Genomic DNA, 72,089 nt, shown 5'->3' on the forward strand with positions numbered 1-72,089 from the left:
CCCAAAGGAGAAATTGAAAGGAAGAGTCTTAAGTGTAGAGACAACCTTGTGACTATACCAAAGTCGAGAAAGTAGTTTAAACCGTGCGAAAGTTGAAAACTTGATGAAACATGTGAATGAACTCGTTGCCATGGTTCAATATTTTCAAAGAATAGCAAGTAATCTGTCGATAGTCCCCTATTAAGGAGTTATACAGTGGAACCATCATTGGGAATAGACTCAGTGGAGAGTTAAGTAAAGGGATGACCTCATCGCTAGCTACCTACAACATGCTCAAAGAGTGGCTCAATACTTAGATGAATTATCACATGAAGCTGATGCTGTATGCGAAAAATTAGAGCCGAGACTGAAGAAGCTCATAAGATCATATATTTATTATGGCACATCCAACAATTAGGAGAGATAACTCATATTTATTTGTGGTATTTTTAAGCATTGTAACCGAACTTCGTTTCTAATATAAAAAGTTATTCTAAGGAATCGTTCCAGAATTAATACCTTGCATTGCATTTACATTGCATCCACATCGCATTTACTTTTTTGCATTGCATTTTATTCATTAATAATCATATTTTTCACATTCATTAATAAAATACCAATATTAATAAAAAGATTGTATGGCATAATATTGGATACTTCTAAGCATTTGTACCATACTCGAAAAAAGGCAATGGACGAGCCCAAATCGAGAAGACTCAACTCGAGATCCAAGAGAATTTCAAAAACGTTCAAGAGGAGATATGAGAGAAAATGTTGAAGGCACATAATGATATGATGGAAAGGCTTGCAAGTATGTTGCAAAGAAAGAACATAAGTCCGGAAAAGACCATAGTTATCAGTGCTACTGTCGAGGAACCCATATATCCCCTAGGCTTCAAACCATGGGCTAATCACAGTGAGGCACCGGTTGTTTGTTCCTCTGATGAACCCTTGTATCCCCCTGGCTTTATACCACGACATGTCCCAGCGCAATAAGCAACGACTGCTCAGCCAGAAAGAATACACATAAACCTACCTGGCTCTTATGTAAACCCGTACTCGGTTAAAGACATCTCGGATCTTAATGAGGAGAACAAGAAAAAATAGAGTAACCAATTTAAGGAGTAGTGGGAATAAATGAAACATGAGTTTCAAGCTATGAAAGAAGACGTTAGCATGTATGAGATCAATGCCAAGGAGTTAAGTTTGGTTCCTAATTTAGTACTGCCACCTAAGTTCAAAATTCCAAATTTCGAAAAGTTTGATGACATAAGTTGTCATTCTGTACACATTACCATGTTCTGTAGAAAAAGGACGGGCAACGTGAAAGATGATCAACTATTAATCCATTGCTTTTAAGAGAGCCTGGTAGGATCGACCATCTGTTGGTGTAATCAGTTGAGTCGGGCTCAAATTAAAACCTGGAAGTATATGGCTAAAGCTTTTCTAGAGCAGTGTAAACACGTGAAATATGTGAGGCCTAACCGAATCTTGTTATAAACCATGGAAAAGAGGTTCAACAAAAGATTCATGTAATATGCCCAAAGGTCGAGGGATGTGGTTGTGCAAGTTCATTCAATGCCTGAGAAAGAAGAAACTAACATGCTCTTCATGAACACTCTGAAAGCCCCAATATTTGGCCACCTCATAGGAAATTCATCCAAGAACTTTGCTGATATGGTCACAGCAGAAGAAATGATTGAGATGGAGATCAAGAGTGGGAAGCTTGACGGAGGAGAATCTAGCAGGAAGCCGCCAGTGAAAAGGAAGGATAAATAGGTCAGTAATGTGAGGAAGTATGACTCTAACAACATTATCGTATCTCAACCTCAAGCCACCTGGTCGTTTACACAGAACCCTATCAGACAAGGGGTAAGAGAACCAAGACAGGAAAGGAAGAGACTTCAATTTGACCCGATCTCCATGACCTATAAAGAATTATTTCAAATCTTGTATGTATGAAAAGCATGTGGTGTCTCCTTACTACACTTCACCAATGTAGCCTCCTTACCCAAAATGGTTTGAAACCAATGCCCAATTCGAATACCATACGAGGGCTTCAGGACTTTCAATTGAAAATTGCATTACCTTCAAAAAGATTGTGCAAAGATTAAGGTAGAGGAATGCCATTAACTTTTATGATAGTGAGCAACCCAATGTGGCTCAGAACCCACTACCGAACCATGCAGGGACATATATCAATGCAATTACCGAGAATAAAGGAAAAATGTTATAATCGAAGTGAATAAGGTGAAGTCTCCCACGCATTGGGTATGGGGGAAGATGGTAAAGGTAGGCTTGCTGGCCTCTAACGCGACTGACAGGAGTACGCACGCATGCCCTTACCATAGCTGTGAGGGTCATGCCATGCAAAGGCTGATGGATAACAAGGATATATAATTTTACCAAGAAGTTGCGGAGGAAGAAGAAGCAGATATTTACGCTTCCGAAGGTCCATCCGAGGGAGTCTATAATGCCAATTGCCCTCTGGTCATGACGCCAGAAACCGGGTGGTAGAGAGGGTATCCCCTAAAGTGGTGATCACACCCCCATCATCTTTCCTATATAAGGACAATAAACAAGTCCCCTAGAGGTACGAGTGCCACTAGATAATGTGGATGTTTCAGAGGTTGCCAGAGGAGAGGTGGATGAGGTAGGTAACTTCACCAGAAGTGGGAGATGTTAGTCTCTCAATCATACTAGTGAACCTGAGAAAAGAACTACTGCTGATAAAGGGAAAAGGGTTGAGATACTACTAAAAGATGATGAGCCGGTCATTAATGAGCCTGTAATAGAGAACAAGGCTTTGGAATTTTTAAAAGTTTTAAAGCATAGCGAGTACAACATCGTCAAACAATTACATAAGTTGTCGGCTCGTATCTCGATCCTGGCTCTTCTATTAAGATTTGAGGCACACTGAAATACCTTGTTAAAAGTCTTGAATCAGACTTTCACACCAAAGGATACTCTAGTGGAAAAGATAGACTGACTGGTTACAAATATCCAAGCTGATAATTTCATCTCTTTCTCCAATGACGAGATCCCGTCCAAGATGATGGGCAATCCCAAGGCCCTGAACATTACCATCAACTGCAAGGGGCATGTGTTATCACAAGAGCTAATCGACAATGGCTATTCCCTTAATATGATGTCGTTAGTGACCCTGAAGAAGTTTTTGATCGATATATGCACATGAGAAATTACCAAAGCATGGTTTGAGCTTTCGACGGAATGAAGATAGAGGTGCTGGGGAAGATTACTATCCCTTTATCCATAGGCCCATCAACTTACGAGGTTGAGGTCATTTTCATGGACATTATGCCAACCTATAATTTCCTATTAGGAAGGCCTTGGATCCACCAGGCAGGAGCCGTGCCATCCACTATGCATCAGAAGCTCAAGTTTGTAATTAAGGGGAGAATGGTGTGACTTAATACCGAGGAAGACATCATTGCTTCCGTATCTACCATCGCTCTATATGTCAAAGTGGAGGAAGAAGCGGTCAAGTGCTCCTTTAGATCCATGGAATTCATTAATGAGACCTTTGTGGCTGAAGGGAAGAAATATCAAAGCCCATACTATCCAGTTGTACCAAAATGGAATTGAAAATGACTTTGGGTAGGGGAGCCAAGGTTGGAAGAGGGCTGGGGAGCCACCTACAGGGATACGTTAGTCCAGTCTTTCCCATCATCAAAATAGACCATTTTAACCTAGGATATCACCGACCTTAAAGGAAATGTTAAAAAGGCATTCAGAAGAGCCAGGAGAGAAGGAAAGCCAGGCTAGCCAAGGAGGTTATTAAGTGGGAACCTTTGATTTTCCCACCGCTATATGACACCTTCATACCGGGGGCCATATGTTTCAGGGGTCTTGTTATTTAAAGAACCAATTGTTGAGAATGCCTTGATGGATTAGGGAATAAATATGATATCAGAGGATAACATTGAAGAAGGATAAACCACAGGCATTTATCCAACACCGCTATACTTTGTGCTAAATAATTGGACTACAGAAGAATTACCAATAGTTTACAAAACATTTTCAGAGTAATGCACAAAAACTTTACCTATTGTCTAAACCCCAGGGCAATATGTGATCTTTCGTATTTGTATATGTATATATATCCTCTCGTTCGTTATTCTTTCAGGACCTCCGGTATCAATAGTATGAGTGCTGATGACTCTAACCCAAAGATAGATTTCGAACTGCCCATATGCCATGGGGAAGTTGAGGGTTACGATAATGATGAGGAATGTGACTTACCTTATGAACTGATAAAATGGTGGAGAGAGAAGATAAACAGATTTTGCCTCATAAGAGTCCGTTGAAATTGAATATAGGATCAGAGAAAAATAATAAATAGATAAAATTTGGCACCACCTTATCTGCTGAGGGATGGCAAAGTCTGATTGAGTTTCTTCAAGAGTAAAAAGACTTGTTTGTTTGGTCATATGAGGACATGTCAGGTTTAGTTACTGAGTTAGTGGTACATAAACTTTCGATAAAGACAGAATGTAAATTAGTACAACAAAAGCTCAGAAGGATACGACTTGAAATGCTGCTGAAAAGTAGGCAAGTATCCGAAATGAGTAGAAAACATTGTTCCAGTACCCAATAAAGGTGGGAAACTTCACATGTGCGTCGATATATAGATCTTAATCGGGCCAACCAAAAAGATAATTTCCCTTTGCCACACATAGACACCCTGGTGGACAATGCTGTTGGAAACTCCCTATTTTCATTCATGGATGGGTTTTCAGATTATAATCAGATAAAGATACATCCAGAATACATGGAAAAGACTACGTTTGTCACCATGTGAGGCACATTTTACTACAAGTTAACTCCGTTTGGGCTAAAGAATGTAGGACAACCTACCAAAGAGCCATGGTAACACTCTTCCATGATATGATGCATAAAGAAATAGAGGTCTATGTCAAAAATATAATTATTAAGGCCAATACGGAGGAAGAACACATCGAGAATCAGAGGAAACCCTTTCAATGATTAAGGAAGTGCCAATTGAAACACAATCCAAGTAAGTGTACCTTCGAGCTAACGTTTGGGAAACTCTTGAGGTTTATAGTAAGTAAAAAAGGGGATAGAAGTAGATCCAGACAAAGTCAAAGCTATTCAGGATTTACCACCCCCACTAATGTGAAAAGAAGTTCGAGGATTCCTAGGAAGATTAAACTATATCGTCCGGTTTATTTCACAATTAACCAAGAAGTGCGATCCTATTTTTTGCATTCTCCACAAAAATAACCTAGGGTATGGAACGATGATTGCCAAGGAGTTTTTGAAGTAATAAAGGGAAATTTATTGAACGCTCCAGTCTTAATGTCACTAATCTCAGGCAAACCATTAATTCTTTACTTGTCGATCTTCGAGAATTCAATGGGGTGTGTATTAGGGCATTATGACCAAACCAAGAAAAGTGAAAGAGCAATCTACTACCTCAACAAAAAGTTCACTGATTGTGAGGCAAGGTACTCACCAATACAAAAGTTGTGTTGTGCTTTAGTTTAGGATACTCGAAGGCTCAGGAAATATATACTATATCACACTACTTGGTTGATCTCTAGACTTGACCCCCTAAAATACTAGGGTTGTACCTCCTTTATATGGGAGATTGGCTCGTTGGTAGATTTTATTGTCTGAATTTTACATCCAATATATAATCCAAAACACAGTTAAAGGAATTGATGTAGCCGACTTCATTGCAAGCATGGCTTCTGAAGAGTATGAACCGTTGAACTTTAATTTTCCAGATGAAGATTTGATGGCTATTTCAACTGAAGAGCAGTTTCCTCTACTGATAAACATTAGAAGATGAATTACGATGGTGCCTTGAATGCGTTGGGGCACGAGATTGGGGTAATTCTGGTCTCACCTAGTGGAGAACACTATCCTTTCACCAGCTGGTTGAACTTCGATTACACCAGCTACATGGCTGAGTATGAAACATGTATTATGGGTCTTAGAGATGCCATTGAGCGTAAAGTAAAAACACTCAAAGTATATGGGGATTAACCCTGGTAATTTATCAACTTAGAGGTGAATGGGAAATGAAATATACCAAGTTAGTGGAATACCGTAAGTTGGTCCTAGAGCTCATCAAAGAGTTTGAGGAAGTGACATTTCATTACCTCCCCAGAGAAGAGAATCAAATGGAGGATGCTCTAGCCACTTTGGTAGCAACTTTCAAAGTCAATAAATGCTCAAGTATGATGCCTATTGCGATGCAAGCTTATGAGTATCCATCCCACTACTTAGCATATAAGATGAAGAGGATGGGAATATTGTATTATGACATCCTGTAATACATCAGATATCAAAGTTACCCTCAACAGATAATTGAGAATGACAAAAGAACTATTCGAAGAATGGTTGCATGATATGTGCTTGATGGTGAGATATTGTAAAAGAAAAGTCAGGATTAGGTCTTGTTGCGATGTGTGGGTGTCAAATAAGCTAAAACGATAATTGAAGAAGTGCATGAGGGAGTATGTGGTACCCATGCTAATGGACTGCAATGGCTAAACAAATAATGAGATTTGGGTATTATTGATCGAATCTGGAAACTAATTGTATCAATTACACCAGACAATGTCACATGTACCAAATTTATGGAGACATGCTCCATACCCTCCTCATCCATTGCATGTAATGACTGCTTCTGGTCGTTCTCTACGTGGGGCATGGATGTTATTGGGAAAATTTTACCTGAAGCTTTTAATGGCCATCGTTTCATATTGGTGGCAATGAACTACTTTACTAAGTGGGTAGAAGTGGTTTCCTAATGTCACTCAGCCAACAGTCTACAAGTTCTTAAAAAAATAGATTATTTGTCGGTGTGGGTTACCCGAAAGGATCACCATCGACAATGCCTTGAATTTAAACAATAAGATGATGGAGTCAATATGTAAAAAATTTCAAATAAACATCATAATTCCAACACTTATCGCCCAAAGATGAATGGGGCGGTAAAGGCAGCCAATAAGAACATCAAGAGGCTTATAGAGAAAATGACTGAGACTTATAGAGACTGGCATGGGAAGTTACCATTTGCTCTGTTTGCCTATCAAACTTCAGTAAGGATGTTAACTGGGGAAACCCCATTTTTTTTAGCTTATGGGAAAGAGGATGTGCTACCTATCGAGGCTGAAATTTCGTCACTTCGGGTGTTATCAAATGTTAAGCTAAATTAAGCATAATAGGTTTAAACTAGGTATGACCAACTAGATTTGATTGAGGAGAAAAGATTAAAAGCTATATGTCATGGGAAAATGTACCATAAACGTATGATGAGGGCACATAATAAAAAGGTTCTCCCACGAGAGTTTCAGGAGGGAGATCTAGTACTGAGAAAGATTTTGCCAATTCAAAAAGACTTTTGAGGTAAATGGATGCCAAATGGGAAGAACCCTATGAGGTAAAGAAGGCCTTTTCTGGAGGAGCTTTGATCCTCACCAAGGTGGATGGACCAGAGTTACCTAACACTGTGAATGTTGACGTAGTTAAGAAGTACTTCGCCTAAAAAAGGAAAGAAAGAAAAAGAAAAAATATAGAGAAAAAGAAAGAAGAAAAAAAATGAAAAAAAGAAAGAAAAAAGAAAAAGAATTGAGAAAAAGAAAAAGAAAAAGAAAAAGAAAGAAAAGAAGAAAATAAAGAATAAACAAAAAGGAGGGTTCAAGATAAAAACCCGTAAAGGGCGTCTTGAAACCAAAGGAGGTCTCAGGTTGAAAACCCGCAAAGGGCGGCTTGAGAATTGTGTAATTTAGAATTCTTACATGGTGGAGGTTCTGAATTAGTTTTGAAGACTTTAAATGTTGGTTAGGGATAGGACTGAAAATCGAATAGGCTTGGATAACTAGAAAGTAAATGAGATTCAAATACTGGTTTATGGCATCCAACATTCGGGGAATTTGGTAGTATAGGGGGAACTTCACACCCTTGCACATTGTCACAATCCTTAAGATCCGTTTGACATAAGCTACAGTTGATTCATTCTGTGGTGTGTCAATTCAAAAGCATTCGTACTATTGATATATGAGGATACATACTGTGTTTTCTTTTGATTATTCTAGTTAAAAGTTTGTCATGTATTTACCCAAAAATTCTTTATTTATAAATAAAAATAGGTCTTTTCAAGTTAAAACCATGTTGCAAACATCCTAATTGAAAATAAAAGCATGTAGATTAATTCCGAAAACATGAGATCTTCGTGCATTATTGTACAAAAGTTTTGGAAAAATGCAGGTATTCCGAAGCTGAAATGACTTTAGCACAAGGATTACATGATGTTGGGCTACAGGAAGTTAAAGCCTTGGGATACACGTAAAAGCTCAGCAAGATGGGATAATCTAAGAGGTTTGTCTCTGATCAAGTAGTTGGTCATGAGTAGTGCCTGGGTTCAAGGGTAAAGTGAATCAGAGTCACGTTTAACCAAAGAGTGTCCGACCATAGTTGTCAGTCAGGCTGAATTGATGTTGATTTTTTGTACCATAAATTCGACTGAATTACAAGGCCTTCGACAAAAGAGATTTATCATTTGAAACGAAAATACCTTAAAAAAGGAGCTACACCCTTGCAAACATTTTAGGCATAAATAGAATCATGACATAAATGCATGATAATGATAAATGCAATTGAGTGCTTACAAGTTCTCCAAAAAGAACGGATGGAGGTGTAAGGACCCAGCATAAAAGTAATCAATTCATATTTCCATATATGGTGGTGGCAAGACAAGCTCCCACAGGAGAAATCGCTTTCCAAAGATTATCCTCCCGAGACTTTCAAGTATGATGTTTTCGAATCCTCAAACACATACTAACAAGGGTTAATGATTAATTTTCAGATTTGATATTCTTGAAGATAAGAGAAGCAAATCAAACTCGATTGAATCTTCCCTGAGTGACAGTGGAATGAATCAACATCCCCATATCTGATTTTCCCTCAAGAAAAAGAGAAACATATCCTTATTTTTCAAGATTTGATATTCCCTGAGTAACAGTTGAACAAGTCTGCCTCGATTCAATCTTCACTAAGTGACAGTGGAATGAATCAGCATCCTTAGATCCAATTTTACCTTTAGAAAAAGTGAACTGATCCCTCTCTTCTAAGATTTGATATTCCCTGAGTAACAGAGGAACAAGTATGCCTTGATTCAATCTTCCCTGAGTTAAAATGGAATGAATCAACGTCCTCAGATCTAATTTTCCCTCAAGAAGAAGTACAACATATCCTTCTTTTCAAGATTTGATATTCCCTGAGTATTAGTGGAATAAGTCTACCTTGATTCGATCTCCCCTAAGTGATAGTTGAATGAATCAACATCCCCAAATATGATTTTCCCTCAAGAAAAAGTGGAACATATCCTTCTTTTTCAAGATTTGATATTCCATGAGTAACAGTGGAACAAGTATGCCTCGATTTAATCTTCCCTGAGTGAAAGTGGAATGAATCAATGTCTCCAGATTTGATTTTCCATCAAGAAGAAGCGGAACAAATCCCTCATCAAATTCCAAAGCATGAAGTTGACCGGACGAAAACTCATGGTTTCTTCGTCTTTGCTCTATTCTTGTTGACACATGAATGGACAAAGAGGGGCAGATGTTGACACTCATTTTTTCATCCCGCTATTATTATATTATAATACATTTATATTTTATGGAGACTTATAGAATCCCCAAGCCCAAAAGCAGTCTGACCTAATTACTTAACCGAAACCCGAAGCCCAAAGTACATGTTCTAACCCAAGACTCGAGGTCTAACTGGAGCAGGGCCCATTCTAGAGCCCAAACTAGCTCAGGGTTTTACCTATCTCTACAGCCATCGCCAGCTCCCAGTTGTTAGATTTGGGAGAGATCCAACGGTGCAGATCTCCTAGATCTAATGACCCAAATTAACCCTCAGTTAGGGTTTACCATTTGGTTCCAGCTGTCACTCATCTCAGACGTCAGATTTGAACCTATCTAATTGTCCAAATCGAGCAGATGCTACCGCTCGTTTCACCCACTCCCCAGCCACCGTCGTTGCCGCCAATCCGAAGCCCTGTAGTATTAGAAGACTCAAAATATGTCAACAAGCAACCAAATACCATACCACACAAAGATCAAATCTTTGTAATCATTTCATAGAGAAAAAATCAGAGAAAAAATATGTAAAAGTCATGTCTTATATAAACCCCAAACCAAATCTATAAAATAGATTCCACCCTTCAATTTCAAAAGCAATAAAAAAGTTTGAAAGCTTTTTTTAAGGTATGTTTTCTACTTTGGCAGTTTTGAAACAAAAAAAAGGAAAAATATTATCTTGCATTGTTAAAAAAAACCAAAGAAAAAGGGGGAATAGTTTCTTGAGTCATGTGGGGTCTTCGTAGCAGCCAAAGGCTCGAAAGTCGAATGGTCTGGACCTTTCGGGGGACTTTTTGGGTTTGTTTATGGTCATTTTAGCCTAAGGTATGTGTTTAGGGTTGTAGACATAGGTTTAGGGGTTATTTTAGTTCATTTTAGGATTTTCGGCCACTATGTGTGGTGGCTAGAGTGGCGGCCGGACGGTTGTTGGGGAGGTATGGGGTTACCGACATTGGTTCGACCGATTGTTTTAAAAGAAAAAAGGGAAATAAAGTTTTTTTTTAAAAAAACCCAGTTAAAATGAAAAAAATAAGTTGCATTTATAGGGTAAGTTTGGGGGAAATTGTGCTTAGGTCCCCCTAACCTACGAGCGTTTTTACAAAAAGGTCACATGTAGGGACATGTTCCATAATTTACCCATTTATATTTATGCTTTATAATTTTTAGTTTATTTGTTGTTTAGTCGACCTAGTTTAGTCATGTTTTTACATGTTAGTCATATGCACGTGTTGTTTTTTGTGATTTACCCATTTTTATGCATTTTTATATTTTAGGGTTATTTGTCATATAATCCCTATATATTTAACATGTTTTTGCATTTTGGTCATAAGTAGTGCTTTTTTAATTTTTAAATATTTAGGAACGATTTACTAACTTTACCTTTTTTATTCGAATATGTATATTTTATGCTAAAAAATTGGAATAATTAGGAATTAGTCCCCGTAGTTTATGCATGTTTATATTTCGAACCCGAGTATGTTTTATTTATTTATTTATTTTAATTTGGCCATGCAATTTTAATTTATTTTTAATTTAGTCCCCATGTTTTATTTATTTTTATTAATTGTAATCTTAGTATTTAATATTGAAAATGCTCATTTTAGTCACTTGTATACTTTATTTTCTTTTAATTTTGGCATGATGGCTTGATTGTTTATGTTTTAGTCCTACTTTATTTTTATTTTATTATTTGCATGTTGCTTTCATGTTAGTTCATTTTAGTCCTAATTAATTTCACATGATATCTTCACAAGCATTACTTGAGTCGAATCAAAATAAATTGACTAAGGGTATTATTCGATCATTTTAATATTATCGTAAAGTGATTGTCTTAACGTGTAAGTTACGTTTGATAATTTTAAAATGAAATTCTATCCCATTTAGTGACATAAATTAAATCGATTTCATTTTTAAAATTCAGGGATTGAGAAAAATACCATGTTTTTTAATTAAATTCATTGAGAAAAGGCTATTAAATCGAATCTAAGGTCTCATCTTGAGATATTTAGTTAATTGAACATCCTTATTCTCATTAAATATTGGTAAAATAATTGATTAATATACTTGCTTGATATACGCTTTTAATTCTCTTTATTTTGCATGTGTTTTCCTGATAGGTTTTTGAAATAATACATTCAAATCGATATTGAGAATAGTCATATCTTTTCACTTCGGTCGGAGTAATAAATGACTGTTTTAAGGCATGAGAGGGCATTTATTCCCGATTGGAAATAATTTGATATTGCCGTTTTCTCTCTAATTAATATCGATTTTTAAGATGGAATAGTGATATATCTTCATTTCGATTTGAGCAATAAATGACTGCTATAAGATATGAAAGGTCATTTATTCTCGATTGGAAATAATTAGATATTATCGTTTTCACTTGAATCAATTTGAATTTTAAGATGAAATAGTAATATCTCTTTATTTGAATTGGAGTAATAAATGAATGTTTCAATGCATGAAAGGTCATTTATTCTCGATTGGAAATAATTAAATATTATCGTTTTCACTCTTAAAATTATTTTTGGTGTTGTTATTTTGAATTAATAGTGAACTTTAGAATGAAATTTTAATATTTCTTTATTTCGATTGGAGTAAGAATCGATTGCTTCAAGGTATTAGAGATCGATACTTCTCGATAGGAAATAATTAAGTATTATCATGTTTCTTCCAAAAAATTAATGAATATTATTTTTAGGGAATCTTAATTTAAATTAGACTCGAACTTGTAAATTTCATTGCAAAGAAAACTAATTAATCGACTAGGTACCAATTTAGGGCGTTGTGGTGGTGCTAATCCTTCCCCACATGTAACCGACTCCCAAACTTGAATTTTGGAAACGCAAACCGCAAGTTTTTATTATTAAAAGTAGTATTTTATTAAAATGGAAAACACGTTTTGTGTTCCCAATAAGACCCTAATCAAAGATTGGTGTCGACTCTTCGAACCTCATTTTATCATTAACCGACCATCAAAACAATATTTTAAAACTAGCCCCCTCTTTTCCCCTTCGGAGAAAACTGTTTCGATAGCTTGGCGACTCTTCTAGGGACTTTTTTTAGAGAGTCAGGACATCAGTCGACTACTTAATTGTTTTTGCAAATGAAAATTACAAGTTCACCCTAATTTGATTTTTGATCCCTTGTGTGGTTTGAATAAAATTTTCACTTGTAATTTAATTAACCACTAAATAGTTGTACTGATCTGTTTGCTAATATTTTCAAAGTAAATAATTGTTAAGGATTTTGATTAGTGTTGTTTTATTTGTTTTCACGTTTCCTCACACACTGTATAGCCGTATTTGTATAACATGAGCTAAACCCCGCTCCGTCCTATTTAAGTATGAGTGAGAAGCTACTCCCATGTGTGTTTTCACATCCGTACGAGATAGTGGATCGCTCATGGAGCTCACATTTTATGGTCCTCGTGATGGTTTTCACCTCTGTATGGAGATAAGGAGGTGTGTCCCCTCGAATTGAACTCTATCTGAAAGCATGTGATGGGTCAAGATTGAGGGTTTGGTAACAAAAAAAGGCACAAAAAAGGACAATTCACGGACCTATTACTTTAGAACTTAACCTAGCATGTAGTAAACTTGGAACCCAAATAAAGCCTTACCCAGTGGATAAGAGTCCCGTGAGGAAAGTACACAAGGAAAAACTTATTTTGATCCTTTTAATTTTTGTAGTGTAATTTTGATTCCTGAATATATGTATGTGAACTAGATGCCATGAGCTTTGGATTTTCTATAAACGAAGCATGTGAGTAGAAATCATGTTTGGGTAGGATCTACTAAAGCATGATTGGGTAACCAACATGTGGGGCAGGTTTTATCGATAAATTATATTATATGCTATTAATTTATTTATGATTACTGACTAATTTTCTCTTGTCCTTTTGTTTTATTTTGTTTTCATCTTGCATTGCACTATTCATCCCATTGGTGTTGATCCGTGACCGATGTTTATTTAAAAGGTTAGTAATATGGAACGAAGGATTCAAAAAGAGGTAAAAGACAATGCACACATTCTATGATGGTCCAAATAGTCCCAAAAACGAACAAAGACAGTTTATAGCCTGTGTACATGTCAGGTCTAATTGGGTATACTCACATCAATATCCATCAAAATGACCTGAACGAGCTGAAAAAGATTTGGGGAAAGTAGGAAGCATCCAATAAGCAATTGTTTTATCAAATCTTTGGTGACATCTCATATCTTATAGACGTTCTGATTGACCAAAATCTGTTAAGAGCTTTGGTACAGTTCTGGAATATCACGTATAGTTGTTTCTTTTGGTAGAGTTGACATGACACCTACCAAAGCGGGGTACCACGCCTTGATCCATTATCCGAGATTCCAAGTAGACAAGGTGTACACTAAGCCACCAAATACTCATTCCTTCAAGAAGAAACAACTTCTGATGACTGGAAGAATGAAGAGTGGGTTGTAAGAGGCATCAAAAGAAGGGAGATAGCGAGTGCATTACCTGGACTACTCTGAGAAACGTGATCGACCATTCTCCCATTAGATGAAAGAAAATTAACATATTTCCTTTGGGTATTTATGGGCTAATCATATTCCCGAAGCTTCTAGGGCACGTTGATGTATCAATAGTAGACATGTTCAAGAGATTGGACAGAGATGGATCCCGTTCTAGCTATCATGACAGAAACCTTCCGTTTCATAAACTCTTACAGACGAGAAGGAGAAAACGATTCAGAGGATATGCATCGCTGTTTCTAGTTTGGATTCTCAATCACTTCAAGCATGTCGAGAGGGACATGGTCGAGTGTTTCTGGAAGGATTTTACTTTTGAAGGATTTCTTTTCTCGAGATTGGCCTGGAGGTTTCACTGAAGAGAATTGGATGGTAATTTTCAAAATATCTGAGACAGTGATATTTATGCCATGCTTCGTGGAACCCAGAGAAAGAGATTAGGTTTCGTTGCCAGTCATATGATGTTTTATGGGGTGTTCTTTGTTACTGGTTTCCAGGCATTATAGGTCGAGATAGTTTATTCCAGAAACTTGGGATTTATCCGGTCTGAGTTTACTTTAAGATGAGAGCAGTATAAGAATAAAGTCAAATGGATTGTCGATGAATGGAAGCACACTCGTAGAGTAAATCGCTTTACAATCGACTTAAGGTTGTCACAAGAGTACGAGGAGTAGAGAAGCAATATAGTTAATGATAGTATCCCGATGGTCAACCCGGAGAATACTCAGCCCATGGAAGAACATTTCAAAGTGGTATCATCTTCGCTAGAACAAGCCAAGCTTAATTTCGAGGCCGAAAGGAAATAGTGGAATGAGATTTTATATATATTGGAGGATGAGTTGTACCAGAGAAGCTTAGAAATCAATATCCAAAAGGGTCAAGTTGACCGAATTGAAAAAGTAAAGAAACAAATCATATTGGACTTCTATGACCTCCAATTGTCTTACTAGTGAATTGTCAAAATTCAAGTGACTGCTAGTTCAAGTAAGTCTCCAGATGAATGGACATAAAAGGTTGTGATTTTAAAAAGATAAATTGGGGGAAGAGCTTAAGAAGAGTAGACATCAGGCGAAGCTACTTTCCAAATAAAAGAGTGCACCAGAGTAACAATTGCAAGAAAGTTGAGCGCAGAACAAGAAATTGAAGGGTAGAATCTTGAGTTTAGAGAAAACTTTGCGAGTAATGAAGTTGAGAAAGGAATTTAAACCGTACAGAGGTTAAAAACTTGAAAAAATGTGTGAATGAACTCAAGGCCATGGTTCAAGAGTTTCAAAGGATAGCAGGTGAACTACCAATTGTCCTCTATGAAGGAGTTATACAGTGGTGCCATCGTTGGAAACAAGCTCAATGGAGAGTTAAGCAAAGGGATGACCTCATCACGAGGTACATGTAGCATGCCCAAGGAGTGGCTCAGTACTTGGTTGACTTATCACATGAAGTTGATGTTGTAATCGAAGGATTGGAGCCCGAGACTAAAGAACCTCATAGGATTCTAGATTTACTGGGGCACATCCAACAATTAGTAGAAATATCTCAGATTTATTTGTGATATGTTTAAGCCTTGTAACCAAACTTCGTTTCTAATATAAAAAGTTGTTCTAAGGAATCGTTCTAAAATCAACACCTGCATCCACATTGCATTTACTTTTCGTGTTGTATTTTATTCATTAATAGTCATCCTTTTCACATTCATTAATAAAATACCAATATTAATAACAAGATTGTATGGCATAATACTGGACACTTCTAAGCATTCGTACCATACTCAAAAAGGAAATGGATGGAAGAATTACCCATATTGAGATGACTCAACTCGAAATCCAAGAGAGTTTTAAGAAAGCTCAAGAGGAGATGCAATAGAAAATATTGAAGGCATAAAATGATAATGGAAAGGCTAGCAAGTATGTTTCAAGAAAAAAAAAATATGGGAAGAGACTCTTGTTATCGGTGCTGCTGTCAAGGAACCCATATATCCCTCAATTTTTTAACCACATGCTAATCGTGGAAAGGCTCCCACTGTTGGCTCCTCCGAAGAATCCTTATATCCACTAGCTTTACACCACTGCACATTAGGGCACAACAAGCTGCGACTGCTCAACCAGAAAGAATACATATAAACTTACCTGGCACTTTTGTAAATCCGTACCCCGTTGAAGATGTCCCAGATTTAGATGATGAGGAAAAAAAGAGCAGAATAACCAATTTAGGGAGGAATCAGAATAAAGGAAACATTAGTTCTGAGCTATGAAAGAAGATTTTGGCCTCTATGGAATCGATGTCAAAGAGCTAAGTCTGGTTCTTGATTTAGTACTGCCACCCAAGTTAAAAATTCTGGATTTCGAAAAGTTTGATGGCTCAAGATGTCCTTCTGTACACATTACTATGTTCTACAAAATAATGATCGACTAGTTGGGAGATGATTAACTGTTAATCCATTGCTTTCAAGAAAGTCTGGCAGAATCAGCCATCCATTTGTATAATCAGTTAAAACAGGCTCAAATTAAATCCTGGAAGGACTTGGCTATAACTTTTCTAGAGTAGTATAAGCACGTGAAATATTTGAGACATACCCAGATCCTGTTTCAAAGCATGGAGAAGAGGACCAATGAAATCTTCAGGCAATATACCCAAAGGTGGAGGGATGTGCTTGTACATGTTCATCAATCGCTTGAGGAGGAAGAAACTAACATGCTCTTCGTGAACACTCTTAAAGCCCCCTTTTTTGGCCACCTCATAGGAAATTCATCCAAGAACTTTGCTGATGTGGTCACAGAAGGAGATATGATTGAGATGGCGATCAAGAGTGAGAAACTTGACGGAGGAGAATTTAGCAAGAAACCGTCAGCAAAAAGGAATGATAATGGAGCTAGTAACGTGAAGAAGATTGACTCCAATAACATTATTGTGTCCCGACCTCAGGCCACCAGGTTATCTACAAATAACCTTCCCGATATGGGGAGAGAACCTATGTAGAAGAGGGAGAGACTTCAATTTGACCCGATCTCCATGACCTATAAAGAATTGTTTCAAATATTGTATGATAAGCATGCAGTGTCTCCTTACTACACTTCACCGAAGTAACCTCTTACCCAAATTGGTTTGACACCATTACCTTCAAAAAGATTGTACAAAGATTAAGGGAGAGGAACATCATCAACTTTGGTGATAGTGAGCAACCCAATGTGGCTCAGAACCCACTGTCGAATCAAGAAGGGACATATGTCAATGCAATTATCGAGAAGAAAGGAAAAAGGTTATAACCTAAGTGAATAAGGTGAAGTAACCCATGCATTGGGTATGGGGAAGATGGTAAATGTAGGCTTGCTGGTCTCTAACGCGACTGACATGAGTAAGTATGCATGCCCATACCATAGCTGCAAGGGTTATGCCATTCAGAATTGTGCTTAGTTTCGAGCCTTAGTGCAAAGGCTGATGGATAACAAGGAACTGGAATTTTACCAAGAAACTGCTGAAGAGGAGGAAACAATGATTTATGCATCCGAAGGTTCATCCAAGGGTATCTACAATGCCAATTACCCTCTGGTTATCACGCCGAAAACATGTGTGGTAGAGAGAGCAACCCCTAAAGTAATGATCACACCCCGTCGTCTTTCCCTTATAAGGAAAATAAATAGGTCCCCTGGAGGTATGAGTGGCAGCTAGATAATGTGGGTATTTCAAAGGTTACCAAATGAGAAGTGGATGAGTTAGGCTACTTCACCAGAAGTAGGAGATATTATTCTCCCAATCATACCAATGAACCTGAGAAAAAAGCTACTGTTGATAAAGGGAAGAGGGTCGTATCTCAATCCTGGCTCTTCTGGAGTAGTTACACAAGATATCGGCTCAAATCTCGATCTTGGCTATTCTGTTAAGCTCCCAGGCACACTGGAATGCCTTGTTGAAAGTCTTGAATCAGACTTTCGTACCAAAGGATGTGCTAATGGAAAAGATAGACCGGCTAGTTGCGAATATCCAAGCTGATAATTTCATCTCTTTCTCCGATGACGAAATCCCATCCAGGATGGTAGCAATCCCATGGCCCTGCACATTACTGTCAGGTGTAAAGGGCATGTGTTATCCTGGGTGCTAATCGAAAATGGCTTGACACTAAATGTAATGCCATTGATAACCTTGAAAAATTTATCGATCGATAGTACGCACATGAGGAACTACCAAAGTATCATTCGAGCATTCGACGGAACAACGAGAGAGGTACCGGGGAAGATTGATATCCCTTTGACCATAGGCCCATCAACTTACGAGGTCGAAATCATAGTCATGGATACCATGCCAACCTATAATTGCTTATTAGAGAGGTCTTGGATCCACCAGGCAGGATCCATGTAATCCACTCTACATCAGAAGCTCAAGTTAGTAATTGCGAGTAGACTGGTGTTCCTTAATACCGAGGAAGACATCATTGCTTCCGTATCTACTACCGTTCTATATGTTAAAGTGAAGGGAGAAGTAGTTGAGTGCTCCTTCACATCTTTGGTGTTTGTTAATGACATCTTCATGGCTGAATAGAATAAAATATCAAAGCCCAGGTTGTCTAATTGTACCAGAATAGGAATAAAATAACTCTGGGAAGGGGAGCCAAGGCTGGGAGAGGGTTGGGGAGCCATCTACAGGGATCCGTCAGTTCAGTTTATCCCGTCATCATGAGAGACTGCTTTGGTCTGGGATACCACCCAACCTTAATGGAAAAACCGAGAGGTATTTAGAAGAGCTAGGAGAGGAGGAAAGCCAAACTTTTCGTTGAGGATATTAAGTGGGAGCCTTTAACTTTTTTGCCAATATGCGACACCTTCATATCCATAGGTCATATGTTTCAAGGAGTCCAGTCACCTAAAGAGCCAGTTGTTGAGAATGCCTTGAGAGATTTGGGCATAAATAAGATATCAGAGAAGGAGATTGAAGAAGGAAGAACTATGGTTATTCATCTGGCACAATCAGGCTTTGTGCTAAATATTTGGATTGCAGAAGAATTACATGTAGTTTACAAAATCTTTTCAGAGTAATGCACAAAAACTTTCCCTATTTCTAAAACATGGGGCAATAGGAGATATTTTGTAAAGGGTTAATCTATTTTGTTTTTAATATTTAATGAAAGATGCATTCTTGTCAATTCACAAAGCGCAAACATTCTTCTATGCATATTTTTTCATTCTTTATTTATTATTTATTACTATTTCATTTTATTTTTTATATGGGATAAATTGTCATGTATTTGTATATGTATATATATATATCCTATAGTTCGTTATTTTTTTAGGAACTCCGGTATCAATAATATGAATGTTGATGACTCTGACCCGTAAATAGATTTCGAGCTGCCCATATGTCAGGGGGAAGTCGAGGGTTATGATAATGATGAAGAATGTGACTTACCTTCTGAACTGCTAAAACTGGTGGAGAGAGAAGATAAACAAATTTTGCCTCATGAGGAGCCCATTGAAATTTTGAATATGGGATCAGAGGAAAATAGGAAAGAGAACAATTGGCACCACCCTATATGCTGAGGGACGACAAAGTCTGATTAAGCGGCTTTAAGAGTACAAAGACGTGTTTGCTTGGTAATATAAGGATATGCCAGGTTTAGATACTGAGTTAGTGGTGCATAAATTGCCGATAAAGCAAGAATATAAATTGGTACAACAAAATCTCATAAGGATGCGACCCGAAATGCTAATGAAAATTAAAGATGAAGTAAAGAAGCAATTCGATATTGGATTTATGAAAGTAGCCAAGTATCCATAATGGGTAGCAAACATTGTTCCAGTACCTAAAAAAGATGGGAAAGTTTGCATGTGCATCGACTACATATACCTTAACCAGGCCAGCGTAAACGATAATTTCCCTTTGCCACACATAGACACCTTGGTGGAAAATACTGCTGGAAACTCCATATTTTCATTTATGGAAGGCCATTTGGGATACAATCAAATAAAGATGCTTATTGGAAATATGGAAAAAAACTATATTTGTCACCATATTGAGCATGTTTTTCTATAAGGTGATGCTGTTTGGGCTAAAGAATGCAGGGGAAATCTACCAAAGAGCCATGGTAACAGTGTTCCACGACATGATGCATAGAGAAATAGAGGTCTATGTGGACGATATGATTGTTAAGGGCAAAACGGAGGAGGAGCATTTAGAGAATCTGTGGAAATTTTTCCATAGATTAAGGAAGTGCCAACTGAAACTCAATCCAAGTAAATGTACCTTCGGGGTAATGTCTAGGAAACTCTTAGGGTTTGTAGTAAGCAAAAAATGAATTGAAGCAGATCCGGACAAAGTCAAAGCTATTCAGGATTTACCGCCCCCATAAACACAAAACGATGTTCGAGAATTCCTAGGAAGATTAAACTACATCACCGGGTTTACTTCACAATTAACCGAGAAGTGCGATCCTATTTTTCGGCTTCTCTGCAAAAATAACTCAAGGGTATGGAACGATGATTCCCAAGGGGATTTTGAAGTAATAAAGGAATATTTATTGAACGCTCTAGTCTTAATGACACCAATCTTAGGCAAACTATTAATTCTTTACTTGTCAATCTTCGAGAATTCAATGGGGTGTGTATTAGGGCAGCATGACCGAACCGAGAAAAGAGAAAGTGCAATTTACTACCTCAGCAAAAAGTTCACTGACTGTGACATAAGGTACTCACCAATAGAAAAGTTGTGATGTGCTTTAGTTTGGACTACTCGAAGACTCAGGTAGTATATGTTGTATCACACTACTTGGTTGATCACTAGGCTTGATCCTCTAAAATATCTAATGGGTGTACCTATTTTATCTGGGAGATTAGCTCGTTGGCATATTTTATTATATGAATTTGACATCCAATACACAAGCTAAAAAAGTTAAAAGAAGTGTTGTAGCCAATTTTATTGCAAGCAGGGCTTCTGAAGAGTATGAACTGCTAAACTTTGAATTTCCAGACAAAGATTTGATGGCTATTTCAGTTGAAGAGGCAGTTTCCTCAATTAATGAACATTGGAAAATAAATTTTCATTGTACCTTGAATGCCTTAGGGCACGAGATTGGGGCAATTCTGGTCTCACTTGGTGGAGAACACTATCCTTTCACCAGTCGGTTGAATTTTGATTGCACACACAACATGGCTTAGTATGAAGCATGTATTATGGGTCTTAGAGCTACCATTGAACATAAAGTAAAAACACTCAAAGTATATGGGGATTCAGCCCTGGTGATTTATCAACATAGAGATGAATGGGAAATGAAAGATACCAAGTTGGTGGATTACTTTAAGGTGGTCATGGAACTCATCAAAGAGTTTGAGGAGGTGATATTTCATTACCTCTCTAAAAAAGAGAATCAAATGTTGGATGCTCTAGCAACTTTGGCAGCAACTATCAAAGTTAATAAACATTCAAGTATGATACCTATTGAGATGCAAGCCTATGAGTGTCCATCCCACTGCTATAGCATAGAAGAGGAACAAGGAGAGGATGGAAATCCATTGTATTATGACATCCTGCAATACATCAGATATCAAAGCTACCCTAAGCATGCAACTGAGAAAGACAAAATAACTATTCGAAGAATGGTTGTAGGATATGTGCTTGATGGCGAGATATTGTACAAGAAAAGTCATGATCAGGTTTGGTTGAGGTGTATGGATGCTAAAGAAGCTAAAACGATCATTGAAAAGAGCATGAGGTAGTATTTGGTACCTATGCTAATGGACATGCACTGGTAAGACAAATAATGAGATTTGGGTATTATTGGTCAACCATGGAAACTGATTGTATCAATTACGCCAGAAAATTTCACAAGTGTCAAATTTATGGAGACAAACTCCATACCCCTCCTCATCCATTGTACGTAATTATTGCTCTGTGGCCATTCTCTATGTGGCATGGATGTCATTGGGAACATTTTGCTCAAATCTTCCAATGGGCATCGTTTCATATTGGTAGCAATAGAATATTACACTAAGTGGGGAGAAGCAGCTTCCTATACAATTTTCACTCAATCAACAACCTACAAGTTCTTAAAGAAATAGATTATCTACCAGTATGGGTTACCCAAAAGGATCTTCACCGACAATGCCTTGAATTTAAATAATAAGATGATGGAATCAGTATGTAAACACAAATTTCAGGAAGGAGATATGGTACTGAGAAAGATTTTACCAATTCAGAAAAACTTTCGAGGTAATTGGATGCCAAATTGGGAGGGACCCTATGTTGTAAAGAAGGACTTTTCCGGAGGGGCTTTGATCCTCACCAAGATGGATGGACCAGAGTTACCTAACCCTATGAATGCTGATGCAGTCAAGAAGTACTTCGACTAAAGAATGAAAAAATTAAAAGAGAAAAAGAAATAAAGAAAAAAAAAGAAAAAAGTGAAAAAAAGATAGAACAACTGAAAAAAGAAAAGAAAATTGAAAAAGAAAGACAGAAAGAAAAAAAAAAGAAAAGAAGGAAAAGGAGAATAAACAAGAGGAGGTTTAAAGTTCAAAACCCGTAAAGGGCGGCTTGAGAATTGTGTAAATTTAAAATTCGTGCATGGTGGAGGTTCTGAATTAGTTTTGAAGACTTTAAATGGTGGTCAGTGTTAGGAGTGGAAATCAAAAAGGCTTGGATAACCAGAAAGTAAATGAGCATAAACTATTGGTTCATGGCATCCAACATTATGAGAATATGGTAGTAGAGGGGGAACTTCATACCCTTGTGCATTGTCACAATCCTCAACATCCCTTTGACAGAAGCTACACTCGGGTCATTCTGCGGCATGCCAGTTCAAAAGCATTTGTTCTATTGATATATGAGGATGCCTATTGTGTTTTTTTATTATTCCACTTAAAAGTTTGTCATATATTTACCCAAAAACTCTTTATTTATAAATAAAAATAGGTATTTTCCTTGATTAAAACCATGTCATCATAATTGAAAATAAAAACATGTAGATTAACATGGGAAAGATGAGATCATCGTTCGTTATTGTACAAAAAGTTTTCGAAAAGTGCAGGTATTCTGAAGCTGAAAATGGCTTTAGCATGAGACTTACATGATGTTGGGCTATAGAAGGTTAAAGCCTTGGGATACAAGTAAAAGTTTATGAAGGCGAGATAATCCAAGAGGTTTTGTCACTGATCAAGTAGTTGGTAATGAGAAGTGCCTAGGTTCAAGAGTAAAGAAAATAGAGTCACTTTCAACCAAAGAGTGTCATACCAGAGTTGTCAGTCAGGGTGAACTGTTGTTGATTTTTTGCACCCCGAATTCGACTGAATTACAAGGTCGTCAACAAGAGAAAGTTCTCGTTTAAAAATAAAATACCTGAAAAATAACTGCACCATTGTACACATTTTAGGCATAAATAGGATCATGACATAAAATGCATGATAATGATAAGTGCAATTGAGTACTTACAGGTTCTCTAAAAGGAAAAGATAGAGATGTAAGGAATCAACATAAAAGTAGCCAATTTAGATTTCCATGTTTGGTGATGACAAGACAAGCTCCCACATGAGAAATCATTTTCAAAATATTATCCTCCCAAGACGTTCATGTATGATGTTTTTGAATCCTCAAACACATACTAACAATGGTAAATGTTTAATTTATCGATTTGATGTTCTTGAAAACAAGAAAAGCGAATCAAACTCGATTTAATCTTCCTTGGAGAAAAGTGGAATGAATCAACATCCCCAAATATGATTTTTCCCTCAAGAAGATGCGTAACATATCATTCTCTTTCAAGATTTGATATTCTCTGAGTAACAGTGGAACAAGTATGCCTTGATTAAATCTTCCCTAAGGAACAATCGAATGAATCAATGTCCCCAGATACGATTTTCCCTCAAAAAGAAGTGGAACAAATCCTTCTCTTTCAAGATTTGATATTCCCTAAGTAATAGTGTAACAAGTATGCATCGATTCAATCTTTCCTAAGTAACAGTAGAATGAATCAACGTCCCCAGATCTAATTTCCCCTCAAGAAAAAATGGAACAAATCCTTCTCTTTCAAGATTTGATATTCCCTAAGTAATAGTGGAACAAGTCTACCCCGATTCAATCTTCCCTGAGTCACAGTGGAATGATTCAACATCCTCGATCTAATTTTCCTCAAGAAGAAGCAGAATATATCCCCCTCTTTCTAGATTTGACATTCCCTTAGTAACAGTGGAACAAGTCTGCCTCGATCTGATCTACCCTAAAGAATGGAGAATATCCCTTATCAAATTTCAAAGCATGGAGTTGACTAGACGAAAACTCATTGTCTCTTCATCTTTGCACTATTCTTGTTGACACAAGAATGGGCAAAAATGGGGAACTGTCGACACTCGTTTTTTGTCACATGTAATATTATTATTATTATTAATTAAATTTTTTTATTTATTCTCATGCCAAAATTACAACCCAATTGAAGCCAATTACATCATACCCAAACCAAACCCAATCAGCAGACCCAGATATTATGCAACCCACCTGAGTGAAGCCCAAACGACTAGGGTTTGTCACCCTTAGCCTAGCACTGTTCGGAGTGAGAACCATCAGATATGGACCCATCCAACGATCAAATCTGGAGTTGATTAGGGTTTTACCCTATCTCTACAGCCATCATCACTCACCAACCACAATAGAGCCTTCCACTATCGTTTCCACCTGTAGGCTGCCACCAATGCTTTCACCAACCAAGTCCCATTCCAGTGTCAGATGCACAAGTTAGCAAACACCAAATCAACACATAAAGCACCCCCAAACCAATACGCAAAACCTTAATCATTTTTTCCTTTGTAATCATTCGAAAAAAAAGGAAAAAACAAATCTGTAAAATGTGTTATAAAAACCACAAACTATGTTGTAAGAAAATGCTTCTTCCCTTTCGTTTTTTGTCGAGAAAAAGTAATACAAATAAAAAAGTTAAAACTTTTTGAAGGTAATTTTTTCTAGTTTATCTTTTACAGTTTCAAAACTAAACAAAATGAAAGAAACCTTGCATGAAAGAAATACTAAGGGGTCGAGAGGTTTACCTTAGTAGGGAGCCGAATCGAGGCCAGTTCGAAAGGTTAAAGAATCTATTTGGGGTTGTTTAGGGTTTTTAGGTAGCTTTAGGCTTGGGTCCATGTTTAGGGAGATAGATCGAGAGGTTTAGAATGGTTTAGGTTGATTTGGAAGCTCCAACCATCATGTGCGGTGGTCGGACGACAGTCGGGGCATAATAAGGCTACCGACAGTGGGCCGGTTAAAGGCATTTGAGAGAAAAAAATAGATTTTTTTAGAAAACCCTGTTGCAAAAAAAAAATCAAAAGTTGTATTATAGAGGAAATTTCGGGGAAAATCACTCTTAGGTATCCCAACTTTTAGCACGTTTTTACGAAATAGACATGTGTATGAACCTGGATTTAAATTTCCCCATTTATTTTTGTTCTTTGTAATTTTTGGTTTAATTACTGATTAGTCACCCTAGTTTGGCCGTGTTATTGCGTGTTAGTCACATATAGAGGCTGTCTTTGTAATTTGCCCACTTTTATACATGTTATATATTTTTGGTCTAATTTTCATTTAGTTCCTCCATGTTTAGTGTGTTTTTACAGTTTAGTCATGTGTATTTACTGTTTTATTTTTTAAAAGTACTAATGGATTAATTTAGTAATTTCCCCTCTTTTATTTCGAATACACATTTTAGACTAGAAAAATGGAATATTTATTAAATAGCCCATATAGTTTCTGCATGTTTATATTTGGAACTCGAATATGTTTTTTATTTATTTTAATGTGGCCATATAATTTTAATTTATGGTATTTTAGTCCCCATGTTTTATTTTTTAATTTTTTTAATTTTAGCACTTAATATTGAATATGTTCATTTTAGTCAATTATATATTTTATTTGATTTTAATTTTGGCATGATGGTTTGATTGTTCATTTTAGACTGTGATTATTTAGTTTTCTTTAAAGCTACAACAAAACCATCTCTATTAGTATATCGAGAACTCGATCCCTTGTCTCTCTTAGCATGATGGGAAGTTGAAGACATTGCAACTCTTTTTCCTTCTGCATATTCTGCTCTACTGCTAGAGTCTCATCTTGAGCTCTTTCAATAGCCTTAGCTCGGTTTATAACTTCATGCAGGCTAGGAATATTTATCGCCAACATCATCTATTTCAACTTTGGCCTCAAACCTTATATGAACCAATCACGTCACCTTGTCATTGGGAACTACCTCAGTAGTAAAACGACTCAGCTTGTTGTACTTAGCCTCATACTCATTCACTGCTTGATCATCTTGTTTCAAATTAAGGAGCTTCAACACCATCGCCTGCCTAAACTAACTAATATACTTGTTCTTAAATTCCTCCTAAAAGAACTGCCAGATTACTTGCTCCGGTGGTGCATACATCGTAGTATTTTACCACCACACTCGAGCTGATCCTTAAAGTAAAGATACAACTCCACCCATCCTTTCAGAATCTGAGCAGTGAAGACTTTCAAGCATTACCATAACATCATTTAGTCATAAATTAGCCTCCATAGTACCTTCATCCTCTTCTCCCTGGAACTCAGAAGCTCCCAAACTTTTCAGCTCTTTTGGGATCAACATTCGTGGTACTGGAGGAGCAGGGGGAGGTGGAAGAGGTTGGAACCGAGTTAAAATGGGATCGAGAGCTTGTATAAAAGCTCTAAACTCAGGTACGGGCATACTCTGATGTGTAGGTGCACTAGTATTTTCAAATGGAATTGGATGCTCACTATTAGCCTCGTAACTTTCGCTACCAGATCCTTATCTAATTTCTTGTTCAGTCACACTTCGCAAGTTTGAAGATTTTGACATCTATAGGACATACATAATAATAACACTCAAGTTAGTAAGGAGTGACATCAATCACACTTTAATGACACCATATCAATAGCCTGTAGTTCTGATACCAATAAATGTAACACCCATTTCCCATATACGTTTTCATTCATAAGTCACAGGTGTCGCATGACTTTTAAAAATAAAAAAACATTTCTTTATTTGTAAACCCATAATATTTTGATTCGAAAACAAAACAAAAGATTTTCATTTATATAATAATAATAAAACATTTTTTGTAACATATTACAAAAAATATCACTTTAATACATTCGAGAGCATTTTCTTAGGTTCATATACATGCCAGCTAATTATCAAAATAGACATAAATGTCCTACATTACTGATGAGGCAACCTTTGATTGATGTCCACTGCACTCATTACTCCACTAGTCTTTACTATTTCCCCACATGTGAAATCAACAAATGCTAAGTATTTATTTAATAAGGCGTAATAATACAAGATGAATTATGTTTAAATATACAAGCATATCACAATTTATCAAAGTACAAATGAACATTGTATAATTCATATAAATACATCAAATTGGCTTGGTAAAACCAATCTTCATTCAAATAGCATGATAACTATTTTTAGTATGCCCAACATACCTATCAATCAATATTTTCCAATTTATCCTTTATTTTCCCAATGTATGTCAAATGAGAGTACAAGGTACATGCATTGCATCGAAGTGTCGAAATGGAAATTTACAAAATTATTATGAATTCCATGGATTACACACATAGTGCCGAAATGGTTATTCATAAACACATTATGAACACCATGGGTTGCACATTTAGTATAGAAAATGCATCGATATGCATTAAACAAAATAGATCGATAACTTATATACGTAATTGTATATCGAAATAGTAATTCACAAACTCATTATGAATACCATGATTCAACATATAGTGCCAAAGGTACACATAGTATAGATACGAAAAATGCACCGTTATGCATTAAACAAAATCGATGGATACCATCATACACGAAGAATGTCGAAATGCACCTATGACTCTCAATACATATACAATGGGCTTTTAAGTCAATTTCACAGATTTAAACATTTTATTCTGTAATATCGATAACCATTGAACAACTTCAACATTCATCTATTCCTTTTAGAGCAGTTCATACTCTAAAATTTATTTGTAATATCATTTCCATACACATTATGAAAACATATCAAATACTATAAAACATGCTTTATCAAAACATTAGAGGTTGACTCATCACAAGTCTTCCTCATTTCATAGAAGTACAAATAAATGCACTCACCTGATATGTCTCACTAGTATGCTATAATGATGTCTGACTATTCGGTAACTTTATCCTTGCCCTTTTGCTTGCTTGACTCTAGAGCTTGGTTACGATCTATACAAGCATCCATTAATTACACATATCATACAAATGTTAGTATACTTTCTAACATTTTTACTTTTAATAATACTCAATAGTACTATTATTTTCAATTTCTATTAAAATTCATCCTATCTTAAAATTCCAGGCTCAATAGTATCTGTACCCCTACTATGGTATCAATACTTTTATACTATAGTACCGATACTCCCTTCATTATTGATACCATTATGTATTCTAGAATCCATAGTATCGATACTTTCCTCTAAGTATCGATACCCACAACAATATCGATAATAATTGCATCAGTATTGATACTATTCATCCTATTTCCTCAAATTTAAACGTATAGTATTTGTACTGTTCTTCCAGCACCGATACCCTTTCCCATATTTTCCATTTTCCATTTTGATTTTTATCCAAATTTTCATTTAAATCTCTTACTTTTATCTCCAACAATACCATTAAACTCTTCCTTACTAAACCCAACTAACTTTCCTTCATTAATCTTCCTACAACATTTAAAATCTTCAAAGAACACTCCAACCCAAGAATCACAATACTTTTTCATACATGGTTTTAATCACAACCAAGGCTTCTAATCTTTCATTTACTTCTTTGACAAGTCAAATTTATTTGTACACTTCAATAAAAACTCATATTTTATTGTATCACTAAAAACCCATTTTCTTAAATCTCAAATAACTCACTAATCACTTAGTTTTAATCATCATTGAACTTTCCTTAAGCCTCTATATCACTTAAGGTTCCAAAACTAGCCCATAAACTAAAGGGAAAACAAACTTGAAGAAAACTTACCTTTGGATGTGGAGGAGAGCACGAGACGAGCAAAAGAGAAGAAGAAGAAGATAACATATCTAACTTTCCCTTTCTCCTCTTTTTAAATATCCCTAATAAAAATAAATTTTAAATCCATTTCCCTCTAAAGGACCAAAATGCCCTTTCATTCTTTCATTCTTACTAATTAGTCTTAAACACAATATTCACAATTTATTTATTGTACTTTACAATATATTCAATTTAATCCTCCAAATTTAAATCCTTTCAATATAGTCACTGACCCGATGTTTGGGGCATTATAACTTTAAAATGGAATTTTAATATTTCTTTATTTCGATTGGAGTAAGAATCGATTGCTTCAAGGTATGAGAGATCTTCTCGATAGGAAATAATTAAGTATTATTATGTTTCGTCCAAAAATTCAAAAAATGTTATTTTTAGGGGATGAAATTAAATTAAACTTGAACTTGTAAATTTCATTGCAAAGACAGCTAATTAATCAACTAGGTACCGATTTAGGGTGATAACCCTTCCTCACAAATAACCGACTCCCGAACTCGAATTTTGGTAACGCGGACAGCACATTTGTTTTTTTAATTAAAATTAATATTTTATTAAGATGAAAAATACATTTGGGTGCCTAATCACACCCTAATCAAAGAATGGTGGTGACTATTCGAACCATGTTTATCATTAACTGGCCATAAAAAAATATTTCAAAACGAGCCCCCTTTTCCCCTTTGGAGAAAACTATTTCGACATATATACTCTACCTTCCATGCCATTGACATTTGGGGGGTTCACTGCTCCATAGCAATAAACAGACAACATTTCCTCAAATCACATTCGGTTACATCGTAAACATTTCCTCCTCATCTTTGGATAATGGTATAGACGATTGATATGATATTTGTGACTATGCAATCTCATCTTACTAAGATGACTTCTCAACAATTGGTGTTTCTATCGATGTACATGGACTCCCATTTTGATATAATGCTCTATTCGACATGGTAGGATTCATGCTTTTGCTCGAGACTTGTCATCATTCTATTCATCGTCTTTCGACGTATACCCTTCACTTCTGTTGGATGCATGAGTTACTTGGTGTTTGGTTAGATGCTTATGTTTATGGATTTATGGATATTTAGTTTCACACACTTTGACTATTTTTATACTTTAATGGATTTTGTAACCCCCTCAGACTAATACGGGTGGCCCGATCTGATCCATGGTGTCACATTAGGGCCTCCGGAGCAACCACCGTAAATATTTAGGAAAAATTTAAATTTTTTTGCTAAAACAATTAAAATCATAAATCAATTTATAAATACAAAAGAAAAATTTTCCAATATTAAGAAATAAAATAGGTTTCAGACTAATATATAAAAACAAAATAAAACCTACAAGCCCTCTAAACATATGCACCATACTAGTAAGCAACGCCGATGGAACTCCCTTACCGATGCTGATAGTTACACTAGTTCAATCCTTTTAACCTGAAAAAGTGAGTAATAGAGTGAGCTTTGGAAAGCTCAATAATACAGAACTGACAAAAAGATGATGAAGAACATGCAGATAATAGGCAAGCATTAAAACTTCTTTATAGATCCAAACATCTATAGGTTTTCAGAATGAGTTGAGGTTCCATGGATATTTCTTCGAGTAACATGCATAAAGATTACAGTTCAGATGAAATATTCAGAGAACCAGATTCATGAGAACAAAATAGGGTGTCTAGTGTGTTTTCACAAAACTAGTGAAAAATGCAGATCTTTTAAAACAGTAACAGTTTAAAACATATGTTTAAAACCATAGTAAAACCCTCCAACCGAATGCCATATGCTGTTCCCCAGAACTGCATAACCTAAGCGAGCACCTTGGGGCCTGAGATCCTACCCAAGAAAGTTCATGGGGCCACAGGGCCTACCCAAGATATTTCTCGGGTCTGAAGAGCCTACCCAGGGGTCGCCTTAGGTCCATAAAGAATTCTTAGTCAGCGCTGAACCTATACAAGAAATTATCGGTAGCGACTGAACCTGCCAGAGTCTTCATACCAGATCCTAGAGTACCACATATAAAATAATTTCATTCAGTAAATTGAGATATCAGAAAATAGAGCATAGATCATAGATTAGAATAGAAATCAGAGAAAATATCCATGTGATAAGGGAACACACTAGAGGTTCCAGATATTATTCGGAGGTGATTGGTATTTATAATATAGGGAGTTATGAATTTCTATAAACTAATTTAATTCAGAAATTAGATTCCCATAATAGGGTTTAATAGTTGACAAATTCATCAGTTATTCAAAACTTGATTTATCAGGATCATAAACTATTGAGATATTTTCGGAGGCACTATGCAATCAGAAAGGTATTCAAAATCTTCTATATCATAATTATTGAAGCTTTAAACATAACATGAGTGTTCCCATTATTCAGGCAAATCAGGGGCATTTTAGACAATTGGTTTTTGGAGAGTTATTAGTAATTTAATCCAATAAAGGAGCAACGATGATTCATGGCTTTTAAGATTCATTTCAATCATATTCAAATGGTATTAACTAAACTTATGAATTGAAACAGTCTCCAAGATGATCAACCTACTTGAGTCATCCTCCCCATCATTTTATAGGTGATATCATATTAAGGTTTTCTCAGTGTTTCCAGAATTTATCCAATAAAGTTCGCTTATTTCTAGGTCATGAAGGTATTTGGTTCATTTTCGTACTTGAGATTACTACAGTCGCCTTGAAGCTCTAAGTATTTTAGTCTTTTTGGGGTTAAGGGGTATTTCATTCATTTGTATATTTCGGTAATTTTTTTTTCAATCCAAGCTTATGTATCTTTTTACGTAATTTGACAGATATAACCGTTCAGAGTTATTTGAGACTTCAAGATTTAATAATTTTGAATTTTTAGAATTTCAAGTCCCATTTGAGCTACAAGTCCTAACTCTACAATATCAGTCAATCATTCGGACCGTGATACTTCACTATTATTCATTTCTTAACACTGAATGCACTAGATGAACTAATCAATATTAGGATCGTCGCTGAATGGTTCTTAGGGAGAAAAACAGGTATTCCAATGAGTAATCAAGTCGTTTCCACAATTCGAATACATAAAATACTTCCACTTAGTTCAACTAGGTCATATAATATAGTCATCTTACACTTCGAGGGTAATTTGGTCATTTTTACCTCATAAGGGTATTTTTCATAATTTCTTAACAAGTCATTTCGATATTAATGTTTTTAACAATATCAAATAGAATTTAGAAATTCTGAGATTATTTTTTTCCATATAATCACCGAACTTGAAATCATTTCTATCAGTCCTCTTACGTCTAAGATTGTAGTTCGAGCCTTATTCAGTTTACTTTACTTTATTTCACATTCAGATCGAGCTTAGAAAATGATCAACTACATACTTGTGACCAATTATATCCATCCATGCCGTAATCAATACCAGCATGTTCCATAAAGCGTGAAAAATATAGTAATGTACTACCTCGATTTTTGTGCCCCACCATCAAACGTTTTAACTCCATTCGATCACCCTAGATTTAATTCAATGTCTAATAATTCCTCAGATACACAACAACAGAAATTTCATTAGAAATAGCTTAATTCGATTATTAAGATTATTAAATTTGCCCTTAAATTTGGGTTCTAGACCCTGAACTCTCTAGAAGTTTCAAAATTAACCTACAACTTGTAAAAAATTAAAATTTGGTCCCTGACTTTTTCCCTTGTTACTACCTTAATTCAATTCTTATGATTATTAAATTTTTGCCCCTAAATTGGGGTGTTAAAGATTTGGTTTTCTTTGGATGTTTTTTATCTTTGGGTTGTTTTATTTGGATGGATTTGACATTAATATGATTTTATGTTTTGAGACATATTTACATATTTGATTATGACAATGTTTAAGTTTATGAATATTTGTTGACTTTTCTCAGTAAATTTTGCTCTTGATCTTATAAGTTCATACTTATATGTATCTTCCTTCTATTTAACTTTTTGATTTAAGAAAAAAGGGGAGAAATATTATAGTAAATAGGAGTATTTTTTCAAAGGAATCTTAAATTTTTTGGAGAAATGTTTGAGTAAATAGGAGTATTTTTCAAAGGAATCTTAATTTTTTCAACGTTTTGTAATATCAACTAGGGGGAGCTTGTTTAACATACTTTGATAGTTTTATATACCAAAAGTGTTTAATAAATTAATAATTTGTAACATTATATTTGACTCGAATAATTGAGTATATATATCAAAAACTGCATCTTTCTCCTTGTTTTCTTGAAATTATTTTTCACATACTGGAAATAATTTTAAAACAAAATTTTCTAAGGATTTCAATCTTTAATCGAGTTAAAAATGTTTTTACAGAATTATAGTATCCATACTATAAGAACAATACATACACTTTTCATATGGTATTGATGTAGTATCAATTCTACATCTTTAAAATCACCAAGTAGTACTTATACTACACTAGGTAGAACTGAAACAACCTATTGTTTTGAGAAAACAAAATAAAAAAAATGGTAATGATACTCTATATAGTATATATACTACTTATAATAGTAGTAACGATACTTCCCTAATGTTTTAAAATTCAACATATTGCAGTATATATAAATGGCATCTAAGGATTTCGAACTTTAATCGAGTCTAAAATGATTTTACATCATGATAGTATCAATATTATAAGAACAATATATATATTGTGCATATGGTATCGACATAGTATCCATTCTACATCTTTAAAATCACCACGCAGTACTTATACTGCACTAGGTAGTACCGATACAACCTATTGTTTTTACAAAAAAATAAAAAATGGCAATGATACTCCATATAGTATCGATACTACTTATAACAATAGTATCGATACTTCCCTTATGTATTAAAATTCAACATATTACAATATGTATAAATGGCATCGATACTATCAAGAATGTTGATACTATTTACATATATATTTTTTATCATAATAGAGGTCTCGTTAAAAGCTCCCTGTGACTATGCTTTGTACACCGAATATCCAAGTGCACTCTTAAGTTTCGATTTGTGAGATGATCTAAGCAACAAAAATGTTGTAGATCTTTAAAACGTTGAAGATCGAAAAGTTGTCAACTCTGATTATGTTGTTTCAACAATATCTGATTCCGATCTCAGTTTCCTCTTAGCAAACAATTTTGCTAAGGGGTTTCACAGAAAGTCAAATTGCTTCAATAAGCTAATCCTTCTTCACACGTTAACCATAACAACATCCAGACCAACGTCGACTTTTGGTTTTGAAAATTGTTTTGATTTGAAAATAAGCCCAGAAAATAGAGAAAAATCTGAAGCGATTTAAGATCCTTACAATTCTCATGTTTGGAATTGAGCCTTCGTTTTAGCCTTCGGCTTAAAAGAAAATTAGCTAAGCATGACCAAAGTCATATTTAGCATATTTAAAAACAAAATTTTAAAAGAAAATAGAAGAAGTATGCGCAAAATAGAGAGAAAGCTAGAGAGAAAAAGAAGATTTAATTTTCAGATGTGAGAGATATGTTTTAGGCTTACCCTGAGAGGGTATTTATAGCCTTCAAATTCCTAATATTAAGATAAAGATAATTCTTAAAATAATATCTTAAATCCTAATTAAAACACTAAACTATTTAGACTACAATTCTAAAGATAAAATAAAAATAATATCCTAAAACATGAATTTAATTCAAATCTGAATTGCAGAAACGTGTTGCTGATCTATTTGTTCTTCTAAAACACTTGACTCAGTAAGACCCTGCACGAAAACAAGCATAACACAACCAAATCGGCAGTAATAAATCTATAAGATCGAAGAATTAACGAGCAAATATGATTATTTCAGAACACTCATTAACTTTCCCCTCACTTATTCAATGTTTGTCCTCAAGCATTCATCAATTAACATATCAAAATCATAGGTTGCCAACTCCAATTTCAATTTATTTCCCAAACTTCCAATCAAACTAAGTCCATGACATTTGTCAAATTCAAGTTACAATCAGGCAAAGACCCAACTAAGAAAATTTAAACTAAGCAAGATATCCAAATTAATTACCAACTTCAATGAAATATGACTCAATAACTCACAAAGATTCACATATTTCAGCTCAAAGTGTTTGGGGTATGTGAAATTGCTCAAACCGAAACTAACCAAAACATTACCATAGGCTCGGAATCAAATCAAGTATCCAGTACGAAAAATGAACATAATGTAATAATCAAGGGGTCTTAAACAAGGTGTAACAAAGTATAGGTTAGGGTAGGGGAAAAGGCCAAAAAGAAAGGTTTAAAATACCAAAACAAAATATCAAAATAATTAAGAACAATCCACGAATTAACATGAAGCACAATGAAAAACAAAACAAAGAAAAAGATAGATGAAAGGCAATTAAAACGATTGATTTTTCCTTCTTCTTATTTTCTTTTTACGAACGAATGGTCTGTTTCTTTTTCTTTTTTTTCTTTTTTTTCAATTTTTTTGTTGCAAGAGTATTTTTTTCAAGGAACAAGAGTGATACAAGATCTCAAGTCCTTGTAAGGGTGTGAAAAGAGAGGAAAAATAAAAAGAAGGGCTTCGGGTTTAATTATGAGGTGTAAAACAAAGAAAGGGAAATAGGCTCAAATATGGTACACTAGTGGGTATATAAACAAGTAGGCTTTTTGGGAAAAATGGGTTTATCCAAGGTGCCCCTATCACATTAAAACATTGCGTTCAACATTTAGTCTCGATTTGCATTGCGATTACAAGTTCTAGAACATCCTAATTACTCTGGCACACACAAGTCAAACAATGAGCACGAAAGAAGATGTATGCTCGTTAGGCTCAAATATCACAAGAAAAGTTTATATGCACTGAGTCACGTTCATCTCTATCGATAAAAGCATGAAATATCAATACTCAGCAAAAAATTCACCAGCTATAACAATCACCAATCATGCAAATTAAATTCGATCAAAACATTATCACAATCCAAAAGGAAGCAAGAGTATAAAGTGAAGTTCAAGATTAGCAACCAACGATCCCAACAGATCAATATCAGAATAACTCAATCTCAAACAATCAAACAAGTCAAGGAAAATTTTGAGGACATGTTTATCCTTCCCCTACTCACATAATCCATTTTGTCCCAAAACATATATCAAATTTAAAAACAAAGAAAGGGAAAAGGAATACTCCCCAATCTAGTGGCGATCGCGGCCACGACCTTGTTAAGATGATCCCGTGCGAAGGTAAGAAATATTCGACCGGAATTCGAATATGTTCAGAGAAAAATAAAATAAAATTAAGCATATGATAAAAAAATAAATGGAATGAAATAAATTTTGCTATAAATAAAGCGAAGTTAAAATGAAAATAAAACGAAATGGTTGCTTCCCATAAAGCACTTTTGTTTAACGTCGTTAGCTCGACGACCTGATTTTTCAGATTGTGGGTTCCTCTAAATTGATTTCTTTGGTTAGACCAACCGGATCATTTTCATAATATGGCTTCAACCTTTGACCGTTAACTTTAAATCGAACTCTTGAGTTATATTCAACTTCAATAGCACACCATGAGGAAATACTTGAGTTACTGGAAATGGTCCGAGCCATTTTGATATGAGTTTTCCTACAAACTTTAAATTTGGAGTTAAATAACAAAACCTTTTGACCGACATAAATATTTTTAAAATAAATTCTACTATCGTGAAATTCTTTTGTTTTTTCTTAAATATCCGAGCACTGTCATAGGTATTTTTCGGATTTCTTCAAGTTCTTAAATGTGTAATTTTCGAGCTTCACCAATCGCATCCATGTACATGTTACACTGTTTAACAACCCAATAAGCCCAATGTTCTAAATCAACTGGTAAATGACATGGTTTACCGAAAATAATTCGATATGGTGACATCCCAATGGGAATTTATAAGAGGTTCGATATGCCCAAAGTGAATCAGTTAATTTTAAACTCCAATCCTTTCAGTCCGGTTTAACATTTTTTTCAAGAATTGTTTTAATTTCCCGATTTGATACTTCGACCTATCCATTTGTTTGTAGATGGTAAGCGGTAGCAATTCTTTGAGTTACTCTAAATTTCTTCATTAGCGATTCGATTACTAGATTGATGGAATGAGTTCCTCTATCGTTTATTATAGCTCGTGGCGTGCCAACCCTGGAAAAAATAGTATTTTTCAAAAAAAAAAATAAATTTAGTTTTAGCATCATTTTTGTGAGTAGCCTTAGCTTCACCCATTTAGAAACATAATCTACAGCTAAAATAATATAGGTATTTCCAAATGACGAAATAAAAGGACACATATAATCAATTCCCAAAACATAAAAAAATTCAAAAATTTGTATAGAATTAAGCGGCATTTCATTCCTACGGCTTAAATTACATGTACGTTGACATCTTTCACAAGTTTTACGAAATATATATGAGTTTCGAAAGATGTTAGGCCAAAAGAAACCACGTTTAAAAAATTTATGAGTTGTACGTTTTGGCCCAAAATGACCACCGCAAGAGTAAGAATGACAAAATTGTAAAGTTGAATTTACCTCCCTTTCGGCAATACATCATCGAATTACCTGATCCGAGCAGTGCTTCCATAAATGAGGATCGTCCCAGATATAGTATCGAGATTCACGCTTTATTCGATTGAATTTAGCTCTCAATAAATCTAATGGTAACTTACATGTGGCCAAATAATTGACCATATCCACAAACCATGGAGATATGATTTGCACCACCATCAGTTTTTCTTCAGGAAATTATTCTCTCAATGGAGTGTCAGATGTGGAAAAGGGAATTCGACTCAAATGATCTGCTACCATATTTTCGCATCCCTTTTTGTCTTTGATTTCCAAGTTAAATTCTGTAAAAGAAGGATCCATCGGATAAGCCTATGTTTTTCTTCCTTTTTGTTCATAAAATACCTTAAAGCTACATGATAAGAAAAAACAGTAATTTTAGTGCCAAGCAAATAAGATCTAAACTTTTCCAAAGCAAAAATTATAGCAAAAAGTTATTTTCCGTAGTTGAATAATTTTTCTGAGTCGAGTCCAAAGTTCGAGACGCATAGGCTATGCATGTGGCTATTTGCCTATTTTTTTACGGAGAAAGTCTCCAACGCTAGTATTCAATGCGTCACACATAAGTTCAAAGGGGTAATTCTAATCTGGCGGCTGAATAATTGGAGCTGAAATAAGCTTTTCCTTTAATGAATCAAAAGACTCCTTTCATTTTGAATAAAAATTAAAGTCTTGATCCTTTTGGAGAAGATTGCATAAATGTTATGCTATCTTCAAAAAGTCTTTAATAAACCTGTGGTAAAATCCTGCATGCCCAAGAAAAGAACGAATTTCTCTCACAATTGTAGGGAAAGGAAGTGAATGTATATTATATGTTTTATCTTTATCAACAACAATCCCTTTAGAGGAAACAATATGACCTAAAATTAACCCTCTATCAACTATAAAATGACATTTTTCATAGTTTAAAAAAGATTATATTCTAGGCATCTTTTAAGCACATTAGTTAAATTATCAAGACATCCATTAAAAGAATTACCATAAACCGTGAAGTCATCCATGAAGACTTCGATGCCTTTTTCCACATAGTCGGGAAATATACTTAACGTGCATCTTTGGAAGGTGGCCGGCGCGTTACAAAGATGCATCTATCTATAGGCAAATGTACCGAAGGGACAAGTAAAAGTCATTTTCTCTTGATCCTCGGGTGTTATTGGGATTTGGAAAAAAAACCTGAAAACCCATCAAGGCAACAATAATGAGTTTTCCCATTTAATCTTTCAGTCATTTCGTCTATAAAGGGAAGAGGAAAATGATCTTTTCGAGTAAGAGAGTTCAACTTCCTGTAAACAATACAAACTCATCATCCATTTTGAACTCTTGTTGGCACTAACTCCCCTTCCTGATTTTCGACCAGTGTGATTCTCGTTTTCTTGAGAGCCATGAATTAGACTTTCCCAATTACTATCAGATATCAGATAGATTACTTCAGCATCAAGGAGTTTCTGAATTTCCTTATTTATTACTTCCATCATCGTGGATTTAATCAGCGTTGTCCTACACGTGATGTCTTTGCTCCTTCTTCGACTTTGATCTTGTGCATGTAAGTCGAGGGACTTAATCCTTTAATGTCGGCAATGGTCCATCCTATGACTTCTTTGTGAGAGTGCAACACAATTACCAAGTCTTCATCTTCTCCTTCAAATAATTTACTTGAGATGATCACCGGTAAGGTTCAATTTTCACCTAAAAAGGCATATTTCAAATGTTCCGGTAACTGCTTCAATTCTATCTCAGGTGCCTGTAAAACAAAAGGTAAAAGTTTAGTTTTAGATGAAGGTAAAGAAAAATCAAAATTGATTGAATGATTATTTTCAAACTCTCTTTCTTCTTCTTCGTGGTAAAGTTTAGTATCCTTGGAAATATTATAAGAAAGATTAGATTCAATATATTCATCAATTAAGGGATCTATAACACCAACAAAATTAATTCTTTCAATATGATACGGGTATTTCATTGCTTTGTAAACATCAAATTCAACGATCTCGCCATCAAATTCCATTGTCAGTATACCACTTCTAACACTGATATTTGTATGTGCCGTGATTAGGAATGGTCGACCTAAAAGTACTATGGAATAAGTATCCGACCTATCGCGTTCCAAGTCAATGACATATAAATCTGCAGGAAAAAATAATATGTTGTTCTTTACTAAGACATTTTCCATCACTCCTACTGTATAGATCACAGATCGATTAGCCAACTATATGGTTATTTATGTCTCCTTCAAAGGCTCGTTAGTAATCATTTTATAAATAGAAAATGGCATAACGTTGATTGAAGCCCCTAAGTCACACATTGCACATTTAATTTTAAAATTACCTATTTTAAAAGGTATTGTGAACATACCTTGATCCTTCATCTTTAGTGGGAGCTTTCGTTGAAAAATTGTAGAGACATGTTCTCACAAATTTACCTTTTCGTGGCCCATTAATTTCCTCTTTATAGTGCAAAGTTCTTTTAAAAATCGAGCATACCTTGGTACTTGTCGAATTACTTCAAGAAGAGGTATGTTAACTTGAACTTTTTGTAACACCTCTAAGATCTCTCCTTCTTCAGTTATTTTATCATGCTTTATCAACCTTGATGGGAAGGGTGGTGGTGTGATTTCATGATAAGGATATGCGTCAGACGTACCTTGTATTTCTGAATGTGGAGTTTCTTCTTGTTCTTCCTGAGGTACGAATTGTTTTGTTGGAACTTCGGGTGAGATGATTGTTCCACTTCGAAGTGTGATGGCACTAACATTCTCTCTCGGATTTAACTCCGTTTGAGAAGGTAGTCTTCCTTGTGATTCCAATTTCCCCATAGTTTGAGCTAGTCGGCTCACTTGGTTATCAAACTCTTAAAGATGTGTCTCGGTTCGACTTTGGAACTTTTCCTGGGATGGAACTAGCTTTTCCTAGGACGTAACCAACTTTTCTTATGAAATTGCTAACTTTTCTTGTGAAATTTCTAACTTTCCTATGATTTCCTCCAATGATGGCTTTTGCATTTGTTGTTGAGGAGGAGGTCTTGGTTGATAAGTTGGCCTTTGATTTGTCAGATTATAAGTATTGCTATATGGGTTGTATGGTCTTTGTGGAGGACCTGGAAAGTTTCCTACGACATTGATTTCTTCATTGCCTCCTTCTTGTATCATCGGACAGTAGTCCGTCAGATGGTCTAGCTTCGTACATATCCCACATACTCTTGTTGCTCCAGACTTTCCTGCAACAAGTGAATGAACTATTTCAATTAATTTATCTAACCTATTTTTAATGGAAAAGTTACTAATCTCGTGAACCCGTCGGCTGGGTTCACTTGAAAACTGTTGAGAGTTTGCTGTCATGGTTGAAATTAATTCTCTCGCTGTTGTGGGGGTCATGTTGACTAATGCTCCTCCGCTGGCGCATCTACCATTTTCAATTCCATTACTAAAAGACCATCATAAAAGTATTAAAGTAACATTTGTTCATTTAATCCGTGTTGCGGACAACGTGCACAAAGTTTTTTAAATTGTTCCCAATAGTCATAAAGATTTTCTTCGGTCTTTTGTTGAATAGAAATAATCCTCCTTCGTAACTTGCTTGATTTAGTCGCTATGAAGAACCTGTCAAGAAAAAATCAACTCATGTTAGCCTGTGAATTAACTAAATTTGGAGGTAAATAAAATAGCCAATCTTTAGCCAAATCGGCTAAAGAGAAAGGGAAAGCTCTCAATTTAATTTGATCTTTGATAACTCCCTGTGGTTTCATGCTAGTGCAAACTATGTGAATTCCAACAAGTGTTTGTGCGGATCTTCAAAGGGAAAGACGTGAAAAGTGGGAAGAAACTGAATAAGTTCCGTCTTTAATTGAAACCGAGTCCCGCCACTAGGAAAATTGATGCATAACGGTGTCTGAGTGACAGGAGCTGCGTCTAGCTCTCGGATCATATGTTCTTCTTATTCCATCGGGATTTGATATTCGGTGTATGTGTTTGCTTAAGAGTTTGTTTGGGTTTGATTCTGTTTTTGAACTCTGCTCTCATTTTTCTTGTCTTTTTCTTTTTTCTCTAAGCGTTTGTGCGTGGATTCTTTGTGCTGGTGTTTTGTTCTCCGAGTCTAGATCTGCTAATTCACCTGGGTTTATTCGAGTCATAAATCAAAAACAAGAAAAAATCAGCACTTGTCGTTAGTCCCTGGCAACAACGCAAATTTGATAACCATCGTTTTGCTATCAAAATAATTATGGCTTCTTAATAAGTAAAAAGGGAGAGTAGTATAGAGAAGCAGGGTCGATCCACAAGGACTGTGGTATTTCTGATTTAGTTAAACTCTTTCTTGATTTAGAAAAGATAGAATAAAATAAAATAAATAATAAAAAGGGAAAGATAATAATAAAATAATAAATAATAATTTTAAAGATAATAATAATGATAAAAAAAGGGTTTTTAAATTATTTAAAGAAATAAAAAATAAAGATTAAATAAACAATTAAATAAATAAAATAAATTATAATAAAGAAAACTTATGGTAAAAGCAGTCTCAGACTTCAGCTTTGCCTCAAATTCCTCGAATTATCGAAATGATAAAAAAGGGTTTTTAAATTATTTAAAGAAATAAAAAATAAAGATTAAATAAACAATTAAATAAAATAAATTATAATAAAGAAAACTTATGGTAAAAGCAGTCTCAGACATCAGCTTTGCCTCAAATTCCTCGAATTATCGAAACAAATCTTTACTTCAAGATTCACATGGCTACCTGTCTACAAGGACAAATCCTTGTGACTATGCTTTGTACACTGAATATCCAAGTGCACTCTTAAATTTTGGTTTGTGAGATGATCTAAGTAACAACAATGTTGTAGATCTTTAAAACGTTGAAGATCAAAAAGCTGTCGACTCGGATTTTGTTTAAAAATAATTGATTCCAATCTCAGTTTCCTCTTAGCAAACAATATTTCTAAGGGTGTTCACAGAAAGTCGAATGTACTTCAATAAGCCAATTCTTCTTCCCACGTTAACCATAACAACATCCAGACCAATGTCGACTTTTGGTTTTTGAAAATTGTTTTGATTTAAAAATAAGCCCAGAAAATAGAGAGAAAAATACGAAACGATTTAAGTGCCTTACAATTCTCACGTTTGGAATTGAGCCTTGGCTTTAAAGAAAATTAGCTAAGCATGGCCAAAGTCATACTTAGCATATTTGAAAATAAAATTTTAAAAGAAAATAGAAGAAGTATGCGCAAAATAGAGAGAAAGCTAGAGAGAAAAAGAATATCTTAAAATTTCTAAAAATAAGCTAAAGATAATTCTTAAAATAATATCTTAAATCCTAATTAAAACACTTAAAACTATTTAAACTAAAATTTCTAAAGATAAAATTAAAATAATATCCTAAATCATGAATTTAATTCAAATCCAAATTGTAAAAACGTGCGGCTGATCTATTGGTTCTTCTAGAAGCGTTGATTGTACCTTCTAGAAACTGCCACGTCAAACCGTGTCATGCCCAGAGTCGTGCCCATGTCTCCAACTGTAACCCCCTAGACCCAGCCTATGCATTTCGACTAAGTCTAAAGGAACACATTAATGATTCTTAAAGACCCTTTTTCAAAAATATTATTCGATAATTAAAATCATGTTTCAACTGACATTTATAAAATTATAGTAATTTAGCAATAAAAACCCAACTCATGAATATAAAACTAAAAAGAAACAAATTAATTTAAAACATGTCGTAAAATCCAATTCACGATAAACAAAAGGTAATCATTATAAAATCCAATACTTTAAAATAAAGGCCCATGTTTCGATAATAAAGTCAACTTGCATGATAAAAACATTACATTCGGATGATCTATCTGATATGTACTGAACCTTCAAGTGCTTGCTCTGGGTATTTAACCAAAGGTATCTGAAAGGGGAAAACATTTCGAAAAGTGAGCTAGGCTCAGTGTGCCCCAACTATAGAAAATCATAGTAGGTAAATAAACGATTAATAGTTCAGTAAATCTTAATAAAATCATAATGAAGTTTAAATTTCGAAACTTGTAGTTTAAACCCTTCTACTGTACACCATCCGTATTTCCCCAGAACTACGTCCGTAGGGCTACCTTAAGTGCACAGCAAAAAAGGAAGCCAACCTAAGGATAGGCTTTTGGGGCCTGTATCCTTAGGTCCGTAGGGCTTACCCTAAGCACACAACAAAGGGAGCCAACCTAATGGAGCATCTTAAGGCCCGAGAGTCTACCAAAGAGTCCCATTAGATCCATAAGGTTGACCAGCTTGATCATAGTTATACCTCTGTAATTCAATCTAATCCCAAAATCAATATTTCAGAAAAAAAACAATTAATACAGTAAGCAAAATTTCCATAAATCCGTAATCACCATTATCATATATCAGTGAATACCAATAATCATATATCAGTCATTGTCCATAAACCATCACCAGTAAGTCGGTGCATCAATAAAAAGTAAACCATAGATTTCAATGTACCATAGTTCAAAATAGATAAAACAATTAAGTAGTACATAGGGAACACACCTCGATAATAGGGTCAAACTGTAGATCTACTGAGTACTGGCCTCGCCACGCTCTGCTATAATTTTCAAACCTAATTCATAATAACACTACATTACTAGTGGGAAACATAATTAATTTCTGAAATCATAAGATTTATGGGTCTTACGAGTAAATACTGGCACACGCGGTCTAACTGATTTAGAAGAGTTGGGTCGAGCGATCAGGAAAGTCTCTTGTACCTTTAAATAACAATAACTAAAAGCCTCAAGCCTTAATTTAATCATTCGAAGCTAAAACTCTTAAGTACAAATGGGTTTGACTGATAATTTGGAGGCTTTCAAGTTTAAATTTGGCCAAAGGACTGCGGAATCGGAATCAGGATGTCGAAAAACATAAAATATGACTTTTAAAAAATTTGACTTTTTGGTCAAAGTCAATGGATTTGACCGACGATTTAAGGCTTTCGGGTTCGAATTTTAAAAACGGACATCGGATTCAGACTCAGGATGTCGAAAACATAAATACAACTTTTTGAAAAATTTAACTTTTTGGTCAAAGTCAACGGTCAACGAGTCGGGTCGGGTCAACGGTCGGGTCGAACAGTTTGGACCGGTCATACCGGTCAACTACCCAAAACTATGTTTCGAAGCTCCCCCACGTACAGGGGCGGCGCGTGGGGCACGTGAGCCCTCTCTAGTGTCCTAAAAATTCCTGAAAAATTTCTAAAAATTATTTTAAGCAATTTTGAGACACTTAACAAGCTCGGTTCAAAATTTTCAATGGTGGAGAGCTCGATTTCAACAAGTCTGAAACTTCGACTTCATCACCTCCCTCATACGCCGGTGATGACAAAGACGCGACGGACACCGATGGACTCGGAACAACACAAGGAACACGATGGTGCGGGAGGTGTCGAAAATGGAGCAACGATCGATATGAATTGATGTTTTTCACGATGATTTTTTTAAAAATACGTCGAAACTTTAAATTGAAATTCACAGCGTTTGACACCGTTTCACTACGATTGGTTTATAGGTTATGTTCACAACTCGATAACGAACACGATGGCGGTTTTGAATCTACGATCGGAGGTCGGACGGCATCAATCGAGTTTGAAAGAAGGGTGCAGGGAAAGGGAATTTGAGCTTTTGTTTTATGATTTCAAAATCAGAAAACACGTATATATCATAAAACCTGTCGACACCTTGAAATATCAGTTTGTGGGTGGAATGATGTACTATAATCCAATCTCGTACCCAAAGTCGTATGTAGTGCCTTCCAAACCTCGAAGTAAATCTCGGATCTCGATCAGAAATGATAGATAATGGAACACCATGTAATCTGACAATCTCTGAAATATACAACATTCCAGCTTGTCCAACGTATAATTTACCCGCACATGAATAAAGTGAGCTGATTTTGTAAGTCTATCAACAATCACCAGACTGAATCCTTTTTCGAACGAGTCATAGGTAGGTAGTAACAAAATCCATAGTAATACGCTCCTATTTCCATTCAGAATCTTGATAGGCTGTAACAAGCCTGACAGATGTTGATGTTCTACTTTAACTTGCTGACAAGTCAAATACCTAGCCACAAAATCTGAGATGTCTTTCTTAATGCCGACCCAATGATACCTCTCTATCAAATTCCGGTACATCTTATCTCCACCGGGTGCATAGTATATGACTACTGTGAGCCTCATTAAGAATAATCTGCCTAAACTCAGCATCATCAGGCACACAATATCGACCCTTAAAGCATATAACTTTATCCTGATCAAGGGTATAATCTTAGATTGTCCATTGCTCCACTTGCTCAAAAATAGGAAGCAATGAGCTATCAAGAGGTTGCTTAGCTTTGATCTCATCAACCAAGGTCGGCTTAACTTGCAATTCTGCTAACAGAGTGCCATCCTCATATAAATTCATCCTGGCCATTAAGACCTCAATCCGTTATCGTCTTTCGAGTCAAAGCATCCGCTACAATGTTAGCTTTACCAAGGTGATAATCAATCACGCAATATAATCCTTTAGAAACTCTAGCCAGCGACGCTGTCTCAAATTAAGCTTCTTTTGAGTCAGAAGATACTTTAAGCTCTTATGATCCGTAAAAGTGTAACACTTCTCTCCATAAAGATAGTGTCTCCAGATCTTCAAGGTGAATATCACTGCTACTAGCTCCAAATCATGGGTCGGATAATTAAACTCATGTGGTCGCAGATGACGGGATACATAAGCTACCACCTTACCCTCCTACATTAGAACACAGTCGAGTACTAAGTGTGAAGTATCACTATACACTGTAAAATATTTTTCGGACTCTGGTTGAATCAATATGGTGCTTGAGGCAAAATTGCATTTAATTTCTCAAAGCTCTCCTATTGTGCCTCACCCCAAACGAAGCAGCAATGATCAAGAAGCCCTCGATAAATCATCGATAATATCCGGCTAAGCCAAAGAAACTGCGGATTTCAGAGATTCATGGGTCATTTCCAACTTATAATAGCCTCGATCTTTCTAGGATCGACCTGAATACCTCGCGCAGAAATAATATGCCCCAGAAACGATACTTCTTGAAGCCAAAACTCACACTTGCTCAACTTGGCATATAGGCGATGCTCTCTCAAGGTCCACAAAACGACCTTCAAATGCTCATCATGCTCTGCCTCAGTCCGAGAATAGACCAGAATATTATCAATAAAGACGACCACAAATTGATCCAAATATAGCCAGAACATACGATTCTTAAATCCATGAAAGCTGCAGGAGTGTTCGTCAAACCAAAAGGCATCACTAAGAATTCATAATGACCATATCTAGTGCGAATAGCTGTCTTTGCTACATCAGATCCTTTAACTTTCAATTGATAATACCCCGAACGAAGATCAATTTTAGAGAATACAATAGCTCTCGTAATTGATCAAATAAGTCATCAATCCTGGGCAGTGGGTACTTATTCTTGACTGTTATCTTGTTAAACTTCCGATAGTCAATACATAACCTTAGTGACCCATCCTTCTTTTTCACGAACAGAACTGGAGCTCCCAGGGTGAGGTACTATTTCAGATAAATTGTCGATTGAATAATTCTTGTAATTGGACCTTCAACTCCTTAAGTTCCTTTGGAGCCCTACGATAAGGTGCCATGGAAACAGGTGCAGATCCTAGATAAGTCTCAATCTCGAACTCTACCTCTCTATCAAGAGGTAACCAAGGCAACTCTTCCGGAAAGACATCAGTAAACTCGCTAACTGTACGAATTTCCTTAATCGTGGACAAGGCCTTTAGTGTTCAAAACACAAGCAATGAAAGTCTCATATCCCTTCCAGACCATATGTTTAATTTCCATAGTAGAAACTATATTGGAGAGATGGCCGCGCGTTCACCAATTGACACCACAAACCGACCATCAGAAGTTTTCAGAGTAGCTCTCTTGTATTCGTATCCAAATTTACCTTGTTTTTATTCAACCAATCCATCCCAAGAATTAGATTGAACTCCTCTAAAGGAAGTTCCATAAGATTAGCGAGAAAAATTTCTCCCTGAACCTCTAGAGGACAATACCGAAATACTTTATTCACCATCACAGACTGTCCTACTGGAATCGTAACCATACCAATATTATTTGTGTCCTCAATTGGAATCCGAAGGTTTCTAGACAATGAACTTGATACTAGGAGTGGGTGGAGCCATTGTCTAGTAATGCAAAGTATGGGATAGAATAAATAGTAAATGTACTGCAATAACCTCAGGCTCATCTCTGTTATCCCGACATTTGGTGGCGTAAACCAAAGCTGGTTGCTTGGCCTCTGGAACTGCAGGCTCTTGACTCTGCTGGGGTCTAGCTCTACTATCGGCTCTGGATACTGATCCAGAAGGTTTCCATGATTACGACCTCTAGCTGAGGTCTGAACTGAATACTGAGAACGCACATGAGTCTGGGTAGCAATCCACTCAGATGAAACTAACTATGGACAATCCCTCCAGAAATGACCCTGGATCCACACTGGTAGCGTACCTCTATTTTTTACGACACTCTCCTGTGTGTCATTTACCACAATACTCATAAAGGAGCCCATGAGGCCACGATGATGAACCACCTTGACTGATAACTGAGGGGTGACTGTGGTGCAGACCTAGAACTGGTATTGCTTCTCATGGACCTAAAGTACGAGTCTTCTTTCCGGGACGTGTAGAAAATTGATCAGGCCGAAAATTTCCCATGCCACTCTCGATCAACACGGTCTCTAGTAGGAGTCAACGTCTTTACCCCTTTAGCATTTCTCTCTACTTACCAAAACATCAATCTCATCCTACTGAGTCACAATATGCCTGCGTAGTTCATATCTAAGTCCGAGGGAAAATTTACGACATCTATCTCTCAGTAGATACCATACTGAATACATACTTCAACACGTCTCTGAGCTAAATAACGCTCTCCTAGAAAATGGTTCCTAAAACGCTCCTTAAAGAAATCCCAATTCAGAAGATCATTCGGACACTACTGACCACTGACTCCCACAGGTATGGGCATTTCCATCTAACATCGCTACTGCACCAGATATCTCTTAGTTGGGTCCAAACCCAACTGATCCATGCGTCTTTCAGTATCCTGGAGCCAATCTTCTGCTTCAGTAGGAGCTCCTTCAATCTTTCCTCAAAAAGTTCTGACTCCATTAGCAATTAGAGTCTGAGAAATAGGAACCTCGGATACAACACCAGCAGCTCTGACTACTCCCTGAATCAAATACAGAAACTATCTGCCAAAATTCTAATCCAATACAACTTTGGTAGACTCAGGCTAAATATCAGTTGATCCTCTAATCGGAGTAGTCATGCCAATACCAGCGGCAGGAGGCATATTCGTCAGGGTCGTAAGAGCAGGATCATCTATCGAAGGTGGGGAATATACTCGTATCTCATCGATCGGGTCTGCAAATCTAGCCACTTGACCTCACCCACGGTTAGATCGACGTCCACGTCTAGCACTCATTTTGGTGGATCTCGAGTTTACTACAAAAAATAAAACTTAGCGTTAGATTAGCACTTAGAGTCTCGAACACAATTAAAATCGTAAAAACTTTATGACATGGCCTTAGTGACTTGTTTTGTAAAACCTTTCAAAACTGTAATTTCAGTTTGGACTCATACACAGTCAGAGGTTTAAAAACCAAAAGCTCTTATACCAATAAATGTAACCCCCTAGACCCAGCCTATGCATTTCAACTAAGTCTAGATGATCACATTAATGATTCTTAAAGACCCTTTTTCAAAAACATTATTCGATAATTAAAATCATGTTTCAAATGACATTTATAAAATTATAGTAATTTAGCAATAAAAACCCAACTCATGAATATAAAACTAAAAAGTAACAAATTAATTTAAAACATGACGTAAAATCCAATTCACGATAAATTGAATATCAATAGCAAAAGAGTAATCATTATAAAATCCAATAATTTAAAATAAAGGCCCATGTTTCGATAATAAAGTCAACTTGCATGATAAAAATATTACATTCGGATGATCTATATGATATGTGTTGATCATCCAAGTGCTTGCTCTGGGTATCTAACCGAAGGTATCTAAAAGGGGAAAACATTTTGAAAAGAGAGCTAGGCTCAATGTGTCCCAATAGTACGATAAAATCATAGTAGGTACAATAAACGATTAATAGTTCAGTAAATCATCATAAAATCATAATGAAGTTTAACTTTTGAAACTCGTAGTTTAAACACTTCTCCTGTACACCATCCGCAGTTCCCCAGAACTGCGGTCCGTAGGGCTACCTTAAGAACACAGCAAAAAATGAAGCCAACCTAAGGATAGGCTTTTCGGGCCTGTATCCTTAGGTCCGTAGGGCTTACCCTAAGCACACAACAAAGGGAGCCAACCTAATGGAGCATCTTAAGGCCCGAGAGTCTACCAAAGAGTCCCATTAGATCCATAAGATTGACCAGCTTGATCATAGTTATACCTCTGTAATTCAATCTAATCCCAAAATCAATATTTCAGAAAAAAAACAATTAATACAGTAAGTAAAATTTCCATAAATCCGTAATCACCATTATCATATATCAGTGAATACCAATAATCATATATCAGTCATTGTCCATAAACCATCACCAGTAAGTCGGTGCATCAATAAAAAGTAAACCATAGATTTCAATATACCATATATCAAAACAGATAAAACAATTAAATAGTACATAGGGAACACACCTCGATAATAGGGTCAAACTGTAGATCTACTGAGTACTGGACTCGCCACGATCTGCTACAGTTTTCGAACCTAATTAATAATAACACTACATTACTAGTGGGTAACATTATTAATTTCTGAAATCATAAGATTTACGGGTCATACGAGTAAATATTAGCACAAGCGGTCTAACTGATTTAGAAAAGCTGGGTCGAGCTGTCGAGCGATCATGAGAGTCTCTTGTACCTTCAAATAATAATAACTAATCAGCCTCAAGCCTTAATTCCATCATTCAAAGCTAAAGCTCTTAAGTACAAATGCATTTTTTGGGTTTGACTGACAATTTGGAGGTTTTCGAGTTTGAATTTGGTCAAACGATTGCGGAATCAGAATCAGGACGTCGAAAAACATAAAATATGACTTTTTGAAAATTTTGCCTTTTTTGTCAATGTCAAAGTCAAAGTTAACGGGTTTGACCGACGATTTTGGTGCTTCGGGTTTGAATTTCGAAAAAAAGACTTCGGATTCAGACTTAGGACGTCGAAAAACATAAAATATGACTTTTCAAAAAATTTGACTTTTTGGTCAAAGTCAACGGTCAACGGTCATGGTCAACAGGTCGGGCCGGGTCAACCGGTTACTGCCCAAAACTGTGTTTCAAAGCTCCCCCACGCGCGTGGGGGCGCGTAAGCCCTCTTCCGGTGAACAAAAAATTCCCGAAAATTTTCCAAAAATTATTTTAAGCAATTTTAAGACACTTAAGAAGCTCGGTTCAAAATTTTGAACGGTGGAGAGCTCGATTTCAACAAGTCTAAAACTTCGACTTCCTCACCTCCCTCATGCGCCGGCGATGACGAAGACGCGACGGACACCGGTGGACTTGGAACGACGCAAGGAACACGATGGTGCGGGAGATGTCGAAAACGGAGCAACGATCGGTGATGAATTGACGTTTTTCACGATGATTTTATTTAAAAAAAAAAGTCGAAACTTTAAATAGAAATTCACAGCGTTTGACAACGTTTCGCTATGATTGGTTTACAGGGTTTTGTTCACGGCTTGATAACGAACACGATAGTGGTTTCGAATCTACGATCGGAGGTCGGACGACATCAGGATCGGGTTTGAAAGGTGGGTACAGGGAAAGGGAATTTGAGCTTTTGTTTTCTGATTTCAAAATCATAAAACACGTATATATCATAAAACCTGCCGACACTCCTTGGAAGAATTCAAGACTTAATCCCTGAATTTCCTTCAACTTCTAAAATGGCCTATAAGTTTTCAAAACTTTTAATTAAACCCCCAAATTTCACCAAATTACACCAATATAAATATATATTTTTCTCTTATTTCCGGTTTGTTACACCAACCGTGACTAAATAATAATAAAAAATTGCAGAATATGCCCGTTTTACTACTAATTCTGGAGAGTAACCATTCAAAACTTTTAATTAAACCCCCAAATTTCACCAAATTACACCAATATAAATATATATTTTTCTCTTATTTCCGGTTTGTTACACCAACCGTGACTAAATAATAATAAAAAATTGCAGAATATGTCCGTTTTACTACTAATTCTGGAGAGTAAAACATGCACGAAAATAAGCATAACACAACCAAATCAGCATCAATAAATCCATAAGATCGAAGAATTAACTAGCAAATATAACCGATTCAGAACACTCATCAATTATCCTATCACGATCCTTGAAACTTTTAAGCTACAAATGAAAATTTGAACGTTGAACAAACAATCTTAGTGGTACACATCTATTATACTATATTTAAGAAATTTCAAAGCATTAAGTATGCTAGTCTGCTATAAACTTGTATGCAAGAAAGACCGGTATCAGAGTTTAATTCGAGCATCCCTTATGATGTTTTATGATGATGTGATTACATGATGGTATTGTAGCAGGATGATAATGAAGATTATATGCATGATATACTAAGACATGTTAATGATAATAATCTAGATAAGACAATTGTTATAAAGTTAGTTATGAAACTATTATGATGGAAATCACCTTAATGAACTAGAGGTATATCCTATATTAGTAACTATGATCCATAATGAATTTAGAAATACTATGAATGTTGATCATGATAAAAAAAATGAATATGGTATTCTGATGACTTGAGATACTAGTCTGCTGTAAACTTATATGCGTTTATAATCTTTAACATTATTATCATAGTTCAATTTACTTATTTGGGGTGTAGAGTTTAGCCTATCTCAAGTCATCATAGTACCTTATTCATTTTTTTATCATGATCAACATTCATAGTATTTCTAAATTATTATGGATCATAGTTACTAACATAGGATATACCTCTAGTTCATTAAGGTGATTTCCATCATAATAGTTTCATAACTAACTTTATGACAGTTGTCTTATCTAGATTATTAAGTATAAATCTATCATTAACATGTGTTAGTATATCATGCATATAATCTTCAATATCATCGTGCTACAATACCATCATGTAATCACATCATCATAAGGGATGCTCCAATTAAACTCTGATACGGGTCTTTCCAGGTGAGGTGGATAATAGAGCACAATACGTTGCAAAATTGCTCCACTATGGTGGGTAAATCCAAAGGTCCAAATGCACCATAGTGTTAGATCGATGTCAGGTGGTGTAACCTCTGCTGGATGACAAACCTGAAGGATCACACTTAACATCAATGTCGAGTACTCTCCGCAAGATGGATAAACCATACGTTTAAATGAACCTATTCATATGAGATCGACAATCCCAAACAACCACGACAAGTCTGTTTGACCTAAGTCATGTCATTATACCAAACAAACTCTAACCATGTTATTTGGGCAATAATAAAATCATGACCCTTTACCTTCACCATACCATAAATATTGGAAACTAGTGATCTGTCATAATACAAGCAATGGTTTTAGCTATTCATAATCGATATAATAATAATCGAGATGACTTGCCTCAGGCCTCCCTAACATCATACATTATGTCATGCAATATGAAAATTATTTTTCAGTCATAGAACATGTTTCAATCATTCTTAAGCATTTATAAATTCATTTACTATCCATATGGGTATTCTAGTATTTCTTCCTAGTTAGGGTATTTTAGTCTTTTTCTATAGGTAAAGGCTTTCTAGTAATTTTTATTCTCATACGAGTGTTTTTAATTATTTCTTTTTTCTGTCACTTCATTATACTATGCTATTGTGATCACTTTAGTATATAAGGGTATTTCGATAAATTTGTCTATAAGGGCCATTAATCCTTTTTTTTCTAGTCACAGGGGCATCTTAGATAATTTATAGCTTACATCCTTTTATCCTTTCCTCGCATCACATTTTAATCATTTAACCTATAAGACATTTTAGAAATTGTATACTATTTAATCATTTGTAACTCAAATGCAGTTTGGGAATTTGACCTCAAAAAACATTAGTCTTTTCTTATTCACATAGAAACCATAGTCATTTCCATCATTTCCTTAATCATAGGAGTACTTGTGCCCTTTCTTACTCATTGTAACTTATTCTTTTCATTACCTCATATCATTTCACTCACTTAGGCATATAAGGGTAACTTAGTCATTTCACCCTCTAAGGGAATTTTAGTAAATTTTGACACATGAAAGCATATAAGACATTCTATAGCTTATAAAAATAGCACTTAATTAATTATCATTTTCCTTATAATCTATGGTTTTCTTTATCCATGAATATAACCAAGGGGTATTTTGGTTATCTACTTATTCAAGGATAATTCAGTATAATATTACGACTTATCATGTAATTACTAATGTCTTTTGATATTATCTTAAGTATTAATTTTTTCATATTGATTTCTAATTAATTATAAACATTATTCTAAACTAGGGACAAATTGGTAATTTACCATATTAATATTTGAATATTAAGTCGAGCATCCACATATGACATGCAAGAGAACATAATTATGAAACTCGTGAAACAATTTTGGAGTTTGAGATGTACTCACCTTAATTTTCTAAATTTGAGCTTCTAACATTTTCTCGCGAAAATTGACGATACAAAATATGAACACTACCCCAAATGATTTCCCTCAATGTAAAAATAACAACTTAATATATATTTAATAATTCTATACACTAAATTGATCGAATTGAAACTGTATGGATCAAAAAAGCATCAAAATCAAGTAATTAGAGCTAAATTGAAGTCTTACCCAAATACACGGGACCAAAGCTATGATTTACCCTTTAAGCCAAAACATGAGGTTCTCTAGCGGGTCAACCAGGTTGCGGGTCAGGCATTGGTTGGGTATCCCAAAACAATGTCGTTTTGATCCCTAAGTTGTCCCTCCAACATTACGTCGTTTTGAAGGTGTTTATAAACCCATTTTAAGTCATTTTCCCATATTTCCCTTTCTTCCCAAATTTCTCTAAAGCTTGGTCGGGTTCTATAGAATTTGTCTATTCACCTTTATGTCGGTCCAAGTCTGGCCACCATGTCAACCATTATCGTTGGTCGGGCCAAAATGCCAAGAGTGCATTAGGAATAGTGCCCTAGGCCTATTGTATGGACATGTTATTTTGATTATTGATTTATTATTATAGTTTGCATGCTTTTTTGTATTAATATCCTTGAATATCATTGTTAATTATTAAAAATATCTCTAATCGGTTATTATTGAGGAACAATAATAAAATAAAATTGATATGTAGTTTGATAAATATTTATGAGATGGATATGTGAATGAGGTTCAAACCAAATTCATATGAATTTGTTGAGAATAAATATTGGCTTGACTCATTTTGAGATTGATACTTGGATCAGTGTCATATTTATCTTCAAAAATTATGTCAGTAAATTCTTATACCTAAAATTGTTGTAGTTCTCAAAATGACGATGATTATGTTTTGTCATAGTCAAACGTTGTCTTTAATCAGGCGATTATAAAAGTTATTCTTGAATATGACAAGAATCATGTAGTGAGATATAAGTGGTTAAGATAAAATTTATCTCTCTTATCATAGGAGAAATATCTTAGGGGTCCTCGACGATTGAGATTGAAAAATGTATGGTCATACTCAAATGAGTTGATGGAGATCAATTTCATTTGTTTAGTCAATTCAATTTTTAGTCAATTCAATTGGGCATCGAGAAACTAAAAATAGAATGATATAAGGTTAACATTTTAGATGCCTTATATTCTATCAAGATATTTTGAGATAAAAGGATCGTGAGATGAGTTGCGTTAAGGGTGTCTTGGATCATGAGCTTTTTATTTAACTTGGGTAGTCATAATGTATTGCTGAGGTCACTTATGACTTATTGGATTAAATATGATTTTATCTACTGCCTATGTTAGTATATAGGTTCACACACCAAGAATGTATAAGAATAATTGTGGTTATCGCACTCAATAATAATGTAAGATAATGAAATTATTTTAAATTATATTATAAAGGATTATTTATTATACAATTTTAATTTATAGAAGTTAAATTTATAGTCTAATGTAGCACATTTTATTTATTGTTATTTCCTTATTTGATTTGAAAATAATACTAAATAAATAATTATATTAAATAATTTTGAAATTATATTAGGATTTGGTTGATTTTAAATTCCTTAAGAGATAAGGAATAATTTAAATTATTATTTATTTAAAAACGTTTTAATTAAATAATAATTAATTATGATTTGAATTATTATTAATATTTAAAAGAGCTTTAAATAAATAGTAATTACAATTAATTAATTAAAAAAGATCTAATCCTAATTAAATTGCATATATAGATTATATATGCATAGAGTTTAGGTTAATGCAATTTTTCAGTCATCTTAGGAAAAGGTATTTTGTGTTTAGAAATAAAACAAAAAAAATCTATTTTAGGAAAACCTGATTCAGAACTATAATTCTGATAACGTTTTTCTCTCGTTCGCGTGTGGATTCTTGTAGAGGGTTGTCATCGACACCTTTGGCATAGAAAGATTGGTGAATCAACTAAACTAAGGTAATTTCTCTATTGTCCTTTAATTGTTAATATGATTTGCATGATATCCTAAAAATTTCAGGGCATGTTTATAAAATATTTCAATGCATGTTGTTCCAGTAATGATCATAGCATCCCCTCGAATTACAACATAATGGGCCTTCAACCCAAATCTAAGGTCTGGTTCATCAGATTCAACATCCAACATTGTAGATCTAGGGAAAACCCTTTGACCTATACGAACTTTAACTTCTCTGATCTCTTCCATCGACCATTCGATGACCTTCATTTCACAATATGTTGTTCACTTGGTCAAGAGGATCATCACAACAACTGGGATCTCCCAAAAAACTTCATAGATCACTCAGAGTGAGATCCTTATGCTTCACCTGTAAAACCCCTAAAATTTCAAATTATGATGATTGAAAATTATCTTTTGATATTTAAATCAAGTTTCTGAATCAATAAGTTTGATTTAGAATAAATCCTGAAATAATTAAGTTAATTTTTGAAATTACATGAAGAATGACCAAAATACAAGAATTATGAATTTATAATTTGAAGGTAAGAAAAGTTAGAAAGCTAATTTATGTGCATGCTTTTGTTAAAGGAAAAAAAGCCTTAATTTATCTAAATTTAAAAGATGATGATTCACCTCCTTAGATGTCAATTGATGTCATTTTTGGATAAATATTTGATTTTAAAAATTTGCAAAATTATAGCATTTTGGGTATTTTTCATTCAAATTCATTAAAAGAGAAAATCATTTCACTACATATTCTTCGTTACTATTTGCTTCACTAAAGAATCACCTTAAGCATTAATAGCTTTCCAAGGAAAATCCTCACAATCTAGCCATTAGAGTTTAATTCTAATCACATAGTTGGCAATCTCTTGCTATTAGTTTACATTTTGTACTAATTTTATTAAGTTTGGAGCCTATGTAACCCTCCTACACTCAGCTTAGATAGTACAACTCAATCTCAAAGTTCACAATAATATAAATTAACAGAAAACATAAGGTTTTCTATGTTCATTTATAATATTATATCCCAAACACTTATATAACATGCAGTGGAAAAAATATGTATATTTCAATAATAAAACCGAGTTTATATAAAATAATGCATGCCAAATAAAGTCCAAAACACATAAAAACATAACATCCCGAAATCTCAAATACATAAAATAACAAAATCTGAATAATATGATTACTGGAAAAAAAAAGTCTGAAAATGTTCATACGATATCTAGGAAAATGCTATTAGTTGATCCTCTAAGTAGCAGTCATAGTCCTAAAAGCCAAAGGGATCTTTTGTTGTAGATAAATATGATGGGGATGTTACCCTCCTAAGAGGTATCCAAATAGAGAAGAGGAAACAAGATGGGGACGTTACATTCTGAAGAGGAATCTAATAAAACAAGAAAAATGACGGGGACGTTACCCTCGAATAAGGAACCTTAGACTTTCGTAGATAGTATTAATACAGTAATTTACACCATTAAACAGATCATGCATAATACAACATTATTCGGGAATCAAATATGCTTGCATAATTTACAATAGTAAAACAGAACACATCATGAATGAGTAATCATATAGTACATGTCTAGGAACACACTTATAACAACTAAATGATATTGACTAAGCCTTACATTTTCCATGGAAAATGGTAATAGGTCAAGCGAAATGAGAACCTAATAGTAACATAGTACTATGGGAGAACTAGAATAATATATCTAAATTAAAACAGACTAGTAATTTATTAAACAACACTCATGTTTATCTCAAGTCGAGCTGAGCCAAACAGAGATGATCTAGATCTACTAGAGAGTGATACAAAGACACATGACCGCCTTCAAACATAATATTAGAGAGTATGTCCTTAAATTTCAGAATTTACTTAACATAATTATAACATAAAGCAATAAAAGATACAACACGAGACTTTCAGGTCAAAATTTGGAAAAAAAATGAAGTGAAACTAGACTCAAGACGTCAAAAAACATAAAGTAAGAGTCAACGTAAAAAGTCAATAAAAAATCAATTGTCAAAGTTAACAATCATTAGTTAACGGTCAACGGGTAATGGTCAACGAGTAAACAGTTTTGGTTCGATCAACGTTTCAAGACGGGTTCGATTCAGGATCAGTTCAGTCAAATTGCTTCAGTTCATGGCTAGTTAAATTTAATACCGGTTCAGGACCAACGATTGCTGAAACTCCCACACCCACATTGATGACGCTTATGGAGTGTGGGACGACTTCTGATGGCCGGAATGACACCAAAATTTATATATCTACAATTTAAAACATGAGGATTCCCTTATCAAGGTTGGTTCATGATAGAAATGCCAGAAACACAATTTTGCAACAACCTGAGACAAAACACCTTTCCAAATCGATAACATCAATGAGCACGAAGAAACCATCAATACCAAAATGACAATGGCAGCCTGGACAGTGTCAGAGCGACAAGAAACCAAAAATGGCGATGGAGAGTGTAAAACAAAGACTTGCAAACAGCTGGAAATTCAATAAAATGGAAAAAGAAATAAAGATGTAGTATAATTCCCTAAAAAATTGGGTTAATTTTTTAAGTAGTCACTAAACTTTTGGGAATTCGCACATAGACACCAAATTAAATTAATCTTCCAACTAAACCCCAAAAATAAAGATGTGGTAACTCTCCCACCCTTTAAAAAAAATTTATCCTTAAAATTTTACCTATCAAGAAAAAAATGAGGAACTATAATGTGATGTACTCTTAAGTCTCCTAGGTGGCCTCCGTAAGGCTACTATTACTCCAAAGTAATTTAACAATCGATATTCGCCTACTCCTCAAAACTCGATCCTTATAAGCAAGAATCGAAATAGGCTCCTCCTCACAAGTCAAATCAAGCCTCAACTCAATATCTTCAATAGAAATAATATGGGACGGTTCAGAATGATAGAGCCTCAACAGAGAGAAGAGAAAGAAATCATGAATACACTTAAGCTCTGGCGGTAACTCAAGCTGATATGCAACTGGTCCAACTCGATGTAAAATCTGATAAAGTCTAATGAACCTTAGGCTCAACTTTCCTTTACGACCAAATCTAAGTATCTTCTTCTAAGGTAATATTTCGAGAAAAACTTGACCACCCACACTAAACTCAGTATCCCTTCTCTTTATATCAACATAGGACTTTTGCCTACAAAAATTATACTCCCATGTAACTTGAAAATTGACAAGGCACACTCTCAACATATCCTCTAGAATATGAATAATCCACTTAGACTGACCATCAAACTACAAGTGATAAGTTGTGTTAAAGTTTAATCAGATACCTAAAGCCTTATGAAGAGACTTCTAGAACCGCGACGTAAACCTCAGATCTATATTAGAAATAATAGACAGATGGACCCCATGAAGACAAACAGTTTCATAAATATACAATCGAGCTAATTTATCAAGAGTGTAGTTACATGCTAGAAGACATAAGCATGCTAAAGACATGGTAATAAGTTGTAGGTACATGCATGATTATAATCAAGTGTTACCTACTTAAGGTTCAACAATTCTATAACTATAGTATGAGTCTCATGCTTCCTTTGGTCTTCAACTAAGGGCCTCACAATGAATATACGTATATTGTATCTCTAACCACAATAACATATAACTATACATAATTATATGCAACGCGCAATCATTACACGTGATGATAATACTCAATGTCACCATAATCATCATATAGTAACCATACAACACAAGTAAGACTCATAGTGTAGTTCAAGGTTACCTTGGCATCACGAAACTTACACCACTCTAGCTTACGAGAAGGTACTCTAGGTAAGATTTGGGTCACATAGCATCGAAATCCTACATCCAAATGGCACACTTTGCCAATTACCTTGGGTTAGTATGGGTCAAATAGCATAAGAACTTCACACCCCAAATAGCACACACATTACGATTGCTGAGGGTGAGATATAGGTCACGAAGCATCAGCATCTTACACTCGGCTAGTCTAGAGTACTTAGGAAATGTCTAGTTTATGAAGCATCAGAGAAACATCCAACTAACATTTAAAGTGCTCTCGCACTAATTTGGATATATACGTATATTTCTCAAACAATTGGACGATCGTTACGTACACAAGTAACTTAGGTGTCCTCATCTTTTCCGGAATGTCAAACAAAGACAAAGGTTTTATGGAAATCTTACCTCATAAGTTTATTATGATTGTCACACATATAGCATTATTATCACATTTTAATATCTTCTTTACTATTAAGCTCTTTTATAGAGCTAAATGTCATATCACACATCAATCAATTCCACACAAGGGTAATCAAGGTAGTTTGGCTACTTACTATCATAGCTTAACACAACCGGGTGAGGTCATCCCCTCACACGCCACTGCCTCATTCGTTCTCTCATATAGAACATTATGCAATTGCTTATTAGTCTTTTAGTGTTGTATGCCTCATAGCAATTAATATTCATGGCTACCCACTTAGTATATTATTACTAGTAATACTCTCAACTTGGGGTTGGTTATTCGATAAAGACTCTCTAGCTCTCATTACACTTCCCTCAATTCACCCTTTAGTTGGAGGACAACTTGCATATAATATCTTTATCGATATTGTATGGATACAAAACTTTCGATATAGATACCAAGCCTTCGATATGGATACCAGTTCATTCGGTATGGATACCAGTATTTCAGCATGAATACCAGGTATGGATACCAGTCTTTCGGTATGGATACCAGTCTTTCGGTATAGATACCAAGAATTCAATATCGATACCAAGACTCTAGTATCGATCCTTTTACCCTTAGTATCAATATCGATACCAGTTTATCTAGTACCGATACCGTGGCCTAGAAAACCTAGTTTTCACCCAGAATATGAACATTATCAATACTAAATGAACAATATCGATAATATAACCCAGAAAACACATAATAAGGCACGTAGAACACTAAAAGAATCCTCCCACACAGAATAGTTTGGTCACATATCGTGTTCTAAAGCTTAGGGAAGTTATTTAAGGTCATCTAGCACTATAAAAACACTAGCTTTGCAATAAAAATGTCATATAGGGTATAAATCAAGCAAGAACTCAAACATGCTTAAACACCCAAATCTCAACAAACATCATGATAATGGAATCCAACATCAAAAAGGATTAGAAATATACTACATTGATGTTATAATCTCGAAATGAAGCTCTTTTCCTCAAATACACTTGTTTTCTCATTCTCCTCTTCAACTAGGATGCTCACCACACTTCTTCTAACCAAAACATGAAAAAAAATGCTTTGAATCACCAAAAAACAGTTCGTGGAACATAAAAGAAGACCTTACCACCCTATCTTTGATCCTTGAAGCTTGAAGAAAAATTGAAGAAGAATATGATGAAGAAAGAAAAAAAAGAAAGGAAATGGTGAAGTGTTTATCTTTTTTCCACACAAAACCTATGCCTAAGGTCAAATAAAATCTCAAGAAATCATACTTATTTTCAAAAATAGGCTAATTACACTTTTAGTCCTTTTAGCCTTAAATATAAAAATCCCATTACTATAGTTAATCGGGCCCATATTAAATCTAATCAAGCCCACCTTTGTCCAGCGACTTTATTATATACTCCATACGGTCCACCTACCTCTGTGGTCAACCTGAAACTACTCACCTAGAATTCAAGGTGTTACGCATCAAAAGTGCAATTAGAACCAAAACTCTGCTCAACCCACTTCAAGAACGAAAGCAATGATACATCAAACATTTCATTTGACTTAATCTCAGTCCCCAAGGTATGTTTAGTTCAAAGTTTAACTATCAAAGTAACATCATCTTACAAGCTCATACTAGCAAACATAGCCCTCAAATCAGTAGTTACCCCACGACTCAAACCATCGATGACTACACTAGCCTTCATCGGGTGATACTCGATCTCAAAATCAAAGTCTATCATAAACTCTAATCAATATCGCTCTATCAAATTGAGATCCTTCAGAGTTAACTAGTACTTTAGAATTTTATGATCAATATATAACACTTCTGTTTATAAATATAGTTCTTAATATTTTTAGCGCAAAGACCACTGCAACCAACTCCAAGTCATGAGTAGGATAATTACACTCATGTGGCATCAACTGATATGACACACAAGCTACTACCTTCCCATCTTGCATAAGAACATAACCCAAAATAGTGTGAGAAGCATCATTGTAAATTGTAAAATCTTTCTTGAATTTAGGTTAGATCATAATAGAGCTTGAGTTGGAACTGATTTTAATTACTCAGAACTCGACTGTTGAGCTTCATTCCACACAAAAAAATTTCTTCATTAAATTTTGTCAAAGGAGTTGTAATAATAGAAAACCCATTTACAAGCCTCTAATAATATCCTGGCAAACCCAGGAAACTATGTACCTTTGACACATTTTTAGGTTGCTTCCATTTCATAATAGCATCAATCTTTTTAAGGTAAACACAAATGTCCTTGGAAGTAACAATGTGGCCCAAAAACATTACTTCACTAAGCCAAAACTCTCACTTATTGAACTTCATGTATAATTGTTTCCCTCAAGGTCTGTAAAATAACCATTAAGTGCTCATCATGTTTTGTCTCGGATTTAGAGTAAACCAGGATATCATCGATAAAATAATGAGCTGATCTAAATATGGTTAGAACACCCAATTTATAATATCCATGGAAGAAACAAAAGCATTATTCAACCCGAACGGAATCATTAAGAACTCATAATAACCATATCGAGTCCAAAAGTTTCTTCGATAGATCATAATCTTTCACCTAAAGCTGGCAATAACCAGATCGAAGATCAATCTTAGAGAAAATAGTTGCACCTCAGAAAAGAACAAATAAATCATTAATACATGGTAGCATGTATTTTTTAATCATCAGTTTCTTAAACTTCTGATAATCAATGCACAAATGCAATGTACCATCTTTGTTCTTAAAATACAACACTGGAGCTCCCCATGGAGATGTACTAGGGGAGATGAAACCTCAATCCAACAACATATACAATTAGACCTTTAATTCTCTTAATTTCTTAGGTTCTATGTGATAAGGCACCATAGACACCGATGCAATACCAGGATATAGTTTAATTCCAAACACTATTTCCCTCATAGGCGGTACACTAGAAACTTTTTTGGGAGGACATCTAGAAAGTCTCTCATTGTACGAATCTTTTCAATTCTGAACTTAGCTTGCCTTGAATCCAAAATATAAGCAAGGTGCGTTTCGAAACCTTTCTAGATTAATTTCTTAGCTCCCAAGGCTGATATAACATTAGACAAGTAACCTCATCGCTCACCGATCAAAATAACTTCAATATAATTGGAAGTCTTCAGAACTACTCTTTTACGTTCATTGTTTAAGTTAATTTGATGCTCTTTTAGACAATTAGTGCAAAGATTCAAAACGAACTCATCTAGAGAAAGTTCCACAAGGCTTACAAGAAAGATTTCTCCACAAATATTAAGAGGACAATTTTGATAGACTTTGTCAACCATTACGGGTTGACCTTTAGAAGACTAATCAGTAACATGATAGATAAATGGATCAACAAGAATTCCAAGATTATGTATAACAGAATTCACAATGTAAGAATACATAGACCTGCCATCAAGCAATGTTAAATAATAAACAAAATGAAGGGTAAAAGTACCTGCAATGACGCCTGGTTCATGATGATTCTCACGGTATCTCATAGCATAAGTACAAATATACCTCAGGCAGGTCACCCCTACTCGACGAACTCAATACAAATTCAGATGATGCAAGTCTTCCCTGACTATGACCCCTCAGTTTCTAAACTTTTCTTTGAAAACGAGCAGGAGTTTGAAATGTTGGAGAAAGCTATGAACAATAACCTAAGAAATGATCAGTGGAACCACATCTAAAATACACTCTCGTCTTCTTACGATACTCTCCATCATGATACCTTCTACAAAAAGTACAAATATGTACAACCCGCTGTTCAGTGAAACACCCCTACTCACCAATTGACTAAAATATTCTGTAGGTCTAGACCTAGAGTTATCATGTATTGAAGCATCATTTTTCAAGCGCTTGTTAGACGAGAATAAGAACCAGAATGACCCTTAGAACCTTATTGTTTCCTTTTATTTCAATTACATTGTTCCCTAGTGAGATCCTACATCTCCTTAGCAGTTTTAGTCGATCAAAAAGGATAATAAAACTCACTTATGATGTGTGGCTACCTTATTTTGAATCTCAATACATAGACCCTTCTCAAACCATAAGCATTTATCCTCCTCGGTAATACTCAGTCCAATGGAATACTTATTGAGACAAAAAAACTCCAACTCTTAATCCTTAACTATCATATCACACTACTTTATATCTATAATATCTTATTTTGTATTATTTCTGATAATAACATCCAGGAAATTCATTCCAAAGAGCCCTTCGAAAATACTAATAAGTTAATTGGTTTGTCGGAGTAGTCATCTCAATGGAATTCCACCAATTCCTGGTATCATACTTCAACAACGAAACTAGTGTATAAAGTCTCTTCCCCTCAAGATAGTTCATCTCGTTGAGGAATGCTCAATCTACTCAATCAAGTACTCCCCAATAGAAGAAAATAGTATGTGGGTTTACTCTTAGTAATAGGTGAATCCTTAGTTAGAATAGAAGAATAAATCACTCGAGTACATTAGTCACCCTTAGAAGAAGTTGTCTCAACCTCAGGAACTGGAGGATCCCTATAAACACAAGTCAATCAGCCTTTATGACCTAGAGCACTCCCACCACTACATGATGGTACATAAGAACATAGACCACTAAGAGGAGGTATACTATCTAACAAGTCTAAATATCAAACATAAATAAACACTAAAGTTAAATTCAATATTGAAGTCTTGAAAAAAAATATTCCCACTAAAATCTCATATTTGCAAACAAACAAGTTTAAATTGTTTATCAAATTTTATACTCAGAAAATAGTTTTAGAAAAAAATTTCTATACCCAAAATATTTATGGTGCATGAAAAAATTATTTCATATAACAAAATAAGTTTTTACGAGTAACACGATTCAAGAGTTAAACATGTACTCTGATACCACTAAATGTAACCCCCTAAACCTAGACTGGATGGTACGACCAAAACGCTAAGATCACAATAGTATAAATAAATAGAAAACTTAAGTTTGTTGATAATATCATATCTAAAAACAGTTTCAAATATAAAATCAAGTTTATATAAAATAATGCATGCCAAAATAAAGTCCTAAACACATAAAAACATGACATCCTGAAACCTCAATTACATAAAATCACCAATTCAAATAATAAGATTATTAAAAAATAAAGTCAAAAAATGTACATACAATATCTAGGAAAATGTACTACTAGTCGGTCCTTCAAGTACCAATCGAAATCCTAAAATCCAAAGGGATATTTTGTCGTAGATAAATAGGATGAATACGTTACCCTCCAAAGAAGAACTAAAATAAACAAGATGGGGATGCTACCCTCTTAAAAGAAACTCAAAACAGAAAACATAAAATAGGGTAGAGACGTTACCCTCCGAAGAGGAACCTAATACTTCCAAAGATAGCCTTAATATAGTAATTTACACCAGTCAATAGATCATGCATAATACAACCTTGTTCAGGAATCAAATATGCTTGCATAATTTACAACACTAAAATAAAACACGTCATGAAAGAGTAATCATACAATACATGTCAAGGAACACACCTATAACAGCTAAACAATATCGGCTAAGCCTTACATTTTCTACTTTTAGTAGTACTAGGTCCTATGAAATAAGAACCTAGTAATAAAAGAATACTCTGTCAGAACTAAAATAATATATCTAAACCAAAATAGACTAGTAATTCATTAAACAACACTTATGTGTATCTCAAATAAAATGTGCATAATTGAGCTGAGCTGAACATAGATAATCTAGATCTACTTGAGAGTGGTGCAGAGACACATGACCCTTCATAATATAATATCAAAATGCAAGTCTTTACATTTTAGAATTTACTTAACATAATTATAACATAAATCAATAAACGATACAAAATAAGACTTTCAGGTCAGAATTTGGCAGAATAGACCGTGAAAATGGACTTAGGACGTAAAAAAAATTAGGATTAAGGTTAACAAAAAAAGGTCAATGATCAAATTCAATGGTCAACGATCAATGTGTCAAAAGTTAATGTAACCCCCAAAACCCGACCTAGACGTTATACCCAAATCTAGGCGGTTACATATCTTATTCATAAATTTCTTTTCTATTTAAAATAACGTTTAAATCTATATACAATATAATATGTAATTAGTCATAGGAAAAGTTCATACGATAAACATCCATATATCAATATATACATCTATTAGAAAAATCGTATAAAATATATACATAGCAAAATACCAGTAATACATATATATCGAGACAGAGGAAAAAACAAGTTTCACCAAACTATAACAAAAATGTATATAGAGCTATATTTATACAAAAATAGGAGTAGTCGGTTCTACTGTTGCCAGTTCTGCTACTATCTGAAGAGGTCAAAATTTACACAATAAGCTAAAAACCCTAGTGTGCTCCTTACGGTGTATAAAAACATTCAAATAAAATACTTCAGTACAATTAGTTTATCAAACATGTTTTAAAAATATGAACACTACCCTCATCTGATCACTAGAATGTGTAGGTTCCCCATAACCATACACCCACCTGTACCCCCGGTAAGGGCCTTATACACGTAGCATAAAAACCTGCGGTAAGGACTTACCCTGAGCACAAACCTGAGGAGCCTGGGTAAGGACTTACCTTGAGAACAATGCCGAGGAGCCTACGGTAAGGACTTACAAGTCATAAACTAGGTCTGAGATAATTCCTCCAATAATACTCCCAATAACAGTAATAAACAAGTATGTATTAGAGTGAAAACAATAGTTTAATTTAGTAAAACATGAAAATATTTCATACTAAGAAATCAGATACAAAAATAAAGAATTCAGAGATCATATCAGAATTGTATAATAAATCTGATATTAGATAAAAAGTATTTAGAAAATCAAGTGTCGCTTCGTAAATATTCAGTATTATCAAAAATCTAAAAAAGTTCAGATGAACAATTTAAAATAGTAATGTAACACCATTAGGAAACACACGTGTACCGGTTTGAGTATTTTGAAAAGCGAGCCTACTACTGACTCTGTCGATCACGATCAACGGCATCACTAGATCATACGAATCATAAAAATCCATATCGAAATCCTAATATGAATAATAACAATAATAACATATATTTAAACAATTTACAGATAACTACGAGTAAATCTGGAGGAACGATGATCGTGCGGATCTGACGTACGAGAAGCACCGGATCTAACTGACCCTTGGTCGTGTGAAATATGAGTACCTTCATAAAAATATATTCTCGAGTCAATTCCATAATCAAATCTCAATTAAATAAGAAAAAATGCTAAAAGTACTAAATATTTTTGGATTAACGGGCTCAATTCGGGACTTTCGGGTTAGAATTTGGCAAAATGGATCGCGGAATCGGACTCAGGGCATAAAAAAACATTATGATAGAGGTTTCAAAAAAAAGACAACGTCGGTCAATGGTCAACGGTCAGTTAATGGTTGACCGTTTTAGTTCGGTTCGAGTCAAATCGGGTCAAATCGGATCAGGTTAGACAGGTGGGTCGGGTTGGCCCATTATCAAGTAGTCCACTAGGCGACGGAACTTCCCCTCACTCACGAGCGACGTGTGGGGGGCGTGGAGAGCCTTCGAGAGTCGAAAAAGTTACAAAAAAATTTCTATGTACTTTTTAAGGGGTTTTGAGACACTTACCAAGCTCAGTTCACAACGGTTGATGGCGGAGAGCTCAATTTCAAAATTTCATAAACTTTATCTTCCTCACCCCCTCACACGCCGACAACAACGGAGACAAGGTGGACACTGGTGGACTCGAGACAACGTAAGAACACGATCGGTGATGAAACAACGTTTGAAATATTTTGCTATAAGAGGAAAACTTGAAAAGAGAGAAAATAGGGTTTTAAAATGAGGAAGCTTTCTTGATTTGGGGGTCATATATTCCCTAAAAAAAGAAAATAGTAAAATTACACTCTAGTTCTTTAATTTTTGATATTTTTTGAATTTGGATTTGAATTTAATCAAAATTTCACTTTGCCTATGAATTTAGTTAAAATTTTAATTTAGTCCTCGAAAGAATTTTAAGAAAAATTTTAAGCCCTGAGTTGGGGTGTGACAGTCAATGGATTCAATTCGATAAGCGGTTCAAGATCAATTTGATTCAAGATTGGTTCAGTCAGTCCGATATAGTTCAGGATCAATTTAGTCAAATAGGTTTACTTTTGGACCAACGGTTACTAAAACAACTTCCACACGCTCAGCGACGGCACTTGTAGTACCTAGGACGACCTCTGGCTGCCGGAATGACACTAAAATTTTTAGATTTACATTTAAAAACACATGGAGTCCTTTATTGATGTTGGTTCTTGATGAAGACTGCCAAAAATATAATTTGGCAATAACCCCTTCCCAAATCAATAATGCCAACAAACAAGGAGATACCAACAACACCAAACGAGCGATGATGATGCCCTAGACTGAATGGCACTAGCAGTGACACCCACAATAGCTTAGATAGTGACGAAACGATAAGAAATCGAGAGTGCACAATAGAGAGGGTAAAAGAAAAAGTTGCAAGCGGTTAGAAGTTTTAAAAATTAGTCAAAGAAAAAAAAGAAAAATAGCGGTAGTATAATACCCTAACATAAATTAGGTTAATAATGTAGGTAGTCCCTAAACTTTCAAGAATTAATACATAAACACAAAATTAAATCAATCTTCCAACTAATCTCAAAAATTAGAGATGTGACAGTCTAAGTGTTATTGACCCATGAACCCTAAATATAAAGGTTTGTATAATTTAGAGGTGTTTCTTTATAACTAAGTTAATCTAAGGTTCATGGTAATTTTTCCATTATTTTTGGGCCTTTGGGACATTAATGCCTCATGCATTAACCGTTAATGTCCCTATGTCATTTATTTAGAAGCTTGATACTTTGTATTCTTGATGATTGAATCCATAAATCATATGTTTGTTTTCATGTGTCCAAGGAACGATTGAAGGAACCTTCAACCAAAAAGGAAAATCAAAGGTCTTGAATAATAGAATTGTGAGTTCAGGGTACATCAGTGAGTGTAGTTACATGTATGGGTAACTTGGTGTCACTCTAAGTCAATTTTGGTAATCATTTTAATATGTGAAATCATCTGGTATGTTTTGAGCACATATAGAGCAATGATTGGCAATGAAAACATTAAGATAAAGTATGGTAAGTATATGTATGTATCTCATGTCATGTTTTGTGATGATATGTTATGATTTGTTCATTTTTCTTTGACATGAATATTAAGCAAGCATGTATCAAGTGAAACTTAAACTTCTATGTGATTTTTAAGTAAGAAATCGAGGAAATGATTAAAAACAAATTATGTTATGAAAAGGAGCTAAGGCTCACTTGGTAAGCCAATTTAAGAAATGATTATGATCAGTTAAAAATAAGTATCACGCTTGGATGATAAGTTTAGTTTGGATACAATTGGCATGACATAGAGTCCATTTGAGCTCATGTCGAGGATTTAGATTACAGTCCATGGATAACGATCCTTATTTGGCGATGTAAAGGAAATTCATGTACCCATATCTAATTATAATTCCAATGGGCTAAATTATTATTTCATTATATAAGTTTTTTTCTATAAAGTGACATGATATGATATGTACATTATATGTTAAATTACCATTCAAGAATGTTATGAATAAATTTTCATGTCATGATAATTTTCGTTGCATCATGATACTACCCTACTAAGCTAAATAAGTTTACACATCTTTCGTAACCGATTTTCGGCGATACGACGAGTCTCGACTTTTTTTGTGAAAACCCAATTTTATAAAAGAAATGTTTCGGAGTCGCCATCGACCTTTTGAGTTGGGTAGGTCGAATACCCAAAATTTTTTTAAAAGAATTTTTAGGAAAACTTCATTAAAAAGATTTACCGATCCACGTGTAACCAGAAATTTATTTTTTAGTAAGAAAAAGGGTTCGGGGGTCGATTACGTGTGAGGAAGAATAAGCACCCCCACAATGCCCAGAATTGGTACCTATCGATTATATATTGTCTCTAAATAGTAAAAATCTAAGAATTCGAATACTATTTAAATTAAGATTTCGTTCTTCCGAATTCAACCATATAATATTATAAGACAAAAAATTCTAAGCAAAAATAGAAAATATTCCTATATTTCCAATTGAAGAGAAAATACTCCCTAAATACTTTAGGACGAATATTTCTCTTTTCCATTAAAAAAAGAATATAATACTTTTTCCTAAGAATTCAATATTAAAATAATTTTTATTCTAAAAAAGAAAGAAATTAAACCCATTAATCTGAATTATTATTATTAGAAGAGATAAGGGATATTCAATTATTTAAAAATACCGAGACTAAATCCCTAATAAAATAGACGAATCGTCTCGATAAGTTTAAAATAGTGAATATTTCCTTTTCCCTTCAAAATTAATTAATTTTAAATGAAATGGAATTTTTTAGTTTTTTCTAGTGGGATATTTATTTATTTTAAAATATCGGAAAAGGACATCTAGTTGTCTTAAGACTGTCCCTTCTTAATATTTTAAAATACATAAATATTGCCCTTAATCCCATTATGTAATCAGTTAAGTTATACTAATGAGGCTTTTAAACAAAAAAATATGATACATTTAAGCACTTGGAGAAAAATAAATTAATACACATATGGATAAGATACCAATTTTAAGGTTATAGATACATATTTTCTAAATATTATATTAAACATAGAACATAATATTTATTCTAAAATATAAAAAATAACATATTAATATCATGCTCTATATACAATATTAAGCATAAAATAAAGTAATATATAATATAAGCAAAATAAATATTTAAAACATAAAACATACTTTAATGATACAAATAAATAATATACATATGAATCACCCATAAAATAGCGACAAAATAATTATAAAGTAACGTGGGTATTATAAACATTAATAAAACGATATTATAGTATGAAACAAAAAAAATCACAATATAATCTCACCATAATCATAATAAAACCCTAAATATATGACTAAAATGGAAGATCACAAATATCAGCAGCTAATTTCGAACAAAAATAATACATCCAATCAAAAGACTAAATTAAAATAATGCAAAACCAAGTATCCAATTCGTAAATAAAAAGAAATGGTGACTATATCGCAAAAAGCGCTAAAACTATGAGGACTTGAGGCTCGATTATCCATAAAAAATGGCTAAAACGATGATCACATTAAATAGAAAGGACCAACAGGGTGATTTAACCTAAAACTAATGATTTAAATGCAAAACACGCTAAAGGTCTAGGGACTTTAGCGTGTTTTACCCAAAAAATCTAAAATATCAATACCTCCCCCTTTCCAGAACCATCTCGCCCCGAAAATCTCAACCCTAACTCTTCTCTCTTTCCTCTTCTCTCACCCACGACAGCCTCTCACATAAGAAACCTAAGCCTCACCTCCTTCACCGC

The sequence above is a fragment of the Hibiscus syriacus genome, unplaced genomic scaffold (genome assembly GCF_006381635.1).
Source record: "Hibiscus syriacus cultivar Baekdansim isolate YM2019G1 unplaced genomic scaffold, ASM638163v2 tig00111338_pilon, whole genome shotgun sequence".
Lineage (NCBI taxonomy): Eukaryota > Viridiplantae > Streptophyta > Magnoliopsida > Malvales > Malvaceae > Hibiscus > Hibiscus syriacus.